The sequence below is a fragment of the Musca domestica genome, unplaced genomic scaffold (assembly GCF_030504385.1).
Source record: "Musca domestica strain aabys unplaced genomic scaffold, Musca_domestica.polishedcontigs.V.1.1 272, whole genome shotgun sequence".
In the NCBI taxonomy this organism is placed as follows: Eukaryota; Metazoa; Arthropoda; class Insecta; order Diptera; family Muscidae; genus Musca; species Musca domestica.
In genome coordinates this window covers 427,500-488,447 of record NW_026712288.1, presented here as the reverse complement: position 1 = coordinate 488,447, position 60,948 = coordinate 427,500, and the positions used below count along the sequence as shown (strand labels likewise).

The following is a 60,948-nucleotide window of genomic DNA, read 5'->3' as shown; positions in this document are numbered from 1 at the left end:
GTTTAAATCATTTGTTTAATTTATTTTTTTATTTTATATCATATAGGTATGTATATGAGTTTGCATTTTTTGTTTTCTAATAACTTACAGTACTTCTTGGAAGATGGAAAATTATTAGAAAAAACAATTTTATAGAAATGAAGAAAAAAAGAAATATTTATATGAAAAAAAAAATAATGGAAAAACAAATGGAAAATAAAAAATTAAGAAATAATGAAATACTTTATTAAATATGGAGTATGGATCCAACTGAATGATTTTTTTTAAATCATTTAAAAAAAATGGGTAACACATTCAGAGTGAGATGAAAAAAACTGCAACCAATTTCAGACTGCTGTCATTTCTAAGCCAGTCGTCCGACAGCTGTTAAAATTATTCCAGTGACAGCTTATTATATTGTTAACAAGCGAACAAAAGCATTTTGGTGAGAATTTTCCAGAAAAAAAGTTATTCGTGATGGAATTCAAGGCTGATAGTGTGATTTCTTTATATTTGGCTGGAAAACCACAAGTGGCTATTTTAGAACACTCCAACATTTAAATGTGAATAAAAATTTGGGTCTCGTACCATCGCTCGTTACTGTGATACTGGTGGCGTAGCATCCCGACGTCAAAGAAGTGGACGGAAGAAAATAGCAACATCAGCAGAAATGGTTCGAAAAGTAAAGAAGCGACTTGATCGAAACCCGCGTCGCAGTGGCCGAAAAATGGCTCGTGAGCTGAATATATCGCAATATTCCATTCGGCAAATATTGAAAAAAAAACCCGAGCTCGGGGTAAAGCCATTGAAATTGCCAGAAGTGCAAGAACTTACACCGCAACAGAAAGAAATTAGACTCAAAAGAGCTAAAGAGTTGCTTCGCTTGGCCGAAAGTGTATGAACTGCCGAATTTGGTTTTCTCCGCTCCGATGAGAAAACATTCGTTGTCCAGCAGTTTGAAACAAACGAACAAATGATCGTCTTTACTTGCCAAAGAGTTCAGCTGAAAATGTGCAACTTCGGTTGGCCACCAGAACTCAAGCGCCGGCCATGGTGTTGGTGTGGGCTGCCATAACAGCCGATAGCCGCTTTCCGCTCGTATTAATCGACCGTGATATCAAAATAAATTCCGAATATTATTGCTAAAATATTCTGGAGGGTGTATTAAAGCCTTGGGAACGCAATCATTTTGGCCGCAGACCTTGGACATTCCAACAAGGACTCAGCACTCCACTGCCACCCAAGAATGGTTACAAAATGAGGTTCCTCGCCTTATTTCCAGCGCCCAATGGACACCAAAATCTCCGGATCCCAATCCGTTGGACAATTGTTTCGGGAGTATTTTGGAAAGCAAGGTTGGCACTAAAAAATACCAAAGTGTCGATTACCTCAAGCAAGCGCTTCACCAGGAATGGGCCAATGGGTCAAAATAACGCAAAGCAACATTCGGGCAGCGTGTGACGGTTTCATTGGCCGTTTGAAAGCCATAATTTGTGCCAAAGGTGACCAATTCGAAGAAATCTAAACTTATTCCAATATTTGATGCTATTTCCGACATTTTCTGTTTTCATTGAATAAAATTTAAAAAAATATATTTAAAAATTATGGCGTTTGACTTTGTGGCAGTTTTTTTTATCTCACCCTGCAATAGAGTGGGGTTAGGAATAATTTGCTTTATTTTGTTATTCCCAACCTTTCACTTTTAAGGGTTACATTCCCTATTTTTTCAAATTGGAATTTCGAAAAAAAAAAATACATAATTAGATCCATACTCTGAACATGGGGTCACAGTTTTTAATTTAATTCTCTTATTCTTTTTTTGTTGACTATGGTATAGCACAATGTAATACACATTAATAATTATCATTATTCTCTTTATTGTTATTAATATTATCAATGGACTTGTCATTAAATGATTAACATAAACTTAAAATAATAATAATAAATTGTTTAACAATGGAGTTTATATTTAAAAATTTTATTTTATTATTTTATTTTTTTGTTATGTTAATATGTTTTGTTGTATTGTTTTAATTTTTTATTAAATATATTTATATGTCATACATTTTATATCTCAACTAAACTTATAAAACTAATAATGGAACTTGTTGTCGAAAAAAAACGTTTTTTTCTGTTTTTGTTTTTGTAATCATTCTTGAATTCTCATAAAGTTCTTGTTGTTGTTGTTGGGTTGTGATTTTTTCAAAAATGATTTTAGGCGTTTTTCCGCTTTGTTTTGGTTTTTGTTTTGTTTTTTCCTATTTTTTACTTTATTTCAATACGAATTGATTTTCTACATCGTCATTTAAAGGTTGTCCTTTTTTCCTATCGCGTTTTAAGGAATATCAGCTTTTTGTGAAACAGACTTCAATGTTTTGGTAATCGTTAGTTTTTGTTTTTATAGTTATTTTTTAATCTCGGGATTATATTTCATACGTTTCCATGTGTTCTAGAAATTTTTTTCGATTAGTTTTTTTTCAACATTTTAACACATTTGATTTGAAAATTACATGCCGTATAGAGAAATATTTCAAAATAAAATTGAGTGAAATAAAATGTTTTTGATAAGAAATAAATAAATAATATTTAAAAATAGACAATATTTAAAATTCCTAAAAAAAATAATTATGAAAAAAATTAATTAAAAAAAAAACTTCTTCAACCAAACAAGAGATATTTCATAAAAAGGATCAAATTGAAAAAATAAATGAAAAATTAAAATCAAAGACGAAAATGCTAGATAAAATTAAAAAACTTCTAAAATTAAACAAAAAACATTCAATAAAAAAATTAAGCAATAATTTCAAAAAAAAAAAAAAAAATATAAGAATAATAAAATTATTAAAAAATTCATTTAATAAAATGAATATTAAATAGCAAAAAATTATCTTTACCTCAAAAATTATTGTACATTGTAATTTTTTCTTCAAAGGCTTGATACTTGAAAAGAAATTAAATTTTAATTAAATTATAATTTTAATAATTTTTTTAAATTAAAAAAAAATTAAAGAAAAAATGTTTGGAAAAAATTTCAGATCGGTTTTAAGTTTCGACCCCCTCTCCAGATATATGGAAATTAATTAATTTGTATAAAAATATTTTAATACATTTAAGTAGAAATATATTTATTATAGTCTAAAAGATAAAAAGTTCGACTGAGCCAAAAAGTTTGTAACATATCGAAATATAGATCCTAGAAAAACGCAGTTACATATGGATCTTTCCATCTCCCCGCCTGCCCATGTTTAATTTGTGATCTCGCTACAGGTCGCAATTATAGCCCGAAATTGTGCATGAAGTTGGGGTTAGGGTCAGAATAAAAGCCCATTGCTTTTGAAGATGGACCAAAAGAAGAGTTTAAGCCAGGGCAAATACCCAACAATTTCAATGGTCATCGGATAATATACCATTCATTTTAAGTAAAAAAATGGCTGGACTGATTTTGACAATTTTCATCAATTCAGAATGGTCTTTTGGCTTGGAAAAGGATAAAGTCTAAAAAATCGCAAAAAATATGTCAATAAAAATGTGAAATTTTTTTGTTAAATATTTTTATATTTTTATTTTTTTTTTGTCATATATTTTTTATTGTAAGAAATTCTTTCAATTTGACTTTCAATATCATATTGTACCTTTTGCAAATTTTTCCCTTAAACACTATGTGTTGAGGGTATTACGTACTGGTCTCAATTATAGTCAAATCTCCAAAAAAAATTTCATGAGGGGTTGTGTTGGATGACCCTTGGATAATATTTAGCGGGGAAAATGAACCACAACTTTTGTGTAAAATTGTTTTGAGAAAATATTACCGTTTGAAATCCAAATAATATTATTATATTTCAAAATATCGACCAAAATGGTGTTGGTTTGTAGGGTATCACATCGTCGGCTCAGCACATATATAGCCTTTGCTTAATTTTTTATTTTAGATATAATTTTATAATTTTAAGTAGAAAGATTTTAAGAATATAAATATTAAAATTTTTGGATTCTTGAATCCAAAGAAAAAATAAATAAAAATAATAATAATAAATAAATAAAAAATTTAAAAAAAAAATAAAAATAAAATTTAAAAAAATATTTCACCACATATCTTACATAAATATACAATATATTTTATACCACTAGTTTGTAATTAAATAAATAAAACAAAAAACATTCCCACAAAATGTAGATAAATAGAGGAGAAATATAAAATTTATTTATTGTTAATTATTATTTATTGTTATTTCAAAATTAGAAAAGATTTTCAATTTTCTTTTAATAGTTTTTCAATTTTTTTTAAGTTGATTTAACTATTCATTTTCTTTGAGTGAACGCTCTATTCAAAAAATGTTGCGATGTTAACCCCAATGTAACATACGTATAAAATGTGTCGAAAAGTAAAGCATACTTTTAGGCGTTTTTAGGAAAATGATGAATCACACGTTACATGGTGTGATTTACATTATTAAAAAAAAGTATTTCCAAATGATATCCTAGATGATTTTCAGATTTTTTTTTTGGACAATTGAAATGGTTTAGGAAATAACGGTATAAAGAAAACTACACCCAACATGAATATTTGTCACTAAATATATCATTTGAAAAAGTGATTTTTTGGTAATTTTTCCGAATATTGAAGCATACCTGAAGGTCAGTTGTTATAAATAATTAAGGGCATAATACAGGGTTCAAAAGGGGGATTTTTGTTTCAGATTTCGACAACCTTCAACATGCACACCTTAATAGACATATAAAAAGTTATTCTTCACATGGTTTTACCCGAATAAGGCACATTATTGAATGTGGAATAGACAGTTTTTGGTAATAACTTTATGGTAGGCGATCCTTTGAAATATATAAAGAAACGTAGCATACTTTTAGGTGAATAGGTGAAAATATGTGACTTTGCTTGAAATTTTACAAACAGTTGGCTTTAAACCAAATTATAAAAACAATGCATGTTGTTGAAGTTTATAAAGTGAGGTTTATTATATCTTTTCCAGAGCCTCTAGTTCTGGAACCAAGCAATTGAAAATGAAGAGAATTGTCGAAAACTGCAATATTAATTTTTACCATTCATAATTCCCTAATTTTTCGATATTCTAAAGAAATCAGTTATCGTAGTAATTTTTTTTTGGTTTCTTAAGTTTTGGAATAAATCCAAAATCGATGAAATAAATGGATAGCATTGAAAACGAGATAAATTTTGGGCTGGGATGAAAATTTTTTAATACGAATTTAATTCAATTTTAATGTCTGTTAGATTTTCAGAATTTGAAAGTGATGTATTTTTTGGGTAATGGGAACCCAAAAAGGAATACTGCTTAAAATTCCCAAAATTTTTTAGGACTTACAGAGGAAATTATTTTGTACTACCAAAATCTTGAGTAAAAAATGTACACTTGAAGACACATAAAATTTGAAATAAACCAGGGCCTGGAATCTTGTTCTATGAAAAAATAAAATAAAAAAATTTTCTTTATAAAATTTTTCATTTGTCATATCTTTATTTTATAAAAGTTTTCATTTCATATTTTCATAGAAAAAGAATCCAGCCCCAGGTGCCAAATTTTATGATTCGAAATCGACAAAATTTCGATCTAAATCAATTTCAATGTGATTTTTTTTGCTTAATTTAATTTAACATTTTACTAGAAACGACTAATTATCAAACGTTAGATTTGAACACCAGTCGTTTCTAGCCAAATTTTCAATATCATAATTTAATTTTTTTATCAATCTAGAATGAACATGCAGAAATTTCATTCCAATCCAATTTTTTTTTTTGAAATCCAAGTCAAGAATTTCTGGTGAGTTGTTATCTACACCTCTTTTTTATGGAAAACCTTTGTAAAAAACTCAAAACAAAAATTAATTAAATATTTATCCAATAATTCTAAATTTCCTCAACCAAGTGGTCTGTCTTTCACTTTTTGTAACTCCTCTATTTATCTACATTTTGTGGTGGCGAAGTTAAAAAACCATTTTCATTATCCCCAGACATTTTGGAGTCTTTTGGAGCAGTTTTTAAATATTTGTTTTTTTTTTTTTTTTCAAAATAATAAATTCCATTTTGATTTATTTGATATATTTTTGTTTTGTAATTTGTTTTTTTTTGCATATTTTATTTGTTTTTTGTTTTATTTGTTTAAAATTAAACTTAGTGGCTAGAAAAATATATGTATATGTATAGGTGTAATTATAAGATATATATAGTTGTGGTAATTTAATAGTTTACAAACTAATCAATAAAAATCTAATAGATACAACGAAAAAAGGAAAGTCTTATTTATACGAGAAAAAAAAAAAAAACAAAATTAAAAAAAATAAAAAAAAATGGTAAACAATTTTTGTTTTAAAAAAATAATGGTTTTCTATACAAGATGAGTCTTTGAAGAAAATCTTACAACAGATTTGTTTATTTCTTGTTTAGATTTTGGGTTCATTTTTGTTGTTGAGGCGAAAGGTAAGGTAACGCAGAAAGTTAATACAAAAAAGTGGTGGGTGGTTGGTTTGAAAAAAAAAAAATTGAAAGAAAAATAAAAAAATAAGAAATTAAATAAAGTATATTACAAGAAATAAAATTATATCATAAGAAAACATGAACGGTATATCAGTTTTGAATTTTGTTTTCATTTTGTGGGCATGTAAGATTTTTTCAAATCCAGTTCATCAATTTTTTTGTTTGGTTATTTTACTTTTAAAGCATATTTCAAATGAATATTTAGAATATTTACAGTTTGTTTGGAAAAAATAAAAATTTTAAAAAAATCATAATTTTTATTTGTTTTTTTTTTTTTTACAAAATATTATTATCCGAGTAGTTTTTTGAAATCATTTTAATTTTTGTTTTTTGTTTTTTTTTTGAAAAATGTGTCTTTCCAAGATCATTTTTTGTTTTGTTATTCTTACAGATTTCTGTTTTGTATCCTTTAATGCATTTTTGTTTTTGGATTTGCTTTCATTTTGTTATTAATTTTGCATTTTTTTTTTGTGTGTGGAAAGAGGGTTCAATGCAATGCAAATTATCACAATATATAGATTTTTGTTTTTTTATAATTTATTTATAATTTTTGTTTGTTTTTTATTGTTTTTTTGGGAGTTTTGGTTTTTAATATTTATAAAAAAAGAAAAAGTTTCAATAAATTTCAAATCATAAAAATTTACAATATTTGTTTTGGTTTTAGAATGCCAAAGTGGTAAAAAATGAGTTACAGAGAGTAGTGAAAAAAAATAAATTTAAAACTCTACTTTTTTAATAAAAGTATGCATTTTAAGGTTAGCTAAAATTTATATAATTTTTTTCTCCCATGAAGTTTGTAAAATAATATAACATTTTTGTTTATACAAAAAAAAGTAATAATTGGAAAAAGGAAATCTTAATAACTTACAAAAATTATACACAACTTGCTTATATATAAAAATTTTAATAAAAAAAATTAATCAATTTGTAATAATAATATTTAAAATATAGCCAATTTTTCTTTTCTTCTTTTTTTTAACAAAACAATTTTTCTTTCATGACATTATTTTTTGTTGTTGTTATAGTTGGGTTGGCATGACATTTTAACAAAACAAGAAATCATTTTTTTTTTTCAAAATTAAATAACATTTTTTTCAAATTGATGTCTGTGTGTGAGGGTTTCAAAATTTTCTTGTAATATCTTTTGAAATGTTTCTTAGAGAATTATTTCCAGCTGGAAACTAACTATCAACAATGAAATGTGGCTAAACATTATGTGATTGAGAGCATGGTGATAGATAGAGAGTGGGGGTGGTGAGAGAGAGATAGAAATAAAATATTAGGACTTAATGAGTCAGAGTTTTTCTGATTTTTTTTTTGGAGGGAGCTGAAATGAGAAATCTCTTTTCTTCATCTTTCATGTTTTGTTTCTTCTTTTTTGTGGTTGTTCTTGTTCTATATATTCATGTTTGTTTCCATATATGTTAATATGTATATATAATTTATATCACAATACAAACTTAAAACAGTTACGACGATGATGATGATGTTGCAGCTGGCGGCAACATTGAAAATGTTGCTGGCCAACAGCAACAAAACATCCAAACACCTACATAAGGGGATGCGACTATGTGCGCGCAACATGCCCGCTACTTTTTTCATTTAATCTTCAATCAAGCAATTTAGCAGCAGCATGTTTTTTGTGTTTCTTTTGTTAGGTAGCTTTTTTGGGTGAGCAGCAGCTCTACGAGTTGCCAATTTAAAAAAAAAAAAAATCAAATTCTTAACAATTCTAACACAAAACAAACAAATTGCCACAAATAGGGGGGATGGATGAACGTTTCAGGAAAAAGTCGAACAAAATCCAGCCAGCTGGACAAAACAAACATTGTGAATAAATAATAGAAAAATTAAAAATAATGGCATGGATTTTGTTTCACGGGATTTTTTTCACAAAGATCACAAAATAACAAGGGATTTTCTTATTTTAAAGTAAAATAATTTAATTTTTTTGGAGAAAATATCCCACACATGGGGGATTATCTTCTTGAGGCCTCTATACTATAAAAAAAATAATTTTTTGTGGAACTACAAAATTCTTAAAAAATTACTTTTCTTTAAATAATTCAATAAATAATTATTTTCTTTTTCAATTAATTAACAATAATTTAAAACATATTTTTTTAAACATTATTTTTTGGTGAATTTTTTAAATTTATATTTTTAATAATTTTTGGATTTTTTTTAAAATGATTCTTTTTAAAATTTCTTTTTGAATATTTTTTTAAATATATTTAAAAATTAATTTTTAAATATTTTTCTTCCAGAATTAATTTAAGAAATATTTAAAAAAAATTTAGTTACAATAATTTAAAACATATTTTTTAAACTTATTTTTTGTTGGTGAATTTTTAAATTTAAATTTTAACAATGTTTTAAATTTTTTTTCAGAAAAAGTTTAATATTTTTTATAATTGCTTTTTAAATACTTTTTTTTTTTCAAGAAAATTCTCCAAAAAATCATGATTTAAAAACATTATTTTTGTTTTTAAATTTCAATCATTTAAACAAATATTTAAATAAGATTTTGGTGTTTTTTAATTTTTTTTAAATTACATTAATTACTTCAAATTATTTTTATGACTTCTTTTTAAATATTTTTTAGAAATCATGTTTCTAATATTTTAAAAATTACTTTTTAAATAAATTTATTAATTTTTGCAATTTCTCTCAAATATTTTTTAAATTTACATTTAAACAATTTTTAATTTATTAATTTTTCAACATAACATAACCAAAAAAAATATTTTTTTAATATTTAAAAATATTTATTTAATATTTAAATATTTTTTTTATTTAAATATTTAAAAATGTATTTTCAAATCTTTAAAAAAATAATATTACAAAAAATATGTTTTAAATGTTGTTTTTTAGTTAAATGATTTTTTTTTAAATTATGAAAATATTTTTTAAACTAAAATATATAAATTTTTAATTTAAAAAATATGTGTTTCTAAATTAAAAAAAAATAATTAAAAAATTATATTTTTTTTATTTAAAACAATATTTTTTTTAATTTAAAAAATATCTATTTTTTATTTAAAAAAAGTATATATTTTTTTAATTTAAAACAAAAATGTTTTTTTTTAATTTAAAAAAATATTTTTTAAATTATTTTCTTTTAATTAGAAACATACATAATTTTTGAATTAAAAAAACATATTTTTTAAATTAAAAACATATATTTTTTAAAATAAAAAATATATATTTTTTTAAATTAACTAAATTAAAAAAATATATATATTTTGCAAATTAAAAAAAATATATTTTTTAAATAATTTTTTTTTTAATTATATATAATAAATTTTATATTAAAAAAGATTATTTTTTAAATTATTTTTTTTTGTAATTTAAGAAAAATATTTTTTTAATTAAAAAAATCACAGGAAAAGTTAACAATTTCTAATTTTTGTAGGGCCTAGAGTTCAGTTCCTCCATGTTTTTTTTAATTATTTTACTTTTTCCAAAGAAAAACCCTTTCTTGTTCATCCTTTTCCCCGTTGGCAATTTGTTGCTATTCTGGCCTAGCTTTGCTTTACCATCTGTGTTTGTTTACAAACTTTTGTGTTGCATTTTTGTTGTTTGTTTGTTAAGCAAAAATTTGGATTTCAAATTTTTCTTCTTCTTCTTATTGTAACACACAACCTTACAAAATTTTGTTGCTGTTGTAGTTGTTTTCTGTGTTCTTTTGGGCAAAGAGAGAGAGAAAAAAAACATAACTTAAACTTATATTTAAGACATTGGTCCATTGGCTGCCTGTTGCTGCTGTTGTTGCAATAATGCCGCTGCATCATCATTTTGTTGCTGGCTGCTGCTAGTATTTTGATGTTGTTGCTGCTGCTGTTGTTCTACATTGGCAATATTTTCTGTTTGTGTTGTTGTGGGCGTGGCTGTGCCACTGCCAGTATTTGCTGCATTTATGACAGCAATCTGTTGTTGTTGTTGCTGCTGTTGATTGCCCAAAGCATTGGTGTTGGCCACCACGGCTATAGCATTGGCCGCTGCCACTGTTGCTGCCGGTGGTGTTGGTGTTGGTGTTGGCGCTGCCGTAATCATGTTGTTGGGCGTTGCCGTCCCAGTTATCTGCATTTGCAGTTGTTGCAGCGTCTCCTGTGACATATTCGCCTTCAGGATGGTATTCTCAACCTCCAATTGATTGATCTTGTCCATAAGTTCGGAGATCTTTTCTTTGAGTACCTCGACCTCCTCACGAACGGCGATCATCAAATGGGATTTGACGAGATCCTGGAAAGAAAAGGGAAAATATTTTATTAGCTTTTTTTTTATAAAAAATAAATTTAGAAAAAAAAAATACATAAAAATAATTGTTATTTTAAATTATTGGAATAAAAAATAAATAAAAAGAAGATAAAAATACAGAGTGACCGTGGCATCAGAATAAATATAGCGAAAATATTCTGGAGGATGTATAAAAGCCTTGGGCACGCAAACATTTTGACCGCAGACCTTGGTCATTGCAACAGGACTTAGCGCCATGGCACTCAGCACGCCACCGTCACCCAAGAATGGTTAAAAAATGAGGTTCCTTGCTTCATTTCCAGCGCATAATTTCTACCAAAACCTCCGTATACCAATCCGTTGGACTATTGCGTCTGGAGTATTTTGGAAGGCAAGCTTGACACTAAAAAATACCAAAGTGTCGATCACCTCAAGCAAGCGCTTCGCCGGGAATAGACCAAAATACCGCAGAGCAACATTCGGCCAGCGTGTGACGATTTCATTGGCCGTTTGATGGCCATAATTCGTGTCAAAACTGACGAATTCGAACAAATCTGAACTTATTCTGAAATTTGAAGCTATTTCCGACATTTTTTGCTTTTATTCAATAAAATTTAAAAAAAAAAGTAAAAATTATGGCGTTTGACTTCTTTTTCAAATAATTTCAAATTAAAATTGGGTTATTGTTAAATTTAAATTATTTTTTTCTTCTTCTGCTTTCCTAATGACCTTCTTATCCTTGGAAAATCCCATACTTCTTTTTAAAACTTAGTGTTGAGCATTTCATTCATTAAAAAAAAGGGTAAAAAGTAAAAACTGGTGTTTGACTTTGTTTTATTTTTAATTTTTTTGGCAAATAATTTCAAATTAAAATTTTCTTATCCTTAAATTTAAATTTTTTTGCTTTCCTAATGACCTTGTTATCCTTGGAAAATCCCATACTTCTTTTCAAAACTTTTTCGTTGAGCCATTTATTATTTTTCCAAGAAATATTTTTCCCTAACTTTTTCTTCTCTCCACTTCAAAATTTTCTTCTTTTGCCATAGTGCCCCCTTCCTAAAGGTTTTCGAAATTCTTTTCTTAACCATGATTTCATTTCATTGGCCATTAATTCCAAAAAAAAAGGAAAAAAAGTTGTTGGCAGGAAAACAAAGCCATGAAATAAAATGACCTAACATGAGTCAGCAAGAAAAACCTAGGAGGGTCGGGGGGTCTTCTTTGGAAAACTCTTCCGACAATATTTATTTTGAGGTGTTATTTTCAGTTTGGGTTTCTTCGTCTTCACTTGGCAACAAAAGAAAATCAAACTAAAAATACGTTATTAAGGTTATGGCATTTTGGCTTTAAATTATGACGATGATGATGTTGATGGATTTTAGGGTATTGATTTGTAATGGTGGAAAAATCCAGCCATCACTTTCGGTGGTAAATTTTGCCAAAGGCAATATTTGGGTATTTTTGTTTTTCAATACTAAAAAAATTAAAAAAAAAATATTGATGATGTTCGCTAAAAAACTGAAAGTAATAAAACCCTAACATGTAAACACTGAAATATAATGCCTAACTCCCCATACCATGTCTGCTGTTTTTTCATGGGTGATTCATTCATTCATTCCAAAACTGGGCTAATAGCAGCTGAAATACTAAACCCAAAAGCCTGAGAGTGGAAGAGAGAGTGAGAGAGAAAGAGACAGGGTGAAAAACATTGCGTGCAAATTTTGATGGCATTTTTTTGCCATGGGTTTATATAATATTTATTGTGATAGTTGGGAAATGGCTGGAAAATTAAAAACGAACATTTGAAATGGGGGCTTTTCGTGGAAAGCAAAGCAAAGCTGAAAAAACATATCAAAACAAGTGGTCTTTAATTATTAAATAATTCTTGGTAATTCATGTGAAATGCCAGCGCACAAAAACAAAAAAAAAAAAAAGGAAAAACATGAATGAGAAAAAATAATAGACAAAAAAAATCTATGCATGCACATTTCATGAATGCAGTTTTCATGCCATTTTATATCAAAAAAAAAAAAATAAAATAAAAAAAAAAAAAAAAAATAAAAAAAATAAAAAAAAACAAAAAAATAAAAAAAAAATATTCAAAACACCCCCAGCAAATGTTAATGCCATAAACTTAGGGGAAAATGCATGCTCATTAAAAAGAAAAATTGTTGTGTTGTTGTTCTTCGTGGTTTTTGTTATAATTTTAAACTAATATATATTGCAAACTGCACTTTGTTTGGTTATACTTGCTGCTATTGACACAGGCGTACAACAAGAGAAATGACATTGAAAATATATTATAAAATCGCCATAGCCCCCCCACCACCACCACCAGAACTGGTAAAAGTATTTTCTAGAACTAACCATCATCACCACCACAAGCTACAATTTGCCATTATAAAAACGCTATTAAATACCTAGGAGGAAGAAATGAATACAAGCAGAAATGACCTTAGTGCAATGAAAGCCAATCGAATTGTTGCGTAGTATTTTTGCAAAATGTTGCATTACCCCTGTTGTCACATAAACCCCGAAGACGATGGGGCAACAATTAATTTGTCCTTGCTTAAGCATGCTTGAAAACAACAATGGATATTATCTAAATATTAGATAATAAAGAATATTCGACCTTTCCCAGCACATAATTCACAATGAGGTAACATTAGAATATGGCATTGTTGCAGAGGGGGCATGTGGCAACATGTTGCTGGGGAAATTTTGTATACAAGGCAATGTCAGAAAAATAGTTGGAATTTTTTTATTTTTCAATAGAAGTTAAAGTTTTTTATTTAATAACTTTGATTTTGTTTAAATATATATTTTTTGAATACTAATTATGTTACCCTTATGATTGTAGCAAAGATGCATTGCAACATGTTGCTGGGGAAATTTTATAGAAATAAAAAAAAAAAAAATGTTGGAATATTTTATTTTTCCTCGAAAGTTAAATTTTTATGATTGTGGCAAAATATGTTGCTTTGGAAAATTTATTGCAATGAAAGAAAAATTGTTGGATTTTTTCCACAGAAATTAATTTTCCTATTTGATAAGTTTAATTTTTTTTAATTTATATTTTTTGAATATGCATTATGTTACCATTTTTTTAAATATATTTTTGGCATTTTGTGGCCACGAAATATCATTAGATAGTTAATCAGACATCTTTCGAAAATATAGAATGGCTATTGAGATAATATTATTGGTTGTAAATGTTGCAGTTAGTATTCGCAACATGTTGCTGAGCACTTTTAAAATAAAAGTCTCAGAAGATTTTTTTTTGACTTTTTAGTTTTCCCTTAGATAAGATTAAAATCCTTTTCGGAATAACTAATTTCGTTTCAAAGAAGTTTGAGAGATTTATTGTCTAATAGCTGCATTGCAACATGTTGCTAAGAAAATAGGAAAGCAATGGAATGGAGTTTTTGTCAAATTATTTATGTTTGTAACCCCAAGATTTCTTAAGATAATAACTTAGACAATTTTCCACAATATTTAATGCTTATTAAGGTATTATTATGAGTTGATTTTATCGCAGTAAGAATTTGCAACATGTTGCTGAACAAATTTTGTATACAATGATATGGAAAACGAGTTTTGTAATTTATATTCAATTTTTCCTCAGATATCCCCCTTGGATAAGTTTAAAATCCTTTTCGAAATAATTAATTCCATTTCAGAGAAGTTTGAGAGATATTTTTGTCTATTAAATGCATTGCAACATGTTGCTAAACGTATAGGAAAAACAGAATGGAGGTTTTGCCAATTTTTTCTGTATGTCGACCCAAGATTTCTTTAGATAAACAATTTTCCACAATATCGAAAGCAGGTTGAGGGAACATTATGGATTGATATCATCGCAGTAAAAATTTGCAGCATGTTGCTGAACAAATTTAAAGCCATTGATAATTTTTTTAAATTCTCTTATTTTTTTCCAAAAATTTTACTTTTAGCTTAAGTAAGTATAAAATGCTTAATTTTATGTTAAAATCATTATCAATTTATCTGTATAAAATTCAAACAATCTATTTCAGATGATATTTTTGAGTGGAAAATTGTTGCATACCAATGGCAACATGTTGTTAAACCTATTTTCTACACACAAGAAAAATAAAATAAAAATTCTTAATTTTGAAAATCAACTGCTGAATTTTAATATTCGTCCGACTTGAGTTCAAAAACTGTCCATTTCATTCAAAAATTCTAAGTTGGCCATATATCTTAGAAATGAAAATGTTGCCAAAATATTAGCAACATGTTGTTCAACATATTCTCTGTTAAGGAAACAAAAATTTGGACTTTGATGATTTGACGGCAACTTTTTCTCCTTCTTTGGATCTTCTCTAACCTAAAAATTCTTTATTTAAATTATATTACGAAATTTTTTTCCCAATTTTGCCCTTTAACCCTATCTTTGCCTGATAAGGCGAGAAAAACATATTCGCTTCGAAATTTTAATATTACGGCCTTCGCCATGTTCATATCTTATCTATATAAAAAAATTGAGATAACACCATGACAGACCTGATATCTTATTTGTTTTTTTCTTGCATTATCTTATCTGGTAAATAGAAACAGATTCCAGTTCTTTTTTCGCGCTCTAGTAATAGTAAAAGACAAAGAGATACTTCTATGTGATCGATTACTAATAGTATTACGTCAAAATCTAAAAATAGCTATTGATGGGCATACCATAATATTTAAAAATCAATTAAAAATAAAATCACAGTGTAATTTATGATAAAAAATGATATATAATAATAAAATTTAATAACAATAAAAATAAAAATGAAAAATAATGATTCATTGCGGAATTAAAAAATCACTATCCACAATTAAAACGTTTTTATGGGAATTTTTTTTATGCTGAGAAAAAAAAATTCAATAAGATATGAGTTATGGAAAAATATCCCCTCATATCCAGTACTGCACAATTATGAGGGTTATTTGCCTTAGCGGCGGCCGCCAACGCCACCGCTTTTCAAGAAAACAAGCCAAGAACAACAAAGAACTCTTGTTTCCATAATGATATCTATATAGAAAAAAAAAATAATGATATCTTTCAAACAGCTGTCCGCAAAAGAGCTCAAAGAGAACATGAATATTCCCAAAAGAACATTAATACAAACAAATTAAAATAATTTTTCATAATAATACATTTTTTTTATAATACACGTGCCAAGGAAAACAAATCTATATGTAATAAGAAAATTGTTATATTTTAGAAAAATTCGAGTGAGTGACCTTTAAAATTGAGGAAAATCAAAAAACAAGATCATTTGCTTATCAAGTTGATTGAACCATAATAAAAAGAATTTTCCAAAAAATAAAAAAAATAATGAAAATTTTTGTAATATCTGATTCACAACACTAGGTCGAAGTCCTCTTTTTTCGAATTAAATAAAAAAACCAAATTTTGTAATTAAAAAAAAAATGAAAGAAGTCTCCTGATGTATCTCGCACCACTTGACCGTAGTCCTCACATTTTTCTTAAATGACAAAGAAAAAAAATAAATAAATTGTCTCCTCTCAAGTGCCACTTGACTAATTTTTGTTTTCAATATGTCGCCCAATTTTCAAGAGGTTTTCCATAAGCCACACAATTTGTGCGTAAATTAGGGAAAATTCGGATTAAGAAAAATGTCCAATTGATAACAAGATGTGTCTACCAAACTTGACCCCATGCTGAGCCTCTGAGAACACACACAGAGACGAGAAAAAGGTCAATTTGTTCGGTGTTTCATGTCACGCAGCAAGGTCAAGCGATATTTGATCTGATTCGCCTTAAAAAAAACTGATTCCTTAATGTTTGGTAAAACGTTCTTTAATATCTCAAAATTCGACGAATTCTCAAATACAATTTAAAATTACTAAATTTTCAAAACCAATAAATATTTATTTTATAAAAATCGAAAAAAATGTTTTAAAGCGCATTTAATTGGTAAAAATATTTAAAGAAATCAAAAATACAAGACATCGAATTGGCTCATTCTTTGCCAAAAAGTAACCAAATTTTTCTCAGGGCAAATGTGCTCTTCAAAAATAAATGTCCACACGAAACCGCTGAAGATATGATCTTAAAATTTCCCAGGAATATCACAATCTATATAAAAGCTTAAAGTATTTCAAGAATTTTGAGAAAATCGGTCTCTAAAAGTGCTAAAAATGTTCTCGGGACAAAATTGTATATTATAACGAGCGCCATCTTGATGTCGGATAGTTATCAGAGCAATATGAAGCAATGAGCATACTTTTAGGCGGGCGAAAATAAGATACGAATCCACTTAGCAAAAGGACTGAAAGTTGTTCAGAATTATTCAAAATGCTAGGCATTTTGGAAAAAACTTAAAGAACCGATTTGAAAGCTTCAAAAAAAAGTCCTACAATCCCAGATTTACTTTCGAAAATTTGAATAATTTCATAAAATTTGGGAGGTTGTTTTTAAATTGGCAATAGTATCCAAGTTAATCTAAAACAAAATAGTTTTTTCTAAAATTTTTCCAAAAGCTACCAAGAATTGCGATGCCAAATATACTATCGGAAAAATTAACGTCCAGCCAAAAATACAAAATATTTGCAGATTTTTTTCTAGCAATTTTGCAGGCTTATCACAGTTTACCCTTAGGTTCTGTAATTGTCAAATATTTTCAGAAAATCGCCCTGGAAAAGTGCTGAAAAGGTTCTCGGTAAAGAATTATGTATTAGAACGAGCGCCATCTTTATGTCGAATAGTCATTTGAACAATTTAAAGAAAAGAACATACTTCTAGGCGGATAATGAACAACGTGGCTGAACTACTTAACGTTTCAGAAAACCTTATAAAATTACCTAAGCAGCAGATTTGTAAATGATTCTTTAAAAATTAAAACAAACAAAGTTTCAGGCTTCTCCCATTCGAATTTTACTTTAGAAAATCCAATTTTGGAAAAGTGAAGAATGAACTGGTGTACAAAATCTTAAAGGTCTATGAAAAAGTGGGACAGATATATTTAGTACCAAATATTTACAATTCTTCATACTTTCTAAAAGTATAACTATTGGTACGAGGGTTCAAAATATGTCATTAATGGCTTTTGGGAAATTCCCTCTGAAGAAGTGGAAAAATCCTTCTCGGGTCGGTACTTTTTTGTATTTTGTAGGAGGATCAGGTAGAGTTTGAAGGTTCTAATTTTGGAGTAACTTTTGAAAAAATCACATTAGAAGTATGCGAAAATGCTTTTCGGGTCTGTGTTCTACTGTGGCGCCATCTTCATGTTGAAATTACGCCATGGAGTTATTGAAGTAAAATAAGTAAAATCCTAAAAGTAGGAAAAGCTCTATCTAATTTAAAACTTAAATTAAGACATTGTATTGAGACAAATAATGGAACGTTATTTTCGGTAAATTTTCAAAAGGACATAAATAAAACAGGAATTTTAAAAAGTTAAGGATGGAATGCAAAAACATTATGGCTCATAGATAGATTTATGAGGTTTTTAAGAAATTCTGAATTTATGAGGTTTTAAAAAAAATCGTTTTGAAAAGGCGAGAAAATGCCTTTAGGGTCAGATTCTACTGAGGAGCCATCTTCATGGTGACATTACGCCAACGAGTTATTTGAGAAAAATAAAGCATACTTTTAGGAAAATATATTTCTAAATTGAGACTTTGTATTGAGGCAAACATAAAATAAAACAGGAATTTTAGAAATTTAAGGACGGAATTCAAGAAATATTATGGCTCAGAAATAGGTTCTGAATTGATGAAGTTTTTAAGAAAATCGTTTTGAAAAGGGGAGAAAATGCGTTCCGTGTCAGTTTCTACTGAGGCGCCATCTTCATGTTGACCTTACGCCGAGAAGTAATTCCAGCAAAATAAAGCATACTTTTAGGAAAAGCTGTATCTAAATTAAGACTTTGTATTGAGGCAAACGACGAAACGAAATCTTCGCTAAATATCCAAAAAACATAAAAATAATTATGATTTTTGAAAAGAATGAATGAATGGAATGCAAAAAAATTATGCCTCATAGATAAAACAGTCATTACTATTTTTTAAACAAATTCTTTTTTTAATTTTTTAAACATTTTTCATATTTCTATTAATCATTGGGTAAGCAGTTTGTTTCCAAGCGGTAAAAAGCATATGACGCAAATATTGCAAATTTGTCCACCATAATTATGAATCGGATTTGACATAACAGCCAACAACATGGCATTTGGGTTTTTGGTCAAAAAGGCCGCCGACGTCACCGCCTACAGACGATGTTTGGTTTGAGAGACGAAATCAAAACAAGTGTTCGAGCACGATGACAATTTCTTCCTGCCAGCCAACAACCAGCACTAAATTGTAGTGAGGGGTAAAGATTGATTATGAATTAAAAATAAAACTTGAAAAAAAAAATTGGCAAATTTTCAAAAACCAAAAGAATGAGACATAACTGGTAAGGCACACAGGGAAAAAACTTTCGAAATTAATAAAATAATTTAAAGAATTTTGAAATATTTATTTGAAAAAAAAAAAAAAAATGTATCGGCAAGGTTGTTATACAGGAAAATAATATACAAAGCAAAACAATGGCAACCTCTCCACCCCCCTTGAATTTGGTTTTGATTGTATTTTTAATTTTTTTGTTTTTATTTTATTTTTTTTTGCTTAGATTGAAACCAAAACGTGACAAATTTTTTTGGCGTTTTTTATATATTTTTTTATTTTGACTACGGCACATAAGCCGTATGATGACGCGACATTGTCTGTCATTTTCATTGGTTTTTTAATATTTGTATTGAATTTGTTAATGAACAAAATCAATAAAAAGCTAACAAGAAAATATAAATTAAACAACAAAAAATCCCTCACCCCCAAATGGGCTTATATAAACTAAATAAACAATAATTCGTGTGTTTTTGGCTAAAATGAGTCGAGCGGCAGCAGCAACAACAAAAATTTGGCAGCCACCGCAAGGCTCTTAACACACCTTCTTTTTATTTGACGAGATAACAATTTTTTTCTTCGTCGATAATTTTGCACAAAATGGAGAAAAACAAAATCAAACAACAAAGTGTAAACAAAAAATTATCACTTTGGCCATAATAAAGGAGAAGAAGAAAAAAAAAATAGCAGACAAGAAAAAAACATCAAACCGCACAAAAACAATTTATATGGCCAACTGAGAAACCAATCGAAACTGGCTATGGCTGGTATGGAACCAGACACAAAAAAATCAACGCTAAATAACAAACTTGAATACCTTAACAAAATCAGACATCAACAACAATAAAAAAGTTAAATTTTGTTAACTAAAAACAACAACGACAACAACAACACGAAAACATAAAAATAATTTATGCCCCAAGTCAAAAAAACAAAACGAACCCTCTCTCACACACACACACAACAATCGACCTGATAAGCTCTAAAAATGGTCATAATTATAAGTCCAAATGTTCAAAATGATGACGGAGTTATATATCTATAGACACACATATAGATGTATACATGTGTATATACAAATAATAAATATATACATATTTGTATTTAAAGAGGAGCCATCGTATGATAATTTTTTATGATTTCTGGCTGGCCATTTTTGGTTTTGGCCAAATTCGAACAAAAAACAAAAAATTTACTCTGCCTATTAGCTTTGTTTTGCTAAATAGCAAATGGCAAATATATGCTAAACATTCCGAATTTTGGTATCAAAATATTTCATACATTTTATGATTTATTTCGAGATTTTAAAATGGCCTAAAAACAAGAAAGACAACAGTCTAATTTTCAAAAAACAAACCAATTATACCTTTCACAAATTAAATTATACTTAAGATATGATTTATGGCCTAAAACCGTTTTCAAAAAAGACACTTTAGAAAAAACAATGGATATAATTTTCGATATGATTCGATAAAGTTTGATATTCAAAATTTACAAAAAATCGAGATAGACAATCTCTTATCCAATATTTTATAAACGTCTATAAATTCATAAATTTAAATTGGAATTGAAATATTTTTTTTTGCTAAAATCTTTGAAAATGACGTCATATCAGCAAAACTATCCTTAATATTGCGCAAGTGATTCGATAAAATTTGATATCCAAAATATATAAAAATTGAGATAGACAATCTCATATCAAATATTTTATAAACGTCTAAAAATTCAAATTGAAAGTCAATAACTTTTTTTGTTAAAATCTTTGAAAATTACTTTAGATAAATAAAACTATTCTTAATATTGCGCAACTATATTAATTTTTGAATATTGAATCATATTCATATAATATTGAAGTGTAGATGGTGCTGGGAAGTCAAACATTTTTTCTATTGTCATATTATGTGGCATTGAATCTGCCGGCGAAACAGCTGAGCATAAAATCTAATAATATTTGCAGGAATATTGTATATTGTATGTCGTTTCTTAATATGTCAGATATTTTAAGAAAATCGCCCTGGAAAAGTGCTAAAAAGCCTCTCGGGTCTCTATTATATATTATAATGAGCGCCATCTTGATGCCAGATAGTAATCTGAGCACTATGAAATAATAGGGCATACTTCTAGGAGGGTTAAATAATAGTTTAATTAGGAAACTTTTAAATTTATGATCTACGACCGCTTTCATTAAATAAATAAAATAAAAAAAATAAATAAATAAAATAAAAAAAAATAAATAAATAAAATAAAAAGTAAATAAATACAAAATTAATAAAATGATATCCTTAAATGGGTCTATACAGCTCCTATTTTTTTTAGTCTTTAAAAATATTCAAGCTATGTTGGATGTTTACTTTAAAATGATATCAAATCATTCTTTAATTTTTGTCTTGATTTCAAATATAGACGAATATTCATTCAATATTAAAGTGTAGGTGGCGCTGGGAAATTAGCTTGACAATTTATTAAACTGCGTGGTAGGTCCTTACATTTTTTTCTTTCAAGTGAAATAAAATACAATTTTCATTATTTTTTGCATTGCTTGTCTGAATTTTTTTTACATTTCTTTATTATTTCGCTGTTATCAATAAATATCAATTTAATAATTTTTTCACTGGTGTCTTAAAACAATTGTCGTCTGCCTACAGTATTTCAATTTTTTGCACACACATTAATTGTGTGCAAATGACGAAATCAAACCTTGATTTCAATAGTTTTTCAATCAATTGCCTGTTATTCAAATTTAAATGTGAATGGACGATTATTATTTTTGTTTTTTGCGGCGTCATCAATAACAATAATAAACAAGAGTTTTATTGTTTTTAATATAAAAAAATCATAAAAAATAAAAAAAATAAGAAATTTGAACTTCTTTGAGAAAAATATTTAATGACTACGTTGGGCGCCACTCAGCTAGTTCATATTTTAGAAAATAGTGAAACAATTTTCTGTTTTCTTGGATTTCTTAAATTATTGAAATATTTTAAGATTATGAAAAACATGAAACATTATATCACCTTTTTCGAGTGAAAGATTTGGTGGCCACGTTGGGCGCCACCTAAACTAACTAATTTAAAATTATAAAAAATAATAAAAATAAAAAATATAAAAAATAAAATATATAAAAAATAAAAAAAATTACATAAAATTCCGCATTCTTTGAGAAGAAAATAATTTAATGTCTACGTTGGGCGCCACTCAACTTGTTCAAATTATTTAAAAAAAATAGTCAAACTATTTTCTTTCTTAAATTATTGAAAGATTTCTTAAATAATTGAAAGATCTTGAGATTATGAAAAACATGACACAAAATTCCACATTTTTCTAGCTAAAAATGCAATTTGGTGGCTACGTTGGGCGCCACCTAATCTAACCGATTTAAATAAAAAAAATAATGAAAAAATAAACTTGACACAAAATTCCGCTTTCTTTGAGAAGAAAATATTTTAATGTCTACGTTGGGCGCCACTCAACTAGTTCAAATTATTAAAATACTAGTCAAACAATTTTTTATTTTCTTGGATTTCTTAAATTATTGAAATAACTTAAGATTATAAAAAACATGGAATATTCTAGTTAAAAATGTGGTGGCTACGTTGGGCGCCACCTAAATTAACAAATTTAAAAAATTTGAAAATATTTTTTTTTGATTTCTCAATTTATTGAAGTAAAACAATGCTAGTAAGGATATTGAAACTAATGCAAATTCTTAAATTTTCTCAACATTTTGTTGGGGCATTTCCGTCTTCTTTTAGGGGAACTTTTTTGAATGTTTGTTTATATTTTTTTAAATAATTTATGTTTTGAACATTTTAAATATGTTTAAAAACACGAGTAAATATTAAAAAAAATATTTTTTAAAAATATTTTCCATTAAATTTTATATAATTAAAATATTGAAAATACTCCTATTTCATCGAGTGTTCTGGCGACACCTGTTGTCAATAGCTTTTTTCTAAACACATTTTCATATATATTTTTTTATTTTAATTTTTTCAATGTTAAATTGTGAAAATATTTTATTTTAAATTTACAATGATTCAATGAAATCTTTCTCAACACCAAAAACAATAACGTGTTGTTGTTGTCGTCTCTTGCCATTCCTTGTGGCAATATTTCATGCGTTCAGAAAGCAAAGTGAAAAAAAATCACAACAACATAATTTTATTTATATATGAACGTATTTGTTGTTGAAAGTCATTGATTTAATGTCATATGTCTGGCATATGGGATTGGCTGGTGTTCGTATTACAAAACATGAACAACATAAATATGTTTTTACATCATAAATTTTAAAAGCATTTTCAATATCAAAGCCAGTCAGTCAGCCACCCACACAAATACGCAGGCAATTAAGAGAATGAATGCATTGAAAATATTTTTTCGAAAAAAACAAAAAAATATGAAACCTCCAAAAGAAATAGGTATTTGTGTCACAGCACTTTAGACATTCTCAAATGCACTAATTTTTGAAAAATATATATTTTTTTGGTTTTGAGATTTGTACTTGAAGCAATGCAAAAAAACACACAAAATAGTTTGTCAAGTTGACTAACAACATGTTTGCCTTTCGTTGCCATTTTTTTTGTGTTGAAATACACTTATGCTCATAAGTATGCACCTTGGAAAAAATGCACAGATCAGAAACTAATACTGGCGTTTAGGCCACTTGTTCTCTGTGGTCTTTTTCTTTTCAGTTTTTTAATTTTTTGAGATACGACAAACTTCAAAGATTTTCAACTACCTGCCCGCCCTATAGACAGACAGACGGACGAAGGTCTATCTTCTGTTTGTTCTTTTGCATTTTTTGTTCGTGTCTTTAGATTAGTGTGTGATTTTCTTTATACCCCGCCGAATTTTGGGTATTGTTTTAGGATTTATTTCTAGATTTAGTTTTTTTTGGCTTGTGTCTCCTCACATGCTGTCATTATCTTTTGATATTTTCAAAAAAAAAAAAACCGAAAAGTAAATATAGCCACTCCCCTAAGAAAAACCACCACATGTTTTAGGAAAACCATGATGTTTAAGAATTTAGACGCCTCTTTATTTAGCCATGGTCGCCGTTGTCTCTCACCCTGCTGCCGGTGGACGGATGTCTCATCTCATTTGAAAATCGATTTTATTTTCAGATGACGATGCACAGCATCGCCACAGGTTGTTTTTTTCACTTACTACAGAAAATACTCATTTTAGCACCACATGAGCCCTCAATATTAGCCAGACAACAACAAAAAAACCCCTATTGGGTGTCAGCAAATATTTTAGCTATTGCGTTTTTATCATTACGCTAATTCATTTGCTATACATTATTTTCTACAATAATTTAATTTTAGCATCGCCGCACAGTACTTTATTTTCTTGTTAGTGAGTCATGGGACCGATGGCGAACGGCATGTGCCAAAGTGTAGGGTATAATTGGAAATGGAAACAAGTGCTTAGATAAAAAGTGTGAAAACGCTTCTGACGTGAATCGGCTCGCTTGCGTAGTTTTCAATTACAAAGTAAATAGATTTCATAAAGGTTGGCTTACGGAGCTCATAATCGAAGCACGCAATTTCAAAATGATTTGGAAAAAATATTTTTCAAACATGAATTTTTCGGGGAAAAATGATTCCTAGCCTTGAAATTTTAAAGCTTGGTCAATTTTGAATTATTATTATTATTTTTTTTTTTAATAATTTATCTACGAAAATGTCTAGGAAAGTTTCAAAAGGTAATCCTTTACAGAATAATATATTTTTTTGGGTCAGCACCATCTATACTTCAATTATTCTATGGATTCTTCGTACACTTCATACAATGCCATCTATATTTCATTTTTATTATTATTTATAAAATATGAACTCTTCGGTAAAGAGGCATTCCAAATTTCAAGCAAACAATTAAAAGTTCGAAAATTTTGATTTTAGACTGTTGAAATATCATTAAATGGAATATAAATACGAAATGTTTGAAAGGCAATATTTTGTCGGTAACGCCATCTACATTTCAATTTTCTTAAATAATGGGTATTTTTGTGCGTATTTTGCAGAATTTTTACAATTTTAAATGTTACTATTTTTTTTGGTAGTTTTCGAATTTGGACCGATTTGACAGCTAAAATTTAATTTTAGGCTGATGTTGTCAATGAGACAAATATTCTACGTCAAATTTCAGTAGGGGTCACCGACCATGTGAAATGGATATATAAAATATGTACCTTAAAAATATTGGAGGAAACATGGACATATAATTTCAAATTTTATTATTTTTAATTTCTAGCATCACCGAAATTGTTGTTCAATTTGACACTCAAAACGGCATTTTGGAGAGTTGGTGCCAAGGAGGAAAATATTCTAAGGCGAATTTTACCAGGGGTCGTCAGCCATACCATATCTCAAAATCGTATATAAATCGTGGAAATATAGCTGCAATGTTGGGTATATCAAACTAAATTTTTAAAGAAATTGTTCTTTTGCAAAAAATCTACACCCCCGAATAAGACCCAAATTTGGCCTATAAAACTGAATTTTATCGAGATGGCACTAATAGAGAAAATATCCTACACTAAATTTTATTAGAGATCCCCAACCAAACTAAATCTCTAGATGTTGTGTATATCATGGATATATAGATTTAATGTTGGGTATATAAAATTACAATCGTTTAATTGATTTTTGGTACAATCCCATTCTGTCCTGGGGCCAATTTGAACCTTAAAATATTATTTTAGCGAGATGGTGCTAATGGAAAAAATGTTCTGCATCAAATTACACTAGGGGTCGCTGTTCATAGAAAAATTCTAGCGGTAATATATATCGGGAAAATACAGCTCGAGATTGAGATTTTTGATTCTTTTATAAAATTCCTTGAATCCCTGAACTGAGGACAAATTTCACCCATAAAACTCCATTTTAGCAGGAAGATGATAATGGAGAAAATATTCTACATCAAATTCCACTAGGGGTCGCCGTTCATAGAAAAATTCTGGCGATAATATATATCGGGAAAATACAGCTCGATATTGAGATTTTTGATTCTTTTATAAAACTCCTTGAATCTCGGAACTGTGGACATATTTAACCCATAAAACTCCCTTTTAGCAGGAAGATGCTAATGGAGAAAATATTCTGCATCAAATTCCACTAGGGGTCGCCGTTTATTGAAAAATTCTAGCGATAATATATATCGAAGAAAAATAATTATAAAAAATTGGATTAATTTTTTTTTGGATTCTTTAATGAATTTCTCAGAACATCCGGTTCGAGATCAAATTTGAACCATAAAACTCCATTTTAGAATGATGATGCTAATGAAGAAAATATTCTGCATCAAATTCTGATAGGGGTCGCGGTTCATAGAAAATGTCTACCTATAATATATGTCGAGGGGAAAATGGTTCAAAAGTTGAGTTACCTTAAATTTTGGAATAAATTCTGCCAATTTTTTATTTTTCGACTTGGATACAAAACTGCAGAAAAATTATAAAGAAGGTGATGTCAAATCAAAACCTTAAAAACGTGGGCTAAATACTGGATTATGTAACCATGGAATAGCTGCTGGAGTTGGGTGATTTCACAAAATAGTCCAAATGTTGGGTTGAAATGAAATATTAAATATACTTTTCTTTTTTTTTTTCGATTTGAACCCAAAATCCTCAAATATTATAAAAAATGTGATATCAGATCAAAACCTACAAAATATTGGGCTTAATACTGATAAAGTAACCATGAAATAGCTGCTGGAGTTGGGGCGTAGAGAGGTAGAGTGAGATGTAGGAAAATTTAATAAAGCCGTTTGAGAGCTGACTTAATAATTAAAAAAATAAGCTTAATAATTTAAAAAAAAAACATTACAAAAAATTTTCAGAATTTTCACGAAGTTTGAAACAATTTTTGTAGTCCATAAAAATTTTAAAAATATTTTTTTCATAATTTAATTTTACTAATTTTCAATATATATTTTTTTAAATTTAAAAAATATTTATTTAATTCAATATTTTCAAAAATAAAGATATACACTACTTATCTAATTAAATTAAATTTGAAAAAAATGCTTCAATATTTTCAAAAATACCTTCTTCATTTTGTAAAAAAATCCAAGAAAATTTTCAAAATTTAAATATTTTTTTTTATATATTTTTTATTTATTTATTTATTTATTTTTTTTTTTTTGATATTTTTACACCAATTTTTTCTGAACTTTCTTTTCTCAGCTGAATAAAGTTGCTGGAATTTCTTTCTTTATTTTCGGATAGAAAAATCAATACTAAACGTTGTAAATGACGACGGCGATGGCGTCGCTGGAAACAACTACCAGCCAGCTTGGCTTGACTTGGCAGCAAGTGTCTTACAACAAAATGAGAAGAAAACAAAAAACAGAATTCAGCCGAGCGCCATCATTATTAGGTAGTGATGACTCGGCCAAAAAATGTTTTGCCATATACGAAGGAAACGAATCTATATTATAGGTATTTCTTTCTGTTATGGGTATGGATATAAGGGTATGGCTATAGGGTATATATTATTTGAATATAGGGTGTGTTTTCTATATTTTTGAATATTATACGTACTTTTGCATTCGGCACCATTACATAGCATGGGCTGTCATAGCCCTTCTGCCAGATTTCATAGAGCCAATTTTCGGGTTGACGCATTGCCATTGTACCCAGCATTTTGAATTCGAGTTTGGTGAATATAAACTTTTTCAAATGAATTTTGTAATGTTGACGGGTTGGGGTAGGGGATTGATTTTCAATTCCTTTCCCTCGGCTGCTTAACTGGTGTGCTTCTTATTTTTTTTTAAGTACAAAAAAGATGGGTTGGATGTGTGGTTCTTGGGGTGAACAGTCTTTTGGGGATTTTTCTTCTTCTTGCTTTTGCAGAGGATAGAGATATTATCTGTTTGTTTTTTTTTTATAAAGTTGCACTTTTTAATAGTGATATGTTGCTTGGTTTCACAATGCTTGTTTGTTGAGAGGGCCCCTCTTTGATTTGGTTGGCTTTTAGGGGGTTAAATGTTCTTTTTTTGTTTCTGATAATTATATAATTTATTTTTGCTTTGTGGGGGAATTTTTAATTTATTTTCTTCAATTCCTTTTTGAGTTTATTTTTCTTGAATTTCTTCTTTTTTTTAAATCACAGTTTTTGAAAATTTATTTTTTATAAAAAATTTTTTATGGCCTTTTTCAAATTTATTTTTTCTTGTGATATTTTTAGGCTTTAAAAATGTTAAGTATTCAATTTTTGTGAATTTTTGCTTCTTTTCTTTCTTGAATTAATTTTTCTTTTTTAATTTTTCCTTTCTTCAATTTGAGGATCTTGTCATACAAAAAAAAAAAAAGAGAGCAGGCAAAGGCACCAATAAATATTGTATGGTTTCCGGAATTGGTTACTTTGAATTATATATTTCTTGCTTATTTTTTATTCCACTAAAATTTTAGCTTTTTTAAGAATATTTTTATTTATTCTTGTATTTCATAAAATTGCATTGAATTTCTTCTTGTTTTAATTATATATTATTTTTTCTTCTGCTTCTTCTTCTAGTTAAGTATTTCTTTTTATTTTTTGTGGTTTGCAATTTGTAGTTGTTTTGGGTTGTTTGGTTTTTTTTTGTAATGTGTTTTATACAAAAGTTTAGCAATAACTGATTTTCTGTATAGCAAAACCCCACAATATAGATGATTTTTCGAACCAAATGGAGGCCTCTGAGATTCAACAGCAATTGAGTGAAGAGCAACAACCGGTTTGTGGTGAGAGCCACCATGGGCTCTTGAGTGGTTTTCAAATCAAAACTAACTCAAGAGAGAAGTACTCTTTATGCCACAAAAATATAACATTTCAATTTTATATAAATTAATTCACACAATTTTCTATGAATTTTTAACCGAAAACACTCCAAGAAATAAATAAAAAATTTAAAATTAAATAAAACACACCACCCGTCTCTGTAACAGGCCTTAGGCAACAGCAAAAGGCGACTAAATGTCTGGTTGGGGCTGGGAGAATAATTGCCACACGACTAGGTCTCACACAAAGAAATCTCTCTCGCACACGCACAAAAGAAAAAACAAAGAAAACAACTGTTTCTCCCCACCAAAGGAGAACAACGTTATTTAAATGGAGTGTAGAAATAACTCAAAAAAATTGACTCTCTCTCTCTCACACAATTCATGGGAGAGAACATAATTATGTTTGAGTGCGAACCACTCACGCCGAAATCACATGTATCTGTGAGATACTTAATATGGGCAAAAATCCATAAATTAACACTCAAATACAAAAACATGCGCGATAAGATAAAACCACAGAGAGAGAGAGAAGAACAAATAACTAAATATATGCACATCGAAGAAAAACTACCTGCCATTGACTTGACTGGTTGGCTGGCTGTTTTAACTGTTTGTTGTTGTTGACTGGCTGGCTGCCTGCCTTGGGAATTTACATTTACAAAATAAATGCGACATATGTTTTTAATGGCAAGCAAATATGCTATACCACTCTCTCTCACTCACCCTCTCATCGAGTAAAATTCAGACAAACAACTGTATCTCAAAGAGACAAACAGGTAGATACCTGACATGGATGACTAAAAACATTTTTTGTTACCCCCAAAAAGAACCATAAGCCACAACAATAACAACAACATTAAGAAAAATAAAAGACCCGAAAACACGCAAAATTCTGAAATGGAAAATCGTCATGATGATAATTCAAATTGCGATGGAAAAACAGAGAAAAAAACATCAACAACAATAATAATTACTAGTTAAGGAAATTAGGTAAAAAGGAAGAAGAACCTCTCTTCGGGAACCGAGAAAAAATACGCCAGGAAAATTTTCTTCTATAGAATCTAAATTCGGAATCAAAGTTTTTTTTTTTATTAATACAAGGGAATTAATTTTTCGAAAAAAAATTCGAAAAAAAATATGAAGAACAGTTTTTATACCCTCCACCACAGTATGGGGGCTATATTACATATACACTTTAGACCCCTAAATGTATATATATATTCTTGATTAGCATAAAATTCTATGTCGATTTTAAGATGACCGTCCGTCGATTCCTCTGTGGAAATCACTCTAGCTTCCGAACGGAATGAAGTAAGTTGATTAAATTTTACTCAAATGTGTATTATGTCTGCAGGACTTTTGGTATTGAAAATGGGCCATGTATGTCAACGTTTTGGTATGGCCCTCATATAATGGTACCTCCCTATTTTCGGTATTTTTGTGATTTAAGCGACATTATTCATCGGAATCGTTTCAAATTTGGTATTTGAAGTTCGTAATGGATAATACAGACTATGACAGAAAATTGTCTGTGTAGGTCCACGTCTTCGTTTAGCCCCCATATAACAGTACCTCCCGATATTCGGTATTTTGATGATTTTGGCGACATTATTCATCGGAATCGTTTCAAATTTGGTATTTGAAGTTCGTAACGGATACTACAGCCTATGACAGAAAATTTTCTGTGCAGGTCTACGTCTTCGTATAGCCCCCATATAACAGTACCTTCCGATATTCCGTATTTTGATGATTTTAGCGACATTATTCACCGGAATTGTTTCAAATTTGGTATTGGAAGTTCGCAATGGATACTACAGCCAACGGCAGAAAATTTGCTGTAAATAGGCAGCTCGTATTCCTTTGATGTAGGAAATATCCTTGCATAGAACATTCCATATAAATCCAAGATTAGGTATAGTCCTCATATAACTGTACACCCGATATTCGGTATTTAAATGCTGAACGTCACTTTTTTTTCACGAAATTGTATAAAATTTGGTGTTTGGAGTCCGTAATGGATACCACCACCTCCACTGACAGAAAATTTATTTTACAGGGCAACTTCTTCGTAGAACCCCGATATAAGGGTATCTCCCTATATTCGGTATTTAACTGATTTTAGTTACACTTTTCACCGGAATTATTTCAAATTTTGAATTTGGAGTTCGCAATGGGTACTCCTTCCTATGAAAGAATATTGTCCTTGCAGACCCACGTCTTTGTACTGCCCCGTATAAAGGTATCTCCCAATTTTTCGGTATTTTTATTATATAAGGTACTACAAATCGAGGTAAGATGTTAGCCCCCCATACCCACCCCCACCGTTAGAATTTTTTTTTTAAATTTCCGGATTAAAAGTACTTGGAATACCTAAATTTTAAGGTAAATAGAGTTTTCGGAAATATTGGAGAAAATATAGGTGGATTATTTTAGTCGAAAATGTTTACTCTCAAGCGAGAAAATATATGAGTCTGGTTTTAGGGTTAAAGCCGTACTTAATGTGAGGTTATGTTAAAATCTCTCGCAAAGCATCATTGTAGAAAAATGACGTCATAATAAAAAAAAATTAAAGGCTTTAATATATCCTTCCATAATTTTTTAAAATATGTTTGTCTTTTGTGGGAGTTTCCCCTCCAAACATCCAATTAAAATCCAAAACTTAACCCAATTTCCAAACGTTTTTTTTTTTTGTTTTGGTAACCTGTCATTTAATATTTTATTTTGTATTTTGATACCCATATCCCATATCCAAAAAAAAAAAAAAAAAATACAAACCATGGCCTAAAGAACTTCCAGCCATTCATTCATTACCTTTAATAAGGTGTTAATATAATTTCGGCCATAATTTTGTATATTTTTGAAAATTCTTTGCTGAAATTGAATACCTAGTTTTTTGAAAACACCTCCAATCTGTCTCCAATGACGTAAACCTACAGGTAATTTATACTCGAGGGAAGAAGAATTTTGTAGTTTTTTTTATTATTGGATTTATGGATGAGTGTAGGGGCTTAGATGATAAAGGTTAAAACAGAAACAACAAACAAAAAACATCATTAAGCAAACAAAAAGAGGAGGAGGAGGTGTGTAGGTGAATAAGCAAATGGAATCAATAATTTTGTATTTATTGTTTGACGCACGTTTAGCAAACATGAATATGATTTTTGTTTGCAAATGCCATTTAAAAATATAAGCTTTAAGTGAAATTCTGAACATAATTAATTTTTTATAGAATTTTTTTAGAAATTTTCTGTAAAAAAATTGACGTTTTTTAAATACGGACATTTTTAATGTAATTTTTCTGTAAAAAAATGATATTTTTCTGTAAAAAAATCATCATTCCCAAGCCACGCAGGAATTTTTGATTTGATAAAAAAATCAGTCCTCAGTCACTAAGAATTTTTTCTATAGAAAATCGGTCGTTATTTATTGAGCTTTAAAAAACTGATTTTTTATTCCAAAAAAATTATCCTCATTATTGACTGAGGATTTTTTTCTATAAAAAAACAGCCAAAATAGTTGTGAAGAATCGTGGAATTTTTGGAAAAATATTTTTGAAGATCTTGATCTTAAAGACGTTTGGTTGGAAGGTCCTTGAAAAAATTTAATTTTTTTTGCAAGAAATTCACTAAAAACTATTCATAGACCAACAAAGGCGTATTCCTTGAAAGTTTTTTTTTTTTTTTTGTTTTGGAAAAGATCACGATTATTGGGTAATATGTCTTTCACACATAGCTTCTTTAAATATCCTCGATTGCAGGATTTTTGAAGGTATTTGTCATAGACATTATTTATTTCAAGAACCTTCAAGCCTGATGTCGTACATTTTGAAAGATTTTTAAGGAAATCCCGAACCTCCTGACCACATACAGGGTGAGATGAAAAACTGCAACCAACTGCTGTCATTTCTAAGCCACTCGTCTGACAGCTGTTAAAATTATTGCAGTGATAGCTCATTATATTGTCTACAAGCGTACAAAAGCATTTTGGTGAGAATTTTCCCGAAAAAAAGTTATTCCTGATGGAATTCAAGCGTGATAGTGTGATTTCTTTATATTTAGCTCGAAAAGCACAAGTGGCTATCGTTAGAGAACTCCAGCATTTAAATGTGAATAGACCTTTTGTATCTCGTACCATCGGTCGTTACCGTGATACTGCTGTCGTAGCCCCACGTCAAGGAAGTGAACGGAAGAAAACAGCAACATATCAGCAGAAATGGTTCGAAAAGTAAAGAAGCGACATGAACGAAACCTCCAGCGTTGCAGTGGCCGAAAAATGGCTCGTGAGCTGAACATATCGCAATATTCCATTGGGCAAATATTGAAAATGCGACGCGCTCGGGGTAAAGCCATTGAAATTCCAAAAAGTGCAAGAACTTACACCGAAAAAGAAGGAACATAGACTCAAAAGAGCTAAAGAGTTGCTTCGCGTGGCCAAAAGTGGTGAACTGCCGAATTGAAATTCCAAAAAGTGCAAGAACTTACACCGCAACAGAAACAAAAATAGACTCAAAAGAGCTAAGGAGTTGCTTCGCTTGGCCGAAAGTGGTGAACTGCCGAATTTGATATTTTCCGCTCCGATGAGAAAACATTCGTTGGCCAGCAGTTTGTAAATAACCAAACTAAGCGTGTTTACTTGCCAAAGAGGTCAGCTGAAAATGTGCACCTTCGGTTGGCCACCAGGACTCAAGCGCCGGGCATGGTGATGGTATGGGCCGCCATGGACGTTTTCCGGCCGTCTATCTGTCTGTGGAAATCACACTATCTTGCGAACGAAATTAATTACTCAAATGTGTATTATGTCTGCAGGACTTTTGGTATTGAAAATGGGTGATGTAGGTCCACGTTTTCCTATAGCCCCCATATAACGTTAACCCTCGATATTCGGTATTTTGATGATTTTAGCTACATTATCCACCGAAATTGTTTCAAATTTGGTATTTGAAGTTCGTAATGGGTACTACAGCCTATGACATAAAATTGTCTGTGCAGGTTCATGTCTTCGTATAGCCCCCATATAGCGGTACCTCCCGATATTCGGCATTTTGATGATTTAAGCGACATTATTCATCGAAATTGTTTCAAATTTGGTATTTGAAGCTCGAAACGGAGGCTACAGCCTATGACAGAAAATTGTCTGTGCAAGTCCACGTCTTCGTATAGCCCCCATATAACGTTACCCCTCGATATTCGGTATTTTTATGATTTTACCGATTTTTTTATTCAAGTTTTGCATTTGAATATTATACTGGTTTATGACAAAAGTTGCCTATGCAGATCGATGTCGTCGTATAGACCCTAATTAATAGAATTTTTAACGGATTTTATTTTTTTTTTTTTTCAAAATTGTCAAAATCGTTCCAAATGTTGGAGGCTTTTCAAAGATCGGCCCGGCCGAACTTACTGCTTGTTTTACTTGTTTTTTTTTTTTGTTACGGGAGCTCTACTAAATACGCATAGTGATGTAGGGTATCACACAGTCGGCCCTGCCCGACTTTTGTCGTTTCTCTACTGGAGTTGTTTGAAGATCTGCTATTCATAGCGAATTTGAATTCAAATCGTTTGAGAATATGCGTATTTTCCAAAATGTCGTAGTTTGCAAATATTGTCATTTCAAAGACAACTGTGTGTGTTTTTCGTATTACCCTATCTCCTCTGCCACCCCCAGTCCCCCTCCTCTCCCACAAATTAGTTAAACTTGAAAACATTGTTTGAATACAAATTTTGGGCTTTGGTATTTGAAATCCCCCAAAAAAACTAGTAGCCGTTGTTTGTTTTGTCGTCGTCGCACATGGGAAAAAATCGCTTCTTTTCAATTTAATATCTTTTGGGAGTTGTTTGTTGGCGTTTTATCTTTTTACGTCTTTGTAAATGTTTCTAGCTTCCACCCCCCCCCCCCCCCACCCACTTTCCACTCCTCACTCCCACGCCAAATTGTGTTTTTTTTTGGTTTGTTTTTTTTTTTTAGCTGCTGATAGTTTTATTTCAAACTTTTTGTTTGTTTTGATGAAATTAAAAAAAAAAAACGTAAAACTAAAGACCTCCTTGTTTTGATTCGCAAAACCAAAAAAAAAAAAAAAAAACAACACCAAAAGTGATCGTGAGACGAAAACATTAACAACAAACTCGAAATAGTCATAAAAATGCTAATAAAAAAGGCAAACTCAAAGAAATGAAAAACAAAATGGCAACACAAAAAAAAAAAAACAGAAAAAATGGCTAAAGAATTTAATTTAAAGCGTGTCAGTCGTACGATTTTCAAAGATGTGTCATGGTATGGGTGTTGAGTATTTTTTTGCGACGCAAAAAAATAAAATGTTTCGCATGGGCGATTTGGAGTGTTTGGAGAATCATCAAACAATCAAAATGACAAATTCCAGAGTCATGTCATAATTGGTAATGCCATCATTCATTCAATGAAATTTTCAGAATTCCATGTGGGCCCACAATTCCAAACCTTCCGAGAGGATTTTTATTTAATTGATTAGCGTTTCGATGTCTGCTGGCTGAAATTTTGGTGACGTCGAAATGTTTTTTTCGAACAATTTTTTTTTTATTATTTTTTGGTACTTCTGGGTCCCAATCGCTCCCAAGTTCCAATCGATCCGAAAACAAGTAGATTTGTTTTCTTCCAAAAAAACGCCAACGACAACAAATAACGCTGACTGAGGTTAACAGACTTTTAATTGAGCGAATTGCCATTTTTGGAATTTAAACCCCGGCTTTAAGACAATCGAAAAAAATTGTTTTTTGTTGTCACAAAATTTTGTAAACAAAAATAAAATGTCGAAGAAAAAATAAAACTAAAGAAAATAGCTCAACGGAATTACGTTGAATGGGCACAAACATACGCACGGACGTATGTATATACAAGACGGATAACCCAATTAATGAAGTTTAGCGTAAACAAAATATTACGGGGGTCAATGGCTTAAGGTAGGGGGAGTATGATAATTAATGGGAAATGAAAATTACTCTTTTTTAATAAATATTTTTGAAAGAAATATCAGAGGCGAAAATCTGAGAATTTTTAAAGAATTTTTTTTTGGAGCTATAAACGTTATTTTTATGAAAATTGTTTGAAGGAAAGGTAATATTTCTGAAGATCTCCCAGAGATGTAATTTTATATTTTTTTAGAACACCTTTTCTTTGAACATTCCCAAATAATATTTTTTGAAGTTTCACTCAGTGCTATTAGCGTGGATTTTTTAAAGAATTCTTTAAGGGCCGGCAATACAAAAAATATTTTTTAAAATATATTTTAAGAGTCTTCAGAGCTAAAGACGTGGATAAACTTGATTTTTTTTATTTATTTTAAATATTTCTCTTTCAGGCACGCAAGTGAATTTTTAAAGAAAATTGGTCATGGATCATTTTCAAATATAAATTTGAATTTTTGTAAAATCGTCCATAACAATAAAAATCTAATCGTAGCTGTAAACCTCGATTGAAAAAAATATTTTTTCAAAGTTCACCCAGAATTAGAAACCAGGAATTTTTAAAATATTTTTGAAAGAATCCTTACAGTCGTAAAAGTGCGTTTTTTTTTGGATATCACATTTTAAAGGACTATCAGAGCCGTAAACTTATTTTGAAAGACCATTTAGAGCTGTACACCTTTTTTTAACTTAAAAATATCGTAGGTAATCGATATTTTTTAAGAACCTTTACAGCCAACAAAGTTGATCTAAGAATATTTTTCAATATCGCGTGGAGCCAACTAATGTGGACTATTAACAATTTATTTTGAAAATCGGAGTGAACCAGATTTTTTTAAATAATGTTTTTTTTTTTTTGATTATGAAAATGTTTTCAAGAGCCCTCAGTTTCAACAAATAAACATATTTTGGAAAAATCTTTAGAGCCAACAAAAATGGGCCTTTTACAATAAATTTTCAAGGACAGGCATATTTGGATTACTTATATATTTTTGAAGGATATTCGAGAACTGTAGATTTTTTAAAAATAGTTTTTAAATGACTTTCAGGGCCACAGTCGTTGATTTTCAAAGGATATTTTTTCATGGCCCATTCAAACCCTTAAAAGTATATATTTCTTTAATATTCATCAAGGACTTTCAGAGGCAGTTTCTCAGTCGTTGACTTTTAGGGATATTTTTTCATTTTTTTAAATTAATTTTTAAGGACTTAAAGATCCAAAATCGAGGGGCTTTGAAAATATTTGTTCAAATAAAAAAGGTTGCAAAGACTTTCGGAGCGCAAGTCGTAGATTTTTCAAGATTATTCTTCCAGGACTTTTAGAACACATTTTGGAAGGCTAAGTCAGCCCCTAAAGGAATGGAAAAATGAATTTATTTTATTTAAATAAAATTAGTCCTTGGAGAAGTGGTTATTTTTTATTGTATTTAATTCGAATAAAAAAGTACTCTGCATATTGAGATATTTTTCCAGCAAAAAATAAATTTTTTAATTGAAAAAAAAATCAATCTACGTTTAAGGCACTGGGAAGTAATAATCAAAAACCTGTCATAGAGACTATGGAGTCTATTTCTTAAAAAACAAAAATAATATTTGAGGACTTTTATTTTGTTTTTATAGGAAAAATTAAACTTAAACAAGTTAAAAAGCAGTAAGTTTGGCCGGGCCAAACTTTGAATACCCTCCACCATTTGGAACGAATTTCAAAATTTTCAAAAACTAAAATCCTTAAAAAATTCTTTTAAAATTTAAAAAATACCGAGTATAGCCGTTATATTGGGGTCTATATGACGTGGACCTACATAGGAATTGTTTTTCATAAGCTATTACCATATTCAAATTCGAAACTTGAAATTAACGGCTATAGCATCCATTACGAACGTCAAATAAGACATCTCAAACAATTCGGTGGGTATTGTACCTAAACTCGTTAAAATACCGAATATAGGGAGGTACTGATATATGGGGCCTATACGAAGACCTGGACCCGTCACAGGCAGACTTTCTGTCACAGACTGTATTTCCCACTACGAACTCTAAATACGTAAATACGTACAATTCCGGTGAATAATGTCGCTGAAATCATCAAAATACCGAATATCGGGAGGTACCGTTATATGGGGCCTATACGAAGACCTGGACCTGCACAGACAATTTTCTGTCATAGGCTGTAGTATCAATTTCGAACTTCAAATACCAAAGTTGAAACAATTCCGGTGAATAATGTCGCTAAAATCATCAAAATACCGAATATCGGCAGGTACCGTTATATGGGGGCTATATGAAAACGGGTACCTACATGGCCCATTTGCGAACTTAACCTGCCTACTGGAAAACAAAAAAACACGTGTGCAAAATTTTAGCCTTCTATCTCAATTCGTTCGAAAGATAGCGTGATTACAACAGACAGACGGACATGGTTTAATGCTGATCAAGAATATATATGCTTTGTTGGGTCTGACAAGAGTATTTCGAGGAGTTACAAACGGAATGGCAAAGTTAATACACCCTCCATAGTATGGTGGAGGGTATAAAAAGCATTTAAATACGTTTTTTTTCTGTAATAAAAATTAAAAACAAAATAATTCTTGAGAAAGGAGGAATGAGGAATTTTCAGTAGAAAAAAAATGGTCCTCTGGAACCCGAGGAATTAATTTTATTAATAGAGTATGGAAAAGAAGTTCATTGGGGATAGGGGAAAATTTTGTCAATGGCTGGGAATCTGTCCCAGACACTTAGGATTTTTTCTTTCTTCAAAAAATCAATATTTATAAAACTTCAGCATTGTTTTTATAAAAAAAAGGTGTTTGAATTATTTATTTACTGTCTTTTTTGGGTATCATGTGATTTCCTCAGGTGCTTAGGGAGCCAGCAAAAAAACGTGACTTTGGCATGATGTCGGAAAAAAATGACAATAAAAATCAATATTAATGTTATTTTTTTAACAAAAAGAAAAAAAGAAATGCACAAATGATTTGTTGTTATAGCATCTGCTAGAATAATTAAAAGAACAACCACTTTTTTTGTTAATTATCGAGAAGTATATTGTCATGATAATGATGTTGTTTGTCTGTTTGGACATCTGTCGTCTCCTCCGGGCACCCACAAATAAATATGGTTTTGTTAATTGTTATGTTATTGTTTTCATTTATTTATTTTAATAGCCCCCGCCTTACCCTCCCCCAACGCACACACACATGCGCTTCAAACACATTGATGTTTACGACAATCTACGCAATTTCTTTTCAATCAAAGAAATTCAAAACTGATTATTTATAATAAATAGTCTCGATTTTATTTATCGCAAACAGCCAGTAATGCGGATGTTTTTTTCTATTTTCTTCAAATTTTATTTATTTGTTTGGTGCGAATTTTTTTTTTGAGGAATAATTGTTGATTCCTTAATTGTTGAATGGGTAAACAAATTCAAAATTCATTGGAAATGACGTCGTGCGAGTGAGTGAGTGAGCCGAGCATTGATGAAAGGTCGTGTGCCTTGCTCGCCAGACAAATCCCGGGCCTGTCAGAAGGTTTCAAATTTCTCACACGCACATCGATAATTTAATTATTGGACTTTCCCATTGAATATTTAGATTTTTGTAGATTTTAGAGACAGCCAGTGGCTTTGTTGCGATCAGTTGCTGCTACACTTGTTTGAGTTTGTAAATATTTGCCTGCAATAAATTCTGAACAAAAAAACAACAACACCGACGAGAGGAAAGGGTTCAATGAATTCCTGGCATCAATGCGCGTTCAATGAAATGCATTCTTTGTATTTATTGAACAAATTCGAATTTACTTTTCACACCATCAAATGAGAGGTCACAGAGAAATATAACCTTGGATTTGTTGGTAAGCACAACCCTGTTTCTCTGAGGTCACGAAAAGAAGATTAAAATGGAATAATTTTTTTTTCAAAAAAAAAACGGTTTTTTTCCAGATTCCCCAGATTTTCCCCAAACAGATTTTTCTCTATAGAAAAAAATCAGTCAACCAATACCGAAATAAAAAGATCTGGAGGACTAATTTTTATAGAAAAAATCTCAAATCTAAAAATTTTTCTAAATTTTACAGAAAAAATCTCATAATTTCTTTTCTAAATTTTATAGAACTTTTTTGTATAGAATAAGTCCGGAGGACTGGTTTATTTAATGAAAAAAATCTGAGACCTCTGAGGTCTATTTTTTGGTAGAAATAATATAAATAAGTCCTCAACTCTCAGAGATTGGACTTTTTAAGAGAAAAAAATCCTCAGACGTTGAGGAATGAGTTTTTTCCATAGAAAAATGTCCCAACCTCCTTCTTCGACTACTTCCCTCACACTTCATTTAAGATATGTGATAATTTTTGGAAAATGCCGAAATGTGCGTGAGTTACGAGATATAGTGGGTGAAATATTCCATTTTCATTTTCAAAACATTTGAACCGTTGAGGGGGAGGTGCCAGAAGGAGTGGGCCGATATATATCATCTTCACATAAGATCTTGCGATAGTAACAATATTGGAATGTTTGAAATTTGAAGAGAATCGGGTGCTTATTTCGCTTTTAATGAGAATTATTATCATTCAAAAATGTTGACCCGCTGTGGGGCAAGTACCAGAAGGAGTGGACCGATATCTATCATCTTCTCACCTGATATTGTGTTCCAAGAATTTTGGGGATGTGAGAAATTTGAAGAGAATCAGTGGCTTATTTCACAATTTATGAGCTCTCTAGTTATTCAAAATGTTGAATCCTTTGTGGAGGAGGTACTAGAAGGAATGGACCTATGTATTGTATGTATATGTCGAGTTTGAAAGTCATCGGATTATCCTTTCGCGATTTATGAGCTTCAGAAGAAATTGTCCGATTTTTATCATCTTTATAACAGATTTGTATTGATGAAAATATAGAGATGTACCAAGTTTGAATGGAATCGATGATAAATTAGCGTTTTATGAGCATTTTGGAGATTCGAAATTTTGACCCCTTTGGAGGAGGGGGAGCTACTAGAAGGAGTGGTCCAATGTCTACTATCATCACACCAAATCCTGTGTAAGTTTAAATATTAGGATGTGTGATAGTTGAAGACAACCGAATGCGTATTTCGGATTTTATGATCATTTTGGTTATTCAAAACTTTGGCCCTACCATCTTTCTAACAAATCGTGTATTGATGGAAATATTGAGGTGTACCAAATCTGAATGGAATCGCATATCAATTTCGCGTTTTATGAACTTTATGGATATACGAAATTTTGACCCTTTGTGGGGGAGGGTCCAGAAGGAGTGGACCTGTATATTCCAATTTCACCCCAGACTTTGGGTTAATAAAAATATTGTGAAGTGTGTAATTTGAAGAGAACCGGATGATTATTTCGGATTTTATGATCGTTTTACTTATTCAAAACTTGGATCCTTTGTGGGGAAGGTACCAGAATTAATGGTCCGATTTCTGCCATCTTTATAACAGATATTGTTCTGATTGAAATATTTAGATGTACCAAGTCTGAATGGAATCGGTTCGTGTTTTATGAGCTTCATGAATATTCAAAATTTTAACCTTTTGTGTGGGAGGAGGTACCATCTTGACACCAGACTTTGGATTAATAAAAATATTGTGATGTGTGTAATTTGAAGATAATCGGACACTTGCATCACATTTTATAAGAGTTATACTTATTCAAAATTTTGATTCTTTGTGGGGGAAGTATATGATGGGGTGGGCCGATATTGTCCATTTTTATACCTGACCTAGAACTGATAAAGATATAAGGATTTGCAAAGTTTGCACAAAACTGGATGATTCTTTCTCTTCCTGTGCGGTTAAATATTTTCTTTAAAAGTTTCGACCTTTTGTGGGGGTGGTACCAGAAGGGGTGGATCGATATTTCCCGTCCGTTCTTAATGGATTATATCCGTTCTTTATACCAGATATTTTATTGATACAAATATTGAGCCAATGCCAAATTAATTTCTTTGGAATTCTTGACCTTTTATGGAGGAGGTACCAGAAGCAGTGGGCCGATATTTTCCAATCTCCGAACTTGATCTAAGTTTGATAATAATATTACGATGCAACAAGTTCGGACTCAATCGTATAATCCCTTCGAGAGTTATCGAGCACACCAGTGACTTAGACGGACGGACGGAAACCCCTAGATCAACTCAAAATGTCCTGAAACAGATTTGACCCATGAAAGAGACTTAGGGTCTAAAGCCATTATTTCGATGAGGCACATTTTGGCTATTTCAAATGATATATGCACTAAGGGTACATAACATACCCCTGAGGGTAATCATAAAAAACCCTCTTCGAAGAAAAATCTGATGAAAATTATCGTCCTTCCTTTGATGAGAGATCTTTTCCTGTAGGACTATTCTTATGAGGACTATTTTTTTGGGTAGAGAAAAATTCTTCAATTTTCGGAGGACTAATTTTGTTGTTGCTATAAAAAATTTAAAAAAAGACTTAGAAAAAATGTCCGGTCACGCTCTGAGGTCAAGCAGACAAGCTTAAAATAAGGACAGAATTTTGTATTTCTCAAAATTTTTTTAAAGAGCAAAAATCTCTGGCCATTTATTAAAATACTCAGTTATCCAAAAATCTGATAAAAATGATTATCCATCCGGACATTACTGTCTTCTCCTGTAGAAAAAATTCTCAGAGGACCTTCTTTCAGGATTATTTTCTTTCTCGGAGGACTATTTTTTAATTTTATTTACCTCTACAAAAAAAAAAATCTTCAGAAATTGTAGAAAAAAATTTCGGTCAAGCTCTGAAGCAAAGCAAAAAAAAAAAAAAAAAAAAAAATGGGACAGATTTTTCTATTTCTCGATTTTTTTTCTGTGGAAAAAAAGCTCTATCCTCTTTAGTCTGGATTAACTGGAATTAACTTTCTTCAATGAAAAACAAATCCTCATTAACAGAGGTTTATTTTTTTATAAAAAAAATCCTCATTAACTGAGGTTTTCTATAGAAAAAAAATCCTCATTAACTGAAAAAATCCTCATTTTTCTATAGAAAAAAAATCCTCATTAACTGAGGTTTTGAATTTTTTTCAATAGAAAAAAATCCTTATCGACTGAGGTTTTGAATTTTTTTCAATAGAAAAAAATCCTTATCGACTGAAGTTTTGAATTTTTTTCTATAGAAAAAAATCCTTATCGACTGAGGTTTGATTTTTATACCCTCAGCCATATGGCTACAGAGGGTATATATCATTTGATACGGCCAAAACGTGCCTAGTCGAAATAACGGTTTTAGACCCTAGGTCTCTTTGGACCAAATCCGTTTCAGAACATTTGGAGTCGATCTAGCGATGTCCGTCCGTCCGTCCGTCCGTCCGTCCGTCCGTCTGTCTGTCTGTCTGTCTGGCTGGCTGGTGCGCACGATAACTCTCGAAGGGAGTATCCGATTTGGTCCAAATTGGCTACAACGTAATATTTTTGTCAAACTTAGATCGAGTTCGGAGATGGGCAATATCGGTCCACTCCTTCTGGTACCTCCCCCACAAAAGGTCGAAATTTTCAAAAAATATATTTTTTGCACAGGAAGAGAAAGGATAATCCGAATTTGCTCCAACTTTGCAAATCCTAATATTTGCGTCAGTGCTAGGACAGGTGTGAAGATGGACAATATCGGTCCACTCCATCAAGTACCTCCCCCACAAATGGTCAAAATTTTGAATAATTACAACTCTCATAAAATGTGTTGTAAGAGTCCGATTGTCTTCAAATTTCACACATCCCAATATTTATATTAACCCAAGGTCTGGTGTTAAGATGAACAATATCGGCCCACTCCTTCTGGTACCTCCCCCACAAAAGGTCGAAATTTTCAAAAAATATATTTTTTGCACAGGAAGAGAAAGGATAATCCGAATTTGCTCCAACTTTGCAAATCCTAATATTTGCGTCAGTGCTAGGACAGGTGTGAAGATGGACAATATCGGTCCACTCCATCAAGTACCTCCCCCACAAATGGTCAAAATTTTGAATAATTACAACTCTCATAAAATGTGTTGTAAGAGTCCGATTGTCTTCAAATTTCACACATCCCAATATTTATATTAACCCAAGGTCTGGTGTTAAGATGAACAATATCGGCCCACTCCTTCTGGTACCTCCCCCACAAAAGGTCGAAATTTTCAAAAAAAAAAAAAAAAAACAAATTTTTTGCACAGAAAGAGAAAGGCTAATCCGAATTTTCTCCGACTTTGCGAATCCTAATATTTGCGTCAGTGCTAGGACAGGTGTGAAGATGGACAATATCGGTCCACTCCATCAAGTATTTCCCCCACAAAATATTGAAATTTTGAGTACCCATGAAGCTCATAAATCGCCAAATTAACATCCGATTCCATTTAGACTTGGCACATCTGTCGAAATATTTATATCATATTTTGGGTCCGATAGGAAATGGGCAATATTGGCCCATTCCTTCGGGATCTGCTCCATAGAGGGTCAAACGTTTGAATAACCTTAACACTAGCCAAAATATATTTAGATAATCGAACATAGGCTGAGGGTATATCTCTGGCGGCAATACCGACTGATACTTTTTAACTTGTTTTTATAGAAAAAAATACTCATCGACTGAGGTTTGCTTTTTTTCTATAAAAAAAACCTCATCCACAGAGGTTTGATTTTTTCTATAGAAAAAAACATTCTCATTAACTGAGGTTCAATTTTTTTCTATAGAAAATAAATTCTCATTAACTGAGGTTCGATTTTTTTCTATCGAAAAAAAATCTTCATAACTGAGGCTCGATTTTTTTCTATCGAAAAAAAAATCCTCCTTATCTGAGGTTTGATTTTTTGATCCTCATTAACTGAGGTTTGATTTTTTTCTGTAGAACAAAAAATTCTCATTAACTAAGACTTGATTTTTTTCTATAGAAAAAATCCTCATTGACTGAGGTTTGATTTTTTTTAAAGAAAAAATTCTTCATTAACTGTGGCCGGATTTTTTATAGAAAAATATCCTCATTAACCTTATCCAATTGGATTTTAATTTTCCAATCAGACACATTTCACTTCTTCCCCCCCTTGACTATAAAATAAATATTGTCTTCCCATCTGGCCACCCACTACACTCCAACACAACGCCCTCCTCCTCTTAAAAATTTTCTCCCCCCAGACAATTGTGATAATTAGAAATACTTAAAAACACAACAAAAATCACTTAATTATATTGAAAACTTATGATTCGTATGTCGGTGAAATAAATGCGTCGTTAGTTTCACTTTATTATGCGGAAAGTTTTCCATTTCTCGTATTTGTTACAACGCATTTTGAATATGAAATAAAGTGGCCACAGAACGGACCGAGGGAGGGAGGGAGAGAGTGAGAGGAGTCTCCTCCTAGCCAACAAGATGGCCAATTGAAAAAAAAAAAAAACAGAAAAAATATATTCAGTTTTATTTCTTTATTTGTATGTTGAGAACTTGTCGTCGTCATCGTCAGACGATACAACAACAGTAGCCACCCCATAGCCTGCCATGAGAATTTTGAAAATGCAAATGGAAAATTACCGCATCGATACGATCGGCCGAGGCTCTTACATACATATAGACGAGTATGTATGTAAAATTAACAACAATTGTATTAAGATAAAAATTAAAAAAAAAAATATTGTGGGGGCTTGTTGTTGTTGAGGTGTGTGTGCGCTTGGAAGAAAGGGGTAGCCAGTCAATGGTGCTCTTATCGCTCTCACCGCTCCCATCATCATGTGTAATAGAAAATTGTGGTCAAGAAGTTAAGAACAGTAATCCCACCGCACTATATTGTAAATGCAGAGAGGTGGGAGAGGGAAGTAAGGTAGTCGTCAGCCATCACTCCTCACGACGGTGCCACGCTCCCAACACATGGTTTGGTTTTTGTTTATTAGCAATAGCTATTTGTTGATAATAAAATTGGAATACGGTTTTACAAAAAAAAAAAAAAAAAAAAAAATTAATAAATGAATAAATAAAAAGGCAATTTTAAGTTTACAAATGTAAGTAGCTAAACTTGATCTTGCTCAACAGTTCTCCTAGAATGTGTGGGGAAATAATAGCCACCAAAAAGAAAATGGGCTTCAGGGTAAGAAATCGATATCAATGGGTAGGTACAAGGTATATAATGTTCCCTAACGAATTTTTATTTTAATTTGAAAATCATAGTTTGAAGTTGAAGCAAACGCCAGTAATGCCATTTTTATCATTAACTCCTGTTTTTTTTTTTTAAATAAATTATGACTTTTTAGGAAATTATGAACTTATTCCGAATTTTGTTCATAGTTCATATTTTCTAATAATTTTTAAAGGAAGCACATTCCAAGGAAGATAGTCTACATATTTTTTTCTCTTTTGTTTTCAGAATTTTTCCTTCAGTACAATTGTGTGATTTTTGTTTGGACTTACGACCTTTTCGAATATTTATCGGCAACATTTGACATCACTTACCTGAAATAGAAAGAGCAAAAATAGAAAATCATTATTTAATTAGGAATATAGTACGAGAGGGTAGTTTTTAATTTTATTTTTATTTGAAGAGAAATATTACTATTTTCATTGTATTCGTATGAATATAGCTTAGAACTAAAATATATAAATATGACCCCCAGATTTTGACATCTGAATCTTGTCGTCAATGACATCGATTTTTTCAACATAAGGATACTTAACTCAATTTCCCATTTCTTTAGGATTGAAAAGTAAAAAATGTATCGCCATATGTGCGCTATAGAAAAACGTGGACCTAAATATTTAATATTTCGCCACCGGAGCTAAAACCCAATATGAACTACAAATACCAGTTTTTAGACAAATCCGTGAAAAAATGTGGCGAAAATCGTCAAAATACCGAATATCGGGAGGTACCGTTATATGGAGATCCATGAAAAAATGTGCCGAAAATTATGAAAATACCAAATCCAAATACCAACACTTGGACCGATATATCTCATGTTCAATGCCAAACATTCTAGACACAATACAAATTGCTCTGCCAAATTTTGAAGCTCTGCGTCAAATAATTTGGGCTGTATCGTGATTTCAACGGTCAGACGGACATCGTTAAATCGACTCAGAATTTTCTGCTGATTATGAATATATATATCTTATGGGGTCTACGACGAATATTTAGGGACGTTAAAAACGGAATGTCATAGTTAATATATCCTCCTTTTCAAGGTGGAGGGTATAATAAAAACAATTGACCCCAAGCTATAATTTATATGAATTGTTCATAAATGTATTTTTGCTGACTTGCAATGATTGTTTTGGAACCAGAGGCCGCTACTGAGGAAGAGCTGGCGTCAGGCGCCACTGTTGTGGAGTTGTTAATGCCAGAAGCCATTGCCATGAAGTGACTGATCTTAGAGGCAACTACTGTAGATTTGCTGGCCTCAAAGGTCACTTCTGTAGAGTAGTTGGCCAATAAGGAAGTAGCTTATGTAGGCTAGCAGGCTCCAGAGGTCACCGCTGTGAAGTATCTGGCACCATATGCCACTACTGTAGAGTATCTGACCTCAAAGGTTACTTCTATAGAGTACCTGACTTAAATGTTACTTCTGTAGCATGGCTGATCTCATAGGCCACTTCTGTAGAGTAGCTGGTCTCAGAGCCTGCCAATTTAGAGTAACTGACCTCAGGAGCTATTATTGAAGAGTAGCAGGTCTCAGATGCCAGGTGGCTCCAGAGGTCACTACTGTAGAGTAGCTGACCTCAGAGGTCACTTATGTAGAGTAAATGGTTACTTCTGTAGCATGGCTAAGCTCAGAGGACATTTTTGTAGAGTAGTTGGTCTCAGAGGTGGCCAATTTAGAGTAGCTGGCCCCAGCAGATATTATTTCAGATGCCAGGTGGCTCCAGAAGTCACTACTGTAGGGTACCACTTATGTAGAGAATCTCGGCTCAAAGGTCCCTTCTGTAGAGTATCTGGCCAAAGGTCAATTCGGTAGAGTAGGTGGCACCAAATGCCATTTCTGTAGAGTAGCTGGCCTCAGAGCCCGCCAAAAGCCGCTACTGACTAGCTGATCTCAGAGGTCACTTCTATAGAGTATATGGCCTTAAAGGCCACTTCTGTAGCGTGGATGACCTCAGAGGTCAGTTCTGTAAAGTAGCTATTCTCAGATCCTGTCAATTTAGAGTAGCTGGCCCCAGGAGCTATTATTGAAGAGTAGCAGGTCTTAGATGCCAGGTGGCTTCAGAGGTCACTACTGTAGGGTAGCCACTTATGTAGAGTATCACGCCTCAAAGGTCACTTCTGTAGAGTATCTGTCCTCAAAGGTCAATTCTGTAGAGTAGCTGGCACCAGATGCCATTTCTATAGATTAGCTGGCCTCAGAGCTCGCCAGAAGCCACTACTGTAGAGTAGCTGACCTCAAACGTCACTTCTATAGAGTATATGGCCTTAAAGGCCACTTCTGTAGCGTGGATGACCTCAGAGGTCAGTTCTGTAAAGTAGCTATTCTCAGATCCTGTCAATTTAGAGTAGCTGGCCCCAGGAGCTATTACTGCAGAGTAGCAGGTCTCAGATGCAACGTTGCTTCAGAGGTCACTACTGTAGAGCATCTGGCCACAAAGGCCATTTCAGTAGTGTAGCAGACCTCAGAAGCCACTTCTGTAGAGTAGCTTCCCTCAGAGCCCCCCAATTTAGAGTAGCTGGTTTCAGAGGCTATTACTGCAAAGTATCTGGCCTTCGAGGTCATTTCTTTAGAGTAACTGCCCTAAGAGGTCACTTTTGTAGAGAAGCTGGCACACTAATAAGAAGCAGCTGGCCTCAGAGGCTATAACTGCAGAGTAGCTGAATTTCGAGGCCACCACTGCAGAGTGTATGACCCTAGATGCCGCAAATATAGAGAATCTGGTCTGAGACCACTACTGTAGAACAAAAAATTAAAATTAAATTTATTTGGTGAATGGACTACATTGGACCTGATTCTCTTCAAAATTGACGGATTCTTCCCTACTCGTTTAAGTGCCAAATAAGTGGCCAACGTTGTGTCTCACATATATTTTTTTCCTTTGGCTTTCTTAACAAACGGAAAATTGTTATTGAAAACCGCAAAAACTGTCAAACATGTGTTCCGCATAGCTATTAGGGGGCAGCAGCTTAGCCAAAAATATTTTTACAAATGTAAGAAACTACAGAATAATACGCCCGTGGTGGGGGGAGGATGGATATTGAGGAGAAATGGCAGACAAACAAACATCATGATTTTCAATGGATGACGTGTGCCCAACAAAAAAAAAAAAAAAAAAAAAAAAAAAAAAAAACAACAACAAGAAAAAAAAAAAACCAAATCCTTTGTTAGATGTTTGCGACGAACACAAGAAAATCGTTCTTTCCTATGCTGTCATATAATTCTGTGTGAATTTAGCCAAAATGGCTAGGTAATGGTCTTCACCCTCCCCCATTTGCTTGTTGTTTAGCTATTTACGTTTCGAATATATAATTTTGAATTTTGTAAAAACAAAATATAATGTGTGTGTGTGTATTATGCTTACATTACCGCACACTTATTTATATATAAAAATGTTCTCTTGTTTTTTCTTCTTCTTCTTCTTCTTTTAGTCAGATATGACTAAATAATAACACACCCACCATTTGCGGTCTTATTCAAGATCCCCAAGAAATTTTAAGGAGGGGTAGGAGCAAAAATTAAAAACAAAAGCCATAGAGCTAACACAGGTGAAATGATTCGCTGTGCATTCGTTGTTGAGGATGACAAGAAAACAAAAACAACAAAAAATAAATAAAACAAATATTGTAAACAAGTTCCACAATCGCACACACAACCTATCCCCAGTAGTTTTCCATAGAAGAGCACTATTGAAAACTAGGGGGAAAAAACTAAGACGACGACTTATTGTCTATCGAATCGGTGATAATGATAATAACAATAATACTAATAACGATGATGATGATAAGAATAATGTTTAGGAATTTTAGAGGGGCAGAACTTAACGATTCCTTTGGTCAAGGAGGGCGGTGGGGGTGAACGTACCCAAACTGTAGACGACTAGGTTGTTGGAGACTTGGAATCGATGAAAACATTAGAAACTTTTGGTGTCAGGAATTTGTATAGGTTATTTTTATGCCTCAACTTGTTCCGGAAATATACCTCGACCCGACGACATTGTAAAGTAACCCAAATAGAGCGGGTAAGTTCATTTCCAGCTTAAGATTCCTTGGAATCCTGCAATTAAGGCTTATAAGGGGCAGAACTTTACGATTTCTTTGGTCAGGTAGGGGGTGGGGGGTAATTGAGACTAAACTATAGACGACTAGGTTGTTGGAGACTTCGAATCGATGAAAACATTAGAAACAATCGGTGTTAGGATTTTTTATAGGAAAACGTTATGCCTCCACTTGTTCCGGAAATATACCTCGACTCTGCGACATCGTAAACTACCCCAAATAGGGGGGGGGGGGGGGTGAACTAATTTCTGGGTTAAGATTCCTTGGAATCCTTGCAATTCAGGCATATAGTGTCTTCGACAAAATTACTGACAACAGTGCGAGGATTATTTCTATCGAAAATTTTAACCCTCATGCAAGTAACCAAAGGGGACATTTGGGTCCTGTTTACAAAATATGATTAAAAACTCCATTTAAACGGGATCTTAACATGTCAAAATATTCTAGAAAATTATTTGTCATCAAATTCTACTATAAATCCCAGTATAAATAAAAAGTCTAAATCTTACCGAACCGTCAGGAATTCAAATATAAAACAAGTAAAATTAGCTGGGCCGAACTTTGAATACCCTCCACCATTTGGTACAAATTTAACAATTAAAAAAATTAATAAAATCCGTTAAAAATTCAGTTAAAATCTTAAAAATACCGAATGTAGCCGTATATTAGGGTCTATGCGACGACGTGGACCTGCATAGGCAACTTTAGTCACAAGCTATTACAATATTCTAATGCGAAACTTGAAAAAAAAATCTGTTTATGATATAGCTTAAATCATCAAAATACCGAATATCGGGGGATACCGTTATATGGGGGCTATACGAAGACGTGGACCTAAATAACTCATTTTCTGTCTTAGGAGGTAGTATCCATTACGAACTTCAAATACCAAAATTGAAACAATTCCGGTAAATAATGTCTCTAAAATCATGAAAATACCGAATATCGGGGGGTATCGTTATATGGGGGCTATACGAAGACGTAGACCTACATGGCTCATTTTCTGTCTCAGGATGTAGCATCCATTACGAACTTTAAATAACAAATTTGAAACAATTCCGGTAAATAATGTCGCTAAAATCATGAAAATACAGCTTATCGGGAGGTACCGTTGTATGGGGGCTATACGAAGACGCGGACCTACATGGCCCATTTTCAATACCAAAAGTCCTGCAGACATAATACACATTTGAGTAAAATTTTATCAAACTACTTCATTGCGTTCGAAAGCTAGAGTGATTTCCCGACAGACGGATAGACGGACAAACGGGCGGATATTCATAAATCGAAATAGAATTTTATGCTGATCAAGAATATATATCCTTTATGGGGTCTAAAATGTATATTTCGAGGTGTTACAAACGGAATGACAAACTTAATATACCCTCCATACTATGGTGGAGGGTATAAAAACACATTTTAGGATTAAAATCGTACTTTATATAATATTATACAAAAATCTCTCACAAAGCATCAGTTTGGAAGTATGACGTCAGAGACAAAAATATTCTCCAATAAATTTCACTAAAAAAGAGAAGAAATCTCCATTTTCACTGCATCCCAAAAAAATTTTGGCATCAAAACAAAAATAAAAAAAAAACGTAAAATTTTCACAAATTTTTTGATAAATTTTTCTTTGGAGTTTTTTCGAGTTAACGCCTGAAAGTAACATAAATTTTCGTCTTAGACGGTAAGTGTCAAAGGGTGAAATATTCTTCATCAAATTTCACTATAAATCTCAGAATAAACCATTTACCCAGGTTAATAGTTTCTAAGAAAATTACATTCGAAATTTATTCATTACAACTGAAAATTATGTGTTTTGTATTTTTCCTTCTAATTAAACAAGTTTCCATTCTGTGCCCAAATCTCCCATTAAACTTCACTTTTTTGGAACAGTGTCAAAGGGAGAAATATTCTAGATAAAATTTCACTATGAGTCTCTGAACAAAACTTATTTGTAAACTTTATATGTACCGTAGAAAAAAATAATTATTTTTTATACCCTCAGACATATGGCTAGAAAGGGTGAGATAAAAAAAAACTGCAACCAACTTCAGACTGCTGTCATTTCTAAGTCACTTGTCCGACAGCTGTTAAAATTATTCCAGTAACAGCACATTATATTGTTTATAAGCGTACGAAAACATTTTGGTGAGAATTTACCAGAAAAAAAATTATTCGTGATGGAATTCAAGCGTGATAGTGTGACTTCTTTATATTTGGCTGGAAAACCAAACGTTAGATCACTCCAGCATTTAGATGTGAATAAATTGTTTGTGTCCCGTACCATCGCTCGTTACCGTGATACTGGTAGCGTAGGCACGACATCAAGGAAGTGGACAGAAGAAAACAGCAACATCAGCAGAAATGGTTCGAAAAGTAAAGAAGCAACTTGATCGAAACCACCCGCGTCGTAGTGGCCGAAAAATGCCTTGAGAGCTGAACATATCGCAATATTCCATTCGGCAAATATTGAATAATGCGATCGAGGTAAAGCCATTGAAATCCCAAAAAGTGCAAGAACTTACACCGCAACAGAATGAAAATAGACTCAAGAGAGCTAAAGAGTTGCTTCGCTTGGCCGAAAGTGGTAAACTGCCGAATTTGGTTTTCTACGCCATGATGATGAGAAAACATTCGTTGTCCAGCAGTTTGTAAACGAACAAAATGATCGTGTTTACTTGCCAAAGAGGTCAGCTGCAAAAATGTGCACCTTCGGTTGGCCACCAGAACTCAAGCGCCGGCCATGGTGATGGTGTGGGCCGCCATAACAGCCGATGGTCGCTCTTCCCTCGTATTAATCAACCGTGGCATCAGAATAAATGCCGAATATTATCGCGAAAATATTCTGGAGGCTGTATTAAATCCTTGGGCACGCAAACATTTTGGACGCAACCCTTGGACATTACGCACAGGACTTAGCACCATCGCCCTCAGTACGAGCCACCCAAGAATGGTTACAAAATGAGGTACCTCGCTTCATTTCCAGCGCACAAAATCTTCGGATAGCAATCCGTTGGACTATTGTGACTGGAGTATTTTGGAAAGCAAGTTTGGCACAAAAAAAAATACGAAAATACCTCCCGATATTCGGTATTATGATGATTTCAGCGACATTATTCACCGGAATCGTTTCAAATTTGGCATTTGAAGTTCGAAATGGATACTAAGTCCTAAGACAGAAAATTGCTTGTGCAGGTCCACGTCTTTGTATGATCTTCATATAAAGGTACCTCCTCATATTCGGTATTTTGATGATTTTAGCGACATTATTCACCGAAATTGTTTCAAATTTGGTATTTGAAGTTCGTAATGGATACTACAGCCTAAGACAGAAAACTGTCTATGCAGGTCCACGTCTTCGTATAGCCCCCATATAACGGTACCTCCCAATATTCGGTATTTTAATGATTTTAGCGACATTATTCACCGGAATTGTTTCAAATTTGGCATTTGAAGTTCGCAATGGATACTAAGTCCTAAAACAGAAAATTGTTTGTGCAGGTCCACGTCTTTGTATGACCTTCATATAAAGGTACCTCCTCATATTCGGTATTTTGATGATTTTAGCGACATTATTCACCGGAAATGTTTCAAATTTGGTATTTGAAGTTCGTAATGTTTACTACAGCCTAAGACAGAAAACTGTCTGTGCAAGTCCACGTCTTCGTATGGCCCCCATATAAAGGTACCTCCCCATATGCGTATTTTGATGATTTTAGCGACATTATTCACCGGAATTGTTTCAAATTTGGTATTTGAAGTTCGTAATAGTACAGCCTAAGGCAGAAAATTGTCTGTGCAGGTCCATGTCTTCGTATGGCCCCCATATAAAGGTATCTCCCGATATTCAGTATTTTGATGACTGTAGCTACATTATTCACCGATTTTTTTTTTTCTATGTTTCGCATTTGAATATTGTAATGGCTTATGAAAAAAATGTAGCTATGCAGGTCCATGTCGTCCTATTGACCCTAATATAATGGCTACATTCGGTATTTTTAAGATTTTAACAGAATTTTTTAACGGATTTCATTTTTTTGAAAATTGCCAAAAAATTGTACCAAATGGTGGAGGTTTTTTAAAGTTCGGCCCGGCCGAAATTACAGCTATTTTACTCGTTAATTTTTTTTTTAATTTTTTACTTTTATTTGTTTTTGCCTTCGACGAAATTTAGCTAGACCCTTCTAAAATAATAAATTTAAATTTCCTTAAATTTTCCTTTTTCAATAAAAGCTATGATTCAAAGATCATTAAAAAAAAAACAAATAAATAAACAAATAAATAAAAAATAACAAATTAATATTCTGCTGAGGCCACGAAATCCATATCATAAATCCTTTGTTGTTATGGAGGCAGAAAAAAAATGAGACAATAAAAAATTAAAAAAAAAAAAAAAACTATTCACAATCGGAAAATCATTTATTTGCTCTATTAACAACAACTAATATCACGTTGTTTACTGATGATTGTAAAAATGTTTTTTTTTCTGTTTCTGTTTCTGTTTTGTTTAGTTTCAGTTCTTGTGATATTTGCCTTTCAAACTGTAAATAATAATAAAAAAACGACACACACACATGAGCAGAATAAAATTTATTTCAGAGAGAGCGGGGGGCTAGAAGACACACAAGGAAAAAAGGTGGGGGAGAGGTGAAGGGGGAAACGTTAAAAGAAAATTAATAGCTGAAATGAAAACTAAACTATTGCAAAATCGTAACGTCACCAAAGTAAACAACATCATCTGGCTCTACCGATGAGCTGTAGCCGAGGAAATTAACGTATAATTTATTTTCATAAATATACACATTTTTTATACATAATTCCAGATAGGAATTGTCAGATAAATAATTTATTAAGTGATTGGATTATAAATATTGAAAACAAAGAATTAACAATATTTCCTCATCGACTTAATACTATTTGCTTCATCATATGGCGTTACATCTTGACATTTGTTCTGAAGATATTCAAGGCCACCACATTGTAAATCTCCTGTCTTCCTGTCTCTTAACCAAAGATTAAATTTTTAAAAATTGTTTATTTATTTGTTTGTTGTAATAATTGACTTTTGTCACATTAGTCAGCCGACCTTCACAACAGAGATTTGTAGTAATCCGAAATGCAATGAGAGAGAGAGGGTAAACAAAACGTTGACTAATTTGAACTTAAATCCTTAAATAAACAAATAAAAACTCACACTAATCGCCAATGTTTGTTGTTTATTTTACTAAAAATTGTTGAGGGAGAAACAAAAAAAAATCGAAACACGTGATAGCACAATTCGACATTTGTTGGTAAGGGTCAGTGGAGTTTTAGCGAGAAGATAAACACATTAATAAACAATGCAATTGGTGAGCAAATATTTTTTTTTTTTTTGAGGAAAAAATTTTAATGGAAACGAGTACAAAAGGGCTTTAAGTTCGACCGGGCCGAAAGAGAAGAATATGTTAGCTTAGAATATCCATTCTGATTAAATTACAAAAAATAACCCAAATTGTTGGAAATTGTGGTAGAAACCTTTAAAATACCGAAAATCCGAGGGTACCATTATATGGGGGATATACCAATTGGTGGACCTGAATAGAACATTTTTTGCAAGGAGAGAACTGACCTACCGAGAACCTCAATAGTCAAGTTTCATCTAATTCGGTTGAAAATTGTGGCATAAACCTTCAAAATACCGAAAATCGGAGGGTATCATTATATGGGGGCTATACCACTAAATGGACCTGTAGAGTATATTTTTTGTAAGGAAAGAAAAGGAGTACCGAGAACCCCAATTAACAAGTTTTATCTGAAAGAAACCGGCAGAAACCGTTAAAATACCGAAAATCAGGAGGATACCATTATAAGGGAACCATACTAAATAGTGGAGCCGTAGCGAATATTTTTTTTTGCAAGGAGAGAACAGACCTAGCGGGAACCCCAAATATAGAGTTTTAGCTAATTTGGTTGGAAATTGTGTCTGAAACCTTCAAAATACCGAAAATCAGGAGATACCGTTATATTGAGTCTATACTTAATAGTGAACCTGTAATGAATATTTTTTGCAGGGAGAGAACAGACCTGTAGAGAACCCTAATTATCAAGTTTTTTTCTAATTTGGTTGGAAATTGTGCCAGAAACCTTAAAATCACCGAAAACCGGAGGATACCATTGTAAGGGGGCCATAACAAATAGTGGAGCCGAAGCGAATATTTTTTGTAAGGGAGAACAAAACTAGCGAGAACCCCAATTATCAAATTACAGCTAATTTGGTTTGAAATTGTGGCAGAAACCTTCAAAACACCGAAAATCGGAGAATACCATTATAAGGGACCATACCAAATAGTGGACCTGTAGCGAATATTTTTTGCAACGAGAGAACAGACCTAGCGAGAACCCCAATTATCAAATTACAGCTAATTTGGTTTGAAATTGTGCCAAGGATCTTCAAAATACTGAAATTCGGAGGGTACCATTATATGGCGGTCACACCAAAAAGTGGACCTGTAGCGAAAATTTTTTGCAAAGAGAGAACAGACCTAGCGACAACCCCAATTATCAACTTTCATCTTATTTGGTTGGACATTGTGGCAGAAACCCTTAAAATATCGAAAATCGGAGGGTACCATTATATGGCGGCCATACCAAATAGTGGACCTGTAGTGAATATTTTTTGCAGGGAGAGAACAGACCTGTAGAGAACCCTAATTATCAAGTTTTTTCTAATTTGGTTGGAAATTGTGCCAGAAACCTTAAAATCACCGAAAATCGGAGGATACCATTATAAGGGGGCCATACCAAATAGTGGAGCCGAACCGAATATTTTTTTTCAACGAGAGAACAGACCTAGAGAGAAGCTCAATTGCCAAGTTTCAACTAATTTATTTGGAAATTGTAACAGAAACCTTCGAAATACAGAAAATCTGGAGGTATGTTATAAAGGGGTTCAACAAATTGGGTGGACCTGAATAGAACATATTTTGCAAGGAAAAAACAGACCTAGCGAAAAGCTCAATAGTCAAGTTTTAGATAATTTGGTCGGAAATTGTGCCAAGAATCATCAATATACCGAAAATCGATTGGTACCATTATATGGGGGCTATACCAATTAAGGGACCTGAATCGAACATTTTTTGCAAGGAGAGAACAGACCTAGCGAGAACCCCAATTATCAAGTTTCAGCTAATTTGGTTATAAATTGTGGCAGAAACCTTCAAAGCATCGAAAATCGGAAAGTACCGTTATATGGTGGCTATACAAATTAAGGGACCTGAATCGAACATTTTTTGTAAGGAAAGAACAGACCTACCGAAAACCCCAATTGTCAAGTTTCAGGTAATTTATTTGAAAATTGTAACAGAAACCTTCGAAATACCGAAAATCAGGAGGTGTCGTTATAAAGGGGTTAAACCAAATAGGTAGACCTGAATCGAATTTTTTTTTGCAAGGAGAGAACAGGCTTAGCTACAGCTAACAGGCTTAGATACAGCTAATTTGGTTTGAAATTGTCGCAAAAATATTCAAAATACTGATCGGAGGTACCGTTATATTCTGACTATACCAAATAGTGCACCTGAAGACAATATTTTTTGGAAGGAAAGATAAAAAAATAAAAATCTCTGAATACCTCTATACCTCTAAGAAAATGTGTGCCAGTTTTCTATAAGACCTTTTAGAGGTTCTGTGTTTTTGGAAAACTTTTGCAAGATCTTCTGTCTTTTGAAGACCTGTAAAGAACCTTCAATCTATAGAAGACATTCAGAGGACCTCTAAAAGGCATTACTAACAAAAAATACCTGAATACCTATATATGACAGGTTATGCCTTTCTGGAAAACTGTTGCAAGTTCTTCCGTCTTCTTAGATGTTCTAAGGACCTTCAATAGTAGAGCTCTGAAAGGTATTATGACAATCTCTGAAGATTTATATAGGACGATTTTGAGGTACTGTGTCTCTAAAAAACTTTTGCAAAGACCTCTAAAGAACCTTCAATCTATAGAAGACCTCCAGAGGACCTCTGAAAGGCATTACCAGCAAAAATCCCTGAAGACTTTTAGAAGACCATTTAGAGGTGCTGTGTTTTTGGAAAACTTTTCTGTCTTCTTAAGACCTCTAAGGAACTTTGAATCTATAGAAGACCTCCAGAGGACCTTTGAAAGAAAAAAAACCCTGAACAACTTTAGATGAATTATGAGAGGTCCTGTCTTTCTAATAAACTTCTGCCAGACTTTTAGAAGACCTTTTAGAGGTCCTGTGTTTCTGAAAAACTTTGCAAAGTCATATGTCTTTTTTAAACCTCTAAGGACCTTCAATATAAGAGCTCTGAAAGGTATTCTGACAATCCGTGAAGCCCTATAGAAGACCTTTTCTAGAAAACTTTTGTAAAGAGTTCTATCTTCTTAACCTCTATCTTCTTGACCTTTAGAGAACCTTCAATCTATAGAAAACCTCCAGAGGACTTCTGAAAGGCATAGACCTACCGACAAAATTCCTGATGACTTCTAGTTGACCTATGAGAGGTCCTGTCTTTCTAGAAATAAAACTGACTTTCTAAAAAGCATGGTCTTCTTTCTAAAGGACTTTCTATTTTTATAGAAGACCTCTGAAACATACTCTTCCAATGGACGGTCCCAGAAGAACTCTACAAAGGCCTCTGCAAGGTCTTCTTTACATAAGACCTCTTTTTATTTATCAAAGACCACTAGAGGAACTTTAAAAAATATACTGTCAATAGGGTCCGAGAGAAGTCGTAAGTTCCTGTAAGTGTTTTTTTTAAGGCATTATCGAAGACCCTTCCTACCCATAGAAAATCTCTAAAGCATCTCACCTCTCTAGAAGACTAACTAAACTGTTTTTTTTTTAATTTAAAAGACATTTACAAGATGTTTTATCTATGGAGGACCTTTAAAAGGTCAAACCTGAAAGGAATTCTTTATAAACTTCTATATAAAGAAGACCTCTAAAGGGTCTTTGTCAAGCCAATAGGGTCTGAGAGAAGTCTGTAAGTGTTTTTTTAAGGCATTTTCGAAGACCCTTCCTACCCACAGAATATCGTTAAATCTGGAACACCTCTAATCTTAATTAATGGAGTACCTTTGAGCGAATTGCTACCTGTTTCAATAAATTGATGTAGGGGTGTCCGTCCGTTCGTCTCGCTGCCTGGCTGGTGCACACGTTAACTCTTGAAGGGAATATCCGATTTGTTCCAAACTTGGTACATGGCAATTTTATTAGCAACCTTAGAACGAGTTCGAAAATGGTTAATATTGGTTGGCTCCTTCTGGTACATCATTCACAAAAGCTTGGAATTTCCATAGAAAATAATTTTCCTCGTAGAACAAGAAAGGATCATCAAATGTTGTGCAAATTTTGGAAATCCTAATATACAAAATCGACACACCCCATCTAGTACCTCCCCCACTAGAGAGTCGATATGTAGAATAATTATAACCCTATAAAATGTGAAAAAAGAGTCCGATTGTCTTCAAATTTCGCACATCTGAATATTTCTACGAACACAAGATTTGGTAGAAAGAACGGATAGAATTGGATCACTCACTCTGGTACCTCCCATGTAAAGGTGGGGCTATTTAGCCAAATCGCTCTGATTTTTTTCCAAACTCAACATATTCCAATATTGCTACCAACACATGAGCTGGTGTAAAGATGGTACCTCCTGGTAACTCCCCCACAACAGGTCAAAATGTTGAATACCCATAAAATGAAGCCCATGAAGACCCATTAGCATCCGAATTTTTCGGTCCTATGGTACCTCATACACATTTCAAAATTGTCCAAATATTTTCACATGTCTCATATAAAGTGAAGGAATAAAATGAACATTATTGGCCCACTCCTTCGGAACCCTCCCCCATTAACGGTCATGGTTTGATAATCATAACGTAAGTCAAAATATATTTAAATACATGGATATTGTCTGAAGGTATACATCTGTCAGCAAGATCGGTTGATACTTTGACTTGTTTTTATTTACGCAGAACCTCCAAAAAGTCGTCTTTCTTTATAAAAAATCAGAATTTTCTTGTATCTTTAGAGGAGACTTAAATGACCTTCAGTCCTTAGAAGAATATCTGAAGGCGCTAATACCCAAAAAAAGTCTGACAGTAGAAACTACCCAAAAACCGTCTATGAATTGAAGGTCGCTTGAAATTCTAAAAAGACCTCAAGAAAATCTTCAATATATAAAAGACCTCCTCAAGCTTGCAATTTTAAAACGGCAAATATTATGAGGCATAGACAACCGATTTTCAAAAATTGCCATGGGGTGTTCCCTTGAAATGTCCAAATTTCAAAATCATGACACAATCAAGTGTGGGTTTTTTTTTTTTGCTACTCCAGCAACAATTAGAATTAACAATTATTTCGAATTATTTCAGTTTCGAAGTTTGAGTGAGTATTGCAAAAATGCCTTTAAACAAATTTCCGAATGCCTGACAGTTAGCCGGCCAGTCGTCGCACTCTATGATAATGAATTACCTCCAAAACGGTGATTTGCAGCAGCTGTCAGTAGAAGAGCATTGCTTTGAACCGAATATTTAGGTGAAGGTCAACTAACGAACGAATGCGACCCAACAGCCGAAAAATACATTTAATGGAGGGAACATTTGTTTAAAATACAAAAAAATAATTAAATGTTTTTTTTTATTTTTGGTTTATTGCTGTTCAGGTCACTTTTTTATGTGCACAAAATGAATTGCTGTGTTCGCAGTGATGTCTAGGAGGCGGCAGATCATATCATTTACTTGTTGGGGAAACGTTAAAACAATTAATTTCCGCAAAAAAACGAAACTAACAATGAAAGAAAAAAAAAAATAGAAAAAAAATTAAGACAAGACATGGTGACCTTACATTGGGATTTATTTTTAAATGGCCATAAAAAACAAATAAAAATTTGCAAAAAAAAAAATAGAAAAAAAACATAAACAAATAAATTA

At 31.8% G+C, this 60,948-nt stretch overlaps 1 protein-coding gene across 1 annotated transcript; it reads right to left on the bottom strand.

The window, feature by feature from the left end:
- Positions 1–9,852: 9,852 nt before the first annotated feature.
- Positions 9,853–29,253, bottom strand: LOC131800545 (protein bunched, class 1/class 3/D/E isoforms-like). The gene is made up of 2 exons (XM_059124272.1): positions 27,684–29,253; positions 9,853–10,732 (listed from the first exon to the last, which is right to left on the bottom strand). Exons 1-2 carry the CDS (start codon positions 27,783–27,785, stop codon positions 10,220–10,222), a joined length of 615 nt encoding a protein of 204 aa, XP_058980255.1. The 5' UTR covers positions 27,786–29,253; the 3' UTR covers positions 9,853–10,219.
- Between the last annotated feature and the right edge of the window lie 31,695 nt (positions 29,254–60,948).

Excerpts from the sequence above, each read along its gene's own strand:
- LOC131800545 (XM_059124272.1), bottom strand. The coding sequence starts at position 27,785 with ATGCTGGGTACAATGGCAATGCGTCAACCCGAAAATTGGCTCTATGAA. Across the intron at positions 10,733-27,683 it reads TAATGGTGCCGAATGCAAAA|GATCTCGTCAAATCCCATTT; the intron begins GTACGTATAATA and ends TTTTCTTTCCAG.